This window comes from Arvicola amphibius, chromosome 5 (assembly GCF_903992535.2).
Source record: "Arvicola amphibius chromosome 5, mArvAmp1.2, whole genome shotgun sequence".
NCBI classification, from domain to species: Eukaryota; Metazoa; Chordata; class Mammalia; order Rodentia; family Cricetidae; genus Arvicola; species Arvicola amphibius.
The window spans coordinates 18,485,332-18,557,420 of NC_052051.1; positions in this window are offsets into that span (position 1 = coordinate 18,485,332).

Genomic DNA, 72,089 nt, shown 5'->3' on the forward strand with positions numbered 1-72,089 from the left:
AAGCATTGCATTGCAAAGATGCTTCCCTTCCTCGAAGTTCTCTTGTCCATTATCATTCTTCCCTTAAACAGCTGATTGAAAAGGATCTGCTTCCTTGGTACAGGTCATTTTTGTCTAGTTGTGAGGCCAAATGTTTTATCCCATGGGAATGCATCTTCATTTTTATAATGGAAGTCAATGGAGTTAATAAAGGGAATGGAGAAAGTGCACCACTGCCAACTGCTTAAGTGTGCATCCGTTCCGTCCTAGGAGAATCCCACCTGTCCTCACAGTGCGCCTCTGGGGGAATCCTACCAGCAGCTGCATAGATATTATATGTCCATGAGACCATTTGATCACGGGTGTCACACACATGTGCATTTGAAGGGTATATAACAGTTTAGAAAGGGGTTCCCTTGAATGGAAACCCCAGTCTTTCTCAAAGTTATGTCAAAACCTGGAAGCTGGGTTTATTTCCTGTTGAAACCATTTCCCAGCCATGGCCATGCTGGAGAGTCATTTTATTAACAACTAGTTATGAATTTTCATGATTCCTCATTCTGTGATAAATAGGAGATGTGATAGCAATACAGGTATGAACCCAGCCTGGAGCCACACACTCTAGAAATTGTCTGCTAGCCCCAGGAGATCTAAGAAGGTTACTTGGCCCTTCCAAGTGCTAATGCCTTCATCTACAAAGAGCTGAGGCCCAATGATACACTCGTCACAAGCGTGGTGAGAGAAATAAAGGCGATAAGGCTCATTTAATTAACTGGAGCTCCATCCTGTTACTGCAAGGTAGGAACTCAGAGCATATTACGGTTGAAGGTGTTGAAGACAGTGATGGTGCTGATGATACAGAAATAACTCAGTCTCTTTTTAGAAGACACTCTCAGGGAAGTTGGGAGACAGGCACACTCTCACCCTTTCTTTCCTGAGAGAGGTATAAATGACAGGTGCAGCAGTTCAGTTGGCCAAAGACACCTTTGCACAGCGTCACCAGGAGGTTTCAAGATACGTTAATACGTAAGTCCGACCCCCAAATCTGTAGACTTTGAGATGGAAGGACCAGCTGGAAGGGCCAGCGATGATGGAATAACATCAGGCTTAACTATAATAACGCCTTTTGAGAAGCGGAGATATTTTCAAGTTGTCTTTTCTGTATGTTCTGCTATGGAAAATGGCGATTTGAATTTTACATCTTTTTTGCACACTTATTTTTAGAGGCTCTAGTGATATTATTAAAAGCTCAACCCTTCAATATTAATGTTGGCCCTCCATAGAAAATATGTGTACCTTTCCTTCCAATGAGCTTTCTGAGTCATCTCAGAGGGAGCGGGACTGTGGAATCCAGAATTTTTCAGATATTAAAGATATAAAAGAATGGGCTTTAAGAAATCCTTTGAACATAAACTTTGTTGAAAAAACCCAGAGGTGCCATGGAGTTATGGAAATTCTCTGTCTGTCTGTCTGTCTGTCTGTCTGTCTGTCTCTCTCTCTCTCTCTCTCTCTCTCTCTCTCTCTCTCTCTCTCTCTCTCTGAGTGTGTGTGTGTGAAGTTAGAGCATGGTAAATACTCTGTCAGAATATTCTTGCAATACAGTCCTGACCATTTCCAGGACTATATTGCATGTGCCAAGCAATGGTAGATGGCATTTGTGTTAGTTACTTTTATGTCACTGTTGCCAAACTGTCTGTGAGGACAAATTATAGAAGAAAAGAGTTCTCTTTGCTCATGGTTACAGAGAGTTCAGTCATGGTAGAGAAAGTGTGTTGGAACAGAGCAGATTGTAGCATGGTGGGCCAGATAGTAGAGGCAAAGACATAAAAGGGCTGGAGTAATATATTTCTCAAGGGTCCTCATTGGCAACTTACAGCTTCATCCTGCAAGATTCTATCTCCCCAAGTTTTCAGAATCCCTACCTTACCAGCAGCAGGAGTCAAAGTCCTTTGCCTTAGATATAGAAAAGTCTATGGGATTCAGCATCACTAATTATAGTGAACTATTTAATCCCAGCACACCACGACAGAAGGAAGCACAAGACTCGCATCTAAAATGGCACCTCCCACCCACCCACTCCTAAAAATCGGCAGTTCCACCTATCCCATCCCTTGTTTTTGTACAGAAATGGCCTTTGCTTCCTTGAAGAGTTCAGTTGAGTGGTTGCTTGTTTTCCTCTCTCACATGTATGTCTAGCTTTTGGCATCCTCCAGACCTGCAAGACCGTCTGATACATGTAAATCCTCAAAATCAGAACAATGAATAAATGAACATTTGCTGACATCATTTCTATATTCCAGGCTCCCAACTGGTACTCTGCCACACCATTGTTAACTAGGACCTTTAACCTAAATTTTTAATTGCAATAACTTTTAAGGTGGAATGATATGGCCAAGTGCAACTGGGTGTGATGGTCCCCACCAGTCATTCCAACACCTGGGAGGCAGAGACAGGAGGGATGGAGCAAGTTTAAGGCCAGCATGAGACACTTTGTAAGTTCCAGGCCATTGCCAGAAATACAGTGAGACTCTTTCCCTAAAAAAATCAAAATTTTAAAAATTAACACACACACACACACACACACACACACAGAGAGAGAGAGAGAGAGAGAGAGAGAGAGAGAGAGAGAGAGAGAGAGAGAGAGAGAGAGAGAGAGAGAGAGTCGGAGAGAGAAACACAGAGACAGAGAGAAACAGTAAACAATTTCCAGATCTTTCCAGATCAGAGAACAGAACATAAAAACACAACCTGCTTCTCAGAAGCCAGAAGACCTCTCGGCTCCTTCTTCCAGACAGAGGCTGGTGTTTTCCCCTGAGGGAAATCATTACTGAGCAGCAGATTTCAGGCTCAGCAGGTTACAACACTTGCTGCACTAGCCTGACGACCTGAGTTCAATCCCCAGAATCAACGTAACGGGTCAGATGTAGAGGTGCCCATCTGCGATACTGGCACTCCCGTGGCATGAGGGAAGACGAGACAGGAGAATTCCCTGGATGCTCCCAGGCCAGATAACCTGGAATAGGACAGTGCAGTGTTGAGAAACAAGAGAGAGGCCTCCCTCAACAAAGTGCAGGGTGAGAATCGTTTCTCCAAAGGTGTCCTCTCATCTTTACATGATGCCCTGGGACTCATGCATCCCTCACCCAATAATAAGTGAGTAAGTACCCTCCCCAAATTTCATTGTCACCCTCTTTTATTTATCCAGAAATCCATTCAGCATGTACTTTTAAAATTATTTATTTTTCCAGTTAATAGTCTCATGACCATTTTGTTTTTGGATTGTATACAAGTTACGCATTCAGCTAGAAACTTATTTCTCCACTAATATCCGTCGGGCTCGTTTCTAGTTGGGAGCTGTTATGAGGCACACAGCTATCTACAGTCCTGAATGTTACTCTGGGTGCGGGCATGCACACTTAACCGTGGAGCGCGTCTCTTGGAGTGGAGCTGCCAGGTCATAGGGTCTGCAGATGTTCAGCTTAATGAATACTGACACAAATGTCTGAAAGTTGTTGTACCAATTGAGAATTCCAGAAATTATAGTGTAGGAGAGAGTTTTGGTTACTTTCCATCCTTGCAAAGGGTCATTTTCTATCTGTCTCATTTCTCTGCGGTGGCTTTTTTTTTGTAGCTCTCTACAACCAGAATCTCACGTCCCTGCGACTCCCATCTTCTCCTCCCAGCCTTCAGATTGGGTGCATGAGGTTAATATCTGGTTTCAATTCTTTAGAAATAAGAATAAACAAGGCTGCAAACAAATCCAAAAAGGGTTATGTGGGAAGATATCCAATGTAGGGTAACGTGGCTTGGTAGTCAGTGTAAGCTAAAAGCATGGCTCTTATGAGCTCAGTACTTACACATTTAAAACTGTGACATTTTAGGGAGGTTTTCAAGCTTCTCCATATATCAAATATCTTCTGGTTGCTGCTGTTTTGTTTATCCATTTGTTGTCACCATCTCTCCTAACCCAACTCTATATTTTGGTCATAGTAACCTTCCTAAGTCCCAAGAAGAGATCCTTTCTGTTCACACGTCCATGACTTTGCACATCTTTCTTTGGACTCTTGGGTCCCTCTCTCTTTGTCCTGATTCTATGTTCTGACCCTACTCAGATAAACTGGCGAGGGGTCTCTTTTTCCCCCTATAGGGTTAGGGGGTAAACTCATGACCTCATACATGGTAAACAAGCCTGTACCCACTGGGCTGCATCTCATCATTTTCTTTGCATTTTGAGACAGGGTCGCACTAATTTGCCCAGGCTAACCTTGAGCTTTAGTCTTCTTGACTCAGTTTTCCTAGTTCCTGGGATTACAGACCTATACCACCAGGCCCAGCTGAGCTTCCTATTTTGATCCCGCTGTATTTCCCTTAGAGCTTCGACCTTGGATCTTATTTTCCAGTTGCTTGACATGGAAGTTAGAACCTCAGCGCTGATATCCAAACACTCAACACCCGGTTGACATTTGGATTATACTCAAGGGCCTAGCTCATGTGTCTGGGATAAAGCAGATGCCTCTGCATGCCTTTATTGAATGAAAGAGAGAATGTTGTCCTGAGCCTTAGGTACACAAAAACTATCCTGGCAAATACTTCTCGTGGTGCCAGATGGCATCGAATGTGGAAGGCAAAATAAAGGGCAAAAGGGGGCCTTGTGGAACCATGACGGACAGTGTGTGCGGCGAGATTGAACTGAGGTGGGAACGTGGGAAAGTAATACTGTCTAAAGTGGGAGAGCTGCGGTTGAGTGTCAGTAATAACATCGCTTCAGGGCTTCTTAGAACATCTTCGTATGCTATATAATTTGGCCATCATAGTAAGGCCACAAGAAATAGTTTCCATCTTACAGATGGCGAACTTGAGCAGAGAGGTTAGGTCAGTTTGTCTGGGGTCGCAAAGCTGTGGAAAGAAGAGCTGAAGCTCTGGGCTGGAGAGATAGCTCAGCAGTGAAGAACATGGACTGCTCTTGCCTGGTCCTAATATCTGTTCCTAACATCCCTATCAGGGGACTCACAATTGCCTGTTACTGCAGCTCCAGGGACATTTGATGCTTCTGGCCTCTTTGGGCACCTACCCATGTGCACATACATGCATGCAGACATACACATGCTTAAAATGATAAAAATAAAAGAAATGATTGGAATCCCCAAAGTCTGGTCTACATGTGAGTCTCAGTCATCTTGAATGTAACTGCATGTCTTTCGAAATCTAGTCACAGCCAGGCGGTGGTGGCGCATGTCTTTAATACCAGCACTTGGGATGCAGAGGCAGGTGGATCTCTGTGAGTTTAAGGCCAGCCTGGTCTACAAGAGCTAGTTCTGGGACAGGCCCCAAAGCTACAGAGAAACCCTATCTCGAAAAACAAAACAAACCAAACAAACAAACAAACAAACAAAAATCTAGTCACATAAACAGGGTAAATACAGACCCCATTTCCAAGGCAAGAGGGTCAGCATTCACGGGCTTATGCACCTTTTCCAGAATCATAGAGTTGTTTAATGAGGAGACTGGGAGTCTCCAGTGCCAGCATTCTCCCCATTCTGAAATATAGGTGGGTACGGAGGGGAACCCTGAGGCCAAGCCACAAGTAAAGCCCATGCCTCTGTCTCTGTTGGCTGCAGAGGCAGCAAGTCTGCCTCAGTGCTGAGCAGAAGTAGGGATCGAGGTCTGGTTGTGGGACAGTCTCCGCTCAACTCTCACCTCCCCCACAGGGATCCGCAGCATTTCCCAGGACCGGGCCACTTCAGGCCTCCTGCCAAGCACAGCAAAGGTTTAGTCTGCAAGCGTCCTCTTGGGGATACTTCTCCAGGGAAGACATTTCAAAACAACCCTCAACCATTTTGTTGAAAGCTCCCTGAGAGAGACGAAGGTCGTGCTGTGGTTCCCATCTGTCTGGGTGCCCATTTGGAACCTTCATGCCACACTGAGGCTCATTATGGTGGACGGCTATTCTCATTTGAAGAAAAACATGTTTTGAACTTGAGGAATTTGTCATTGTCTGAAACTGATTTAAGGACAATCCAGATGCCTCTCAGAACAGCAGCCAGAGCCTAGCACCGCCACAAGCCCCTACCTGGCTTCACTGTGTTCTTCTCAGCAAGGGTTTTCTTTGCTTGTTGACCGGCTGGGACACTTCTTTCTCCCTTTGCTTCGTAGTTCCACTCCACAGTTAGCGTGTGTGTCTGTTACCCCTTAAGTAAAACCCAACAAATTGCTAAGTATTGCTTCCTGATTTATCTAAGTTGTTAAGAAGGTAAATATAAAACCATCCCACCCACCACCACAGACCATGTGCCATTTTGTGCAGCATAAGACTCTACATTTGAAGTTCAGGTATTTGAAATACAGAAAAATATTTAATTGGTACAAGTACCTTTATAGTTTTCTAATTTTTGGTTGCCTCAAGATGCTAATGAGCCTGTGTTATATAATATTATATAATATATAATATAATATAATAACTCTGTGTTAATCTAACATTTCACTTATTAGATTGAATATTGATTGTTTAATCCATTTCAGATGTATTTTGGAATGTGGCATGAGACAAGAGAGATGATTTAATTGCTCAAACACTTAGGGACTAACTCTTCAATTCCCAGAGCTGAGTGAATTAGTTATCACAGGCCAACCCTTAGTGTATGTAGGGACCTGTTCCTTTCCTTCCTTTCTTCCTTGCTTCCTTCCTTCCTTCCTTCCTTCCTTCCTTCCTTCCTTCCTTCCTTCCTTCTTTCCTTCCTCCCTCCCTCCCTCCCTCCCTCCTTCCCTCCCTCCCGAGCTCCCTTCTTCCTCCCCCCTTCCTTTCTTTTTCTTCTTTTTTGATCACAACTTATTTTTAACTTATTTGTCCGCTATCTCGCATTCATACTGTGGTATCTTTACACACACACACACACACACACACACACACACACACACACACACACACACACATCAGAGCTGTTTCAATAAAACCCCTCCTACACTATTATTAATAGTACCACAAACAGCCCATGATATCAGCTTCCTCCTTCGGTATGGAATGTACATCTTTTTCTTTTCTGATTTAAGTATTTTGCTCATTATACAACTCTTAGAACAATAATGGAATTGGTTATTTTGTTACTGTTTTTCTTGGCAAGGATCCCATTTGTGTTGAGGAAATATGACTGAAGGAAATACACACTTTCATTTTAAAGAAACAGCTTTTCTGATTATCAGAAATCACACTTATATGTGGAAAATTTAGGAAATTAAAAAAACAACAAACTTTTAATTTCAGTACTGTCACAAGGATATAATTGCTGCATATGATAAAACATCCTTCACGAACATTAATATTATTATTTTTCTCTCTTTAATGTTGTGCTTGTCTAGACAAACATGACTTGTTTTACATGTTAAAAATAAAAATCCCAAGAATTCAAGCCACTGGCTAAATAAAGCAAACACCCAAATGTGGAACTTAAAGCTGAAAAAAAAACCTATGCTAACTCCTTTAGTGATCAAATTTGTAAAAATCAAATTATTTTTTCAGTCTAAAAACTGTAGATATTAAGCATGACACTGCTCCATTGTTGAGGACGTGGCAAGATGGGACTTTATATTTATGCTTTTGTAGAACTGTACGTGGGTTTAAAATTATGCGGAATAAAAAATATAGTAGGAATATTAAATATGTTTGAAATGTGGAATACATAAAGTATCGTGGGGCTCACTAGATATGAGTGATCTGTAAGAAATAAATATTAAAAGAAATTAAACTATTAAAAAGCCCATAAATATTTTATTGCGGAATAATCACCAACATCTTGTTGATGGAAATATCTAATGACATTTTTGATAATTTTATAGTAACAAACTAACACAGTCCTATTGAGTGTCTAAGGTTATGTCAAGATTTATTTTTTAATGATGTGAAGATACTCCTTCTCATAACTAAATATCGAAAAAGGATATTTATTGAAATTCCAGAAGATTTTTTTCTGGTTGTTGGGATTATTGTTAATCTTTTATTTTATTCATTTATTTTTTTGAAATCTTGCTGTGTAGGAATGCATGCTTCTTAGCAGTATCCTCACCCTCTCTCCTTACCAAGGCAGTTTACACAATGAAATGCATTACCACTAGAGGGCACTGAAGATACCAAACTGCAATGGGCTCTATCCTTGTTCCAGTGTGGATTCTTTGCATAGTGGTGACCCTGTGGCATCCAGAGGCATTCTATTACCAGAAGCATGACATTTGCTTATGGACAGGTTCCCACAGCATCCCATAAGTGCACAGCTCAGGGCTCTTCTCAGTCCATGAGCCAAAGTACCACACATGCAGAGGTGGGTCTTGGCTCTAAGATGGGAAGTGTGTCCTCCATGTGCCCTTTCCCTAGGTTCTGTGCTGGTCTTGCACAGAGTGGCAACTTCCTACTCTACTAAATGTTAATATGGGGAGTCGTTTATACTTCTGAGTAAGCAATCCTATGTTGTATGTAGTAATTTATTGCACCAAACTTTTCCTGTTTAAATTGACACATGATTTTTAACTCCTGTTTGGATCTGGTCTATGTTAGGCTGAGTTTTCTTCTCCTGTAGCTGCTCTCAAATAAACACACTGAGGCTTGTATTAATTATAAATGCTTGGCTAATAGCGGATGCTTATTACTAACTAGCTCTTACATTTTAAGTTAACCCACTTGATATCTATATCCATCTCTCTCTCTCTCTATATATATATATATATATATATACATATATATATATGTATCACTATAACAATGAGAAGAAGAATCATTTTATTTTCTTATTGTAATGAAAATAAAGAAAATGTGAACAGTATCTTGGAACATTTTCCCATGTATGAAAAATATTAATGTACTGATATCTAGACATCATTGTTTATATACCCTCTAAAATTTAAGAACTTTTTAAAATATTTATTTTTATTATTTTTAATTATGTGTATGGTACCAGATCTGTTATTCTTACTCCCAAACATCATTTTTCCATAAACACATAATTATGAAGCAAATCACCTATTTAGATTACTGAGTAGGGACTTTGGGAGCCCAAGGGATACCACCCAAGGTGGGAAGAGTTCACAGAAAAGGCAAGAGGCTAGCTCACTTCTCCCTCCTTGGAACATTATTTTCCTGTTGTACTTTGCCAGTTCATCACAACTTGCTCTTACATTTCCTTCCCTGATGTTTTAGATACCCATTCTTATCTTACAGTACTAATTATTTGTCATTTCTTGTCTTCTATCCCCTGCAAGGCTGTCACATGCCACATCCCAATACTTAAGCACAGGTCTCTGTAACCCATCTTCAGTGTTCCTTCCATTCCGGTAAATGCCATTCAAGGCTCAGGGTCTAAAGTATGTGGATTCTTTGTACTTTTTGGAGTCACCTCATGCCTATTAGGTCACAACAGGACACCTCCTTAACATTTATGATATGACTCTTCTTTCATCAAGACTGACTGCCCTGAGCTTTGGCTCAGTCTCTCCTTCCCCATAGAATCTTAGGATAGCCATTTCTTAAGAAGCATTGGTTTCTAGATTTGTGAGTGAAAGATCTGATGTCCATGGTATAGAAATTCTGTCATAGAAATTCTCTTATATAAACTACCTTGTACTTTTCTAGTAAATTACTGATATAGGGCATATATAAAAGAGAGATAGTTGAGAGTTCCCTTTAGTAGGTCATAGGGGTTGCAAGATGTACAGAGAATTTAAAGATGGCAATAGAGTCCATTAAAAGAATTCTTTGTTTTATAGATCTAAATGGTTTATAAAATTTATAGATTTATAAATCTACTTTTGTTGAGGCCAGGGAAGTCAGTGTCCCTGCTCTCTGGTGAGCCATTATTTTCTTCAGACTGCTATCTGCTATTGCTGGCAGATCTTTGTGATATGTCATGTAAGGAGACAGGTTAGAGATATGAAGATGAATGTTGGAACCCATGTTGTGTCAACATAGTTAAGGTTTGGCCTTGCATTTTTAATTCTTGTGCACATGCATGTATTGTGAGTGTGTGTGCGTGCACACATGTGTGCACATTGTTCATGTGGGTGTAGATTTTGTGTGATAGGGTTCCACTGATTTAAAACTCATTCTGAACTAAGGATGGTCTTCTACTTATTGATCTCCACCTGCTGTATCCTTTTGTATAGGTGGAGTCTATTCATTCTCAGCCACTTAGACTGGAAATAATCACACAGAAACTATATTATTTGCAATGCTGTTTGGCCAATAGCTTAAGTGTATTTCTAGCTAGTTCTTATATCCTAAACTAACCCATCTCCATTAATCTGTGCATCTCCACAAGGTCATGGCCTACTGGCAAAAATTTGGTGGTCTCCTGCAGCAACTGCATGGCTTCTCACTGAATATGCCTTCTTTCTCCCAGCATTCAGTTTAGGTTTCCTACCTAGCTCTACTTTGCCCTATCAGAGGCCAAAGTAGCTTATTTATTCATTAACCAATGAAAGCAACACATATACAGAAGGACTTCCCACATCATCTCCCTTTCTCTGTCTAAATGAAAAGGAAGGTTTTAACATAGTAAAATTATATATATAACAAAACAGGTATCAAGCAAGAATTACAGTTACAATATTTATATCTACTTTATCTTTTATCATAACTAAGAAAAACTATAGCTATAACTATCTATTCTTCAACTCTATCAAAGACTCCAGAAGGATATAATATTACTTAAGTTAACAGGAAGTATATTGTAAGCAACTTCAAAAACTCTAGAATTGACAGAGACATTTTGCTGCCTGGACAGTCACTCAAAGTTCTTCTGTATCATTGGTGCATAGACTATAGGCCCATAGTATCCAGCAGACTTTTCCATGAAGCAGAAAATTTCAAAGACAGTTCCACCTTTATTGCAGTGTTCTGCAGAATGTCTGGAAGATTCTTTCATGGAGCAGGAACCCTGAAGGACTGTCTTACCTATAGGCAAGTTCAACAGTCATTTTTCTATGGGTCCTGAATGTCCAGTTAATATAGCATAACATCAAGCAGTTCAGGCAACAGCAATTTCTAATGCTAACAAACTCCATGAGGAACCTCTTTGATGCCCACCATCCTCTAGAAATAGATTGGTGCTGCCAGAAGCAGATGTGTCTCATTGTGATTAAAAGTCCTAAATTCTTAAAACATTTTAAATGCCATATTCTGTAGGTCTTTGAAAGGTTCAAAGATTATCTACCTGACTGAAATATATCTCTATATATCTAGAAAACCTAACTAACATGGCTACAAGCTTGACTATTATAGATGATAATCTATTAACCTGTATTTCTTAATTATACGTTACATTTTTAAATGAGCTGCACAAATACAATAACTTAATAATGAGCAGAAATATACATATAACAAATTGACCTTAATTACAAATTAAAAGACCAAGATCCATACTAATGCAAAATATTTATCTCTATAGCATATCCCCCTTTAAATGTAAACAAAAATTTATAAACAATAATTTAGGGAATTTGGGTGTAGTTCTCTCAAAACTGTTCCTGCTTTTGTTGAGCGAAGTAATTTTGGGAGTTCACAGAGATCATTGGTTAATGAAGAAGCTACTTTTGGCCAAGGGCTTCACAGTGTAAACCCCGCCTGAAAGATATTAGTTTCTAGAGCCTGTCCTGGATCTAGCTCTTATAGACCAGGCTGGTCTCGAACTCAGATATCCGCCTGCTTCTGCCTCTTGAGTGCTGGGATTAAAGGCATGCGCCACCACTGCCCGGCTCAAAACAGAGTTTAATGCAGGTTCTTGCTCTGTTTGCTGGAAAAAGCCGAGGTATGGCTCCTTTAAGAGGTTTCCTGACTCAGCTTTAGCAGTAAAACTGCAAAGTTTCTTTAGAAGCAGTGGCTTCCTGGTTCCTGGTTTGTCAGCATGAAAGGCTCTGATTTTTTTAGGAGGTCTGGCTGAGGAACATTTAAATGGGGTCTGTGAGCAGCGTGTTACAAGTTGATTAACGGTGACACAGACCTGCTGCGACCCTGGATCTGGAATGGCTCTGAGGCAGGGAACACGCCTCTGCCATGTTGGACTGGGCAGAGTAAGCAGTAGGACCGCAGAGTTGGTCCTAGTCATGCCTGCTTAGCATTCAAAAAAGGGCACTTCTGGTCAGGAAATAATTATAGATACACATGCAATAAAGACAAAACCAGAAGGAAAAGACCTCTAAATCGGTCACAGTGTTGGAGAAATGTACATAGACTTGGGAGAGAGAAGAAAAAAGAATATAGGCAGTTATAAAAGGAAATAAATGGTTATTAAAAAGGTCTTTAAAGAGACAAAGTACAAACAGTCATAGGTTAAGGGAATACAGAAAATAAGCCATGTAAAGATGGAAAATAAACAGAGAGTCTGGATCATGTATATTATCGTGTTTTCTTTGAATATTTTGACTGTGAATGAGCTAAGTACAGAGAGACATCTCATTGTTTGAGCTGCTAAGCTAAATCAACATATGTACTTTAAAGGTATCTTGACTTCAAAATTTGGGTCTAAGAATATGTTGCTTTGGAAAATAGGTTCATCTTTTATTTCCACAAGAAGATAAGAAACTTTGGATTCCTTCCAGAATAATGTGTTGTGATGTATCAAGACCCCCTGAAAAATCTTTGATAGGAGTGGATGGCCTAGATGATCCAATATTTCAGAGGACCTCTGTTGGAGTTTTCTCTGAGTTCTACATCCAGAACAGTCTCAAGACTACCGGTTGAGATGATCAAGCCTCACAGAATATTCCAGCCAGGATTTGACCAAAATTCTAAATTTTCTTTAGGTTCCCATAAGATTATCAGTGCCCCCAATCAGCAGGAAGTAGCCTAGAGAACTATGCCCACATTCACCAAAAATGGATTATGGATATTTGCCTTTGTGTAGAGTGTTGGTTACAAGTTGCTATGGATAATGATCAGGAACAAAGCTAAACAAAAGAGATTAAATTCAGAGCTCTTGTTTTGAAAAAAGAAGCAGGGGAGGGGGGAATAGTGCTGTGGGACAATGGTCTTGTACCCTGCAAATATTTTGTCACTTGTATTGCTTTAATAAAATGCTGATTTTCCAGTAGCCAAGCAGAAAGTATAGGCGGGTGACCAGAAGAGGAGAATTCTGGGAAGAGGAAAGGCTCAGTCTGCAGTTGTTACCCAGATGCAGAGGATGCAAGATGAGAATGCCTCGCTGATAAAGTTATCAAGCCACGTGGCTAACACAGACAAGAATTATGGGTTAAAGTAAGATGTAAGAGTTAGTTAATAAGAAAGCCTGAACTAATAGGCCAACATGTTTATAATTAATTTAAGCTTCTGTGTGTTTCTTTGGGACTGAACGACTACGGGACTGGGTGAGACAGAAACCTCTGTCAACACTCTTGGGTTCTGAGATCCCAGACTTGAGCTATCATGACTACTGGATTTTTAATTATTGTTTTTTTTTTCAGTTGTATATGAGGGAGTAAGAGTGTGTGTGAACATGTATAGACACACATATGCTTGTGCTAGTGAAGGCCAGAGGTAAATATTGAATGCCTTCTTTATATCTTTCTTTCTACCTTATTTCCTGAGAAAAGATCTCTCACGGAATCTGAAGTTCACTGATAGGGAAAGACTAGTTAGCTGGTCAGCAAGCTTTCCAGTATTCTTAACTCTTAATTCAGGGTTTCTTCAAGTTGAATTCTCTAGGGGCTGGTCCTGCCTACTAATGACAGTGGGTCTCACCAATCAGGAAACCCTTGGCCTTGAGGACAGATAATTTTCATTTTCTGGCCCATAGTAACCAGCATTACTTTCTTGATTCTGATGCCCTGGTTAAAACTCACAGCCAGCTCCCCTAGGCAAACCACTAGAGAAGGGTCTTGCCCCAGGGTTCCGGGAGTCCAGGAGCTGTGAAGGGCAGCAGCCTTGGCTGTTCTGTACCTCCATCATTCAGCCCCCGAGCTGAGGCTGGGGGGCAAGCGAGCTGGTTGCTCAGCCCAAGAGGCCAGCTACAGTTTGAGTTGCAGTTTGGAATTTCCTGGTTTTGGGGGGTCTGGAGTCTGAACTTCCCCTGTGCAGGGGTAGCTTTTGCTGCCAGAACCAGGCTGTAGACACAGTTATTTCCATTGGACCGCCCAGGGTGCTACAGGAGAACCTTCTCTGGGGCTGGGCCCTCCAGCTCCCTATGCTTGCCAGGGCTGCCTGGGCAAGCTCCAGCGGCTCCAGCCTGTGCTGAGCTGTGGTTCAGACAATCACAGGCTCAGCTGGGCAGGGTGGAGCTCTGTCTGCCTAGTGAGCACAGGCAGGCTTTCACACCTCCCCTAATAAAAAGGTTAATTATCCTGCTCCTGGGTCCTGAAATCCAGTCAAAGACATTGTGGCTCTCTTATTCCTCTTTTGGTACCAGAGTGGAAATGGCTCTCATTGTTGAATGACTTAGGGTTTCCAAGTTGCAAGAAATAGAATCTTTACCCAGCTAACGGGAAACAAATCCAGTTTTTTTAAAAAGGAATGCAGACTATAGCTTACGGAGCAAAAGCGAGGTTGAACTGCCAGATTTTGAGGACAGTATGCATGACAACTGGATTGGGTCTTAGCAGAGTAAACACATGGAGAGTCTCAAATACGACCCCCATTTCCATGGCCTAGGAATCCAAATGGTCAAGAGTAAAGAAGGACCCTTGACTGACATACCACTTATATTTTTTCCCATCTTTACATTGACTTGATTAGTTGTTCTGAAGATCAATCTCTTAGAAATGATTTGCAGTAACCAAATTCATAAACCATAGGTGGACTAGACAGCCAACAGTAATCCAAGTTTCCAGAGTGTCCTCTACCTTTGTTGTGAAGAAACACGAACACAAACAACTTCTGGTTACTACTAGAGATCGTCTTCTGCATTCTCCCCCACCCCCCAATGTTCTTTTTGCAGCAAGTCAGGCCTCGGGAAGTTATTCAGTGAATGGAGACATGTTATCCTCATAAGCAATTGCATTGCTGAGTTCCCCCATTCCTTGGCTTTAGTTTATTTCGTCGCCACACCTCTTCCCTATCCCTGATGGTCATCCACTGGGATGTAAGCTGTCAGAGGCTACCCATTGGGAACCTGAAGCCCTGACACTAAGGGCTCAGCAAGGTTATCCTGATGGGACTCAAAATGTATTACCTTCACCTGAGAGCATACCTCTGCCCCTCTTTATAACTAGAGAGTGTCTATAGCACAGCTGCTTCCTCAGTTAATAGTTTGCATATGGATATCTCTGCGTGTATGTGAGGTCTTCGTAAAAATATTTGGCTGATAGGGACTGCAGAAAAGAATAGCGCTGCACCACTAGTTCACCGAGCTGTAAATCACAGCTCAACCCCATCTCCCGTCCAAACAAAACCAGAGAAACAAAGTGGAAAGATTCCTTCCCGAACCACAATTCTTGAACACTGGTCAAATGCAACAATCAAGGAAGCATGCTCTTCAAGAAGCATAAAAGACACTGTTCTTGGCTCGTGTGTGTGTGTGTGTGTGTGTGTGTGTGTGTGTGTGTGTAAATGCCACTTGGCTGGCTGGGGGAGCTCAGCCTGCTGTGTTTTGCTTATTCAGCCCGAGATTGCTTCAAGAATTGCAAGACTATTAAAGACACATTGATAATATGTAAAAGAGACATTTGTGCAGGTTGCTGAGTTAAACAGGAAATATAGGCCTTTGGCTGTGTCTGGTTCTGCCTGACGTGAGGAGAGTAGCTACTTCTAAATACAGACAGATTGCCATGTTGAATTGAATACCTCCCACTCCCCCCCCCAATAAATCAGAGTTCAGACCTCCAGCAATCCAAAACACAGGGAAAAGCTGACAGGCAAACCATTTACTTAGACTTAGGTAGACACAGAGAGGAAAACCCACAAGTGAGTAATGGGGACATGTCCTTCCAGGGAGTGGGTATACCTATCCAGAGAAAAGAAATGCACAGAAGACGGGATGGAGGAGCCTATCTGAGCTATCTGCGGTGTAGGACTCAGGTTTCTTTCTCTAGAGCATCGAGAGGCTGACTTGAGGAAAACTATGGGGGTTGTTTGAAGTCCTAGACACTTGCTGCGCTTAGCCTGGTTTTGTAAGTTTTAGTTTGTTCTTTTATGCGTTCCAGGCCCTAGCAATAGACCACAGCCATAAACTCAGCAGTTTGAAGGGGTTGTGCCATGACAGACACAGAAGAATTGGGGACAAGCCGAGTCTTGTTCGTATCTTGTTCGAACTCACTGTGTTTCAGAAGGTTTTACATGGAGGGGAGATATGCCAGTCCTCATTAGTCATGGAAGATGTGTATGGGCAAATGTGATCAAAATCTTGAGAGAACAAACCCTATCCAAACTCCACACTTGTGAGCCCCCGAGCTTGGCTAACTACTTTGGAGGAAGCATTCCAAGATGCCAAAGCTGGGATTTCTGAAGTACAGATAGCCAATCAGAGATGCCCGTATCCAAAAGGGTATGTCTTTCAAGGAGGAAACAATAACCTGTCATGTTACTTTGCATGGCTTTTGGAGCTCAGAGGAGGGGGCCCAAGGTGCTTGCCTGGGCACATGCATTCAGACTGGGAGTTTATGCTTCATGTCCTCCCCCGACAGCTTGTCACAGACACAGAATTAGGCCTCTGAAGTTCATCTCCTCTGTTCCTTCCTGTTTTTCCACCTTCCTCAGCATCAGGGCTAGAAGAGACAAAGTGAGGTCCATGGAGTCGTCCAGGGATGGGCTGGTCCCTGGCACTGAGGAGTGCCCACCGGCACTGAGGACTGCCCACCCGGCACTCAGGACTGCCCACCCGGCACTGAGGAGTGCCCACCCGGCATTTTATTTCCATTTTTAGTCCAGAGCCATTTCTGTGGGTTAATGAAGACGTAAGCCTCCAGCCTCAGCCACACTATGTAAAAGAACTACTTACTGCCTGTTCCATCCCACTGACTTTTATGGTGATACTTAAACCAAAATGGTGAACTATTACACTTCATAGCCTGCAAATAAAAGCAGGATGTTAAAAAGTCGGGGCCATAACCCTGGATCGTGTTGAAATGGCTTGTAATCTTAAGATGACTTTGTTCAGCTCCCCAGGGCTAGGGCCCAGGGCGCTGTGTCAGGCTCTGACTATGAATCCCTGGAGTCTGTCTGGCCAGCCCCTGGGCTGGGGTGAAGCAAGCATCCCCGAGGAGCCTCAAGACGAAGAGCACACGGCAGTTAAATAAAACACGGCAAGGGGGAGGCTAGAAAACAAAGAAGCAAGATGACACTGGTTCACAGGACAGTGGGTGGGGAGGCCACCCTGGGGAGGCCCCTGTCAGAGCCCTGTTTCTTTTACGTGCCTCTGTGACCCTCAGCGCGCCCTCATCTCCACTGATCGTGGAGCCCAGTATGAGCAACAGAAATACTAAAACGAGGCCGCCTTAAAGGACTACATTTTCTGTTTACTTAAACTTAAGTTTAATTACTTTTATTCTATTCACATGGATGTGTACGCAGTGTGCATGTCCATGTGTCTTTCTGTGTATTTATGAATGTGTGTAGACATGTGTTTCTGTGTGGGAACTAGGTAGTTCTGTGTGAGGAGCTCAGAGGCTGATCCTGAGTATCTTCCTTGACTTCTCCTTCACCATAATCCATGATGTAAGGTCTCTCAATCAATCTCTGAGTTCACTCTCATTTGCTGGGGATGCCCTGCCATTGCCTTCTGAGTGCTGAAATTACAGAGGTTGGTGGTCCTGCACATTCACCACGGCAGTGGGCTCTGGGGATCTGCACTCTGTTTCTTTCGCTGTAGAGGCTGAGCTGTCCTTAGCCCGGCTTCCTTGGGTAAGATGTCTGGAGACACACAGAAAAAATCCGATAGTGGCTTAGTTTGTGTTCTGCACAATGCAGGGCCAGAAGGAAGAATTCAGACCCCCAAACATACGGTGAAGAGATGGGGTGTGAGACAGGAAGGGACCATGTAAGTAGCAAAGGGTAGGGGGGTGTGGCCAAGGGATGTTTCTGGGGGCCACAGAGGTGGGTCCGGGTCCACTGACTTAGCTTCAGAGAACTGAGTCACCACTCTTAAGTATGGAAGTTTGCTTCCAGAAACATGTGACTTATTTCAAGGCAGAAAAGAAGAATAAGGAGTGAGGCGAGAGAGGGGAGAGGAAAAGGGAAATGGAGAGGGAGGGCTAGAAAGAAATAGGAGGGAGAGAAGGAGAAAGGCTGGAAGGAGAGGAAAGCAAGGGGGAGGAGGAGAAAGAAAGAAGGGGGCATAAAATAATGAACGAATGAAAAGGAAGAAATTAGGTTCTTGCAGTCAAAGAAACTAGACCCAAATATCACTCCTCAATGAGAATTTTATGAGCCAGTTTCTCATGTGCTTTTGTAGAAATGCATTCTCTCCTCTCCTCATTTTCTCTCTTTCTGTATGAGTATATCATTATGTGGCTCAAAACAATATAAATGTGTTCATTATAGGAATTCCCATATCAACACCCTCTAAATACATAGTTATTTTGTCTGTATACAATTACTCTAAACAGGATGCGAGATGGCGTCTAACTTCCTGCAGTAAGCTGTAAGTTATGTGTGGGTTTGCGTGTGCACTGTGTTTATAACCGGAGTAGATATATGAATGGACTTTGCACCTTCTCATTCTCTGTGGTCGTTTAGCATACACCCTTAGAAAGAATATACCCTAATTTATTTTGTGGTCTACTTTAATAAACTAGGCCAAGTCATTAAAAATGACAAATAATTAAAGCCTGTAATTTATGGAAACTACAATAACATTTAACTTGATGAGCTTGTCTTTACAGATGTTTGCACAGTTAGTTGCTCAGAACTGGATGAAATGTCCTGGGGAAAGGAGGATGGAGATGGGGCTATAGAGAGCGGAGGCCCTGCCTTTTGCTGGGCATGGGACCTGCCACTGTAAATGGTTTGTACACCCAGTGAGATTCTGTTGGAGAAAGGAACTTTTCCTCTGTGAGGGTTTTCTATTGGAAATAGATTCTGGTTAGGGACAGAAGTTGTGTCCACTTTCCCTCTCAGTGCTGGGACTCCATGCGGCTTGCTCGACTTCTCTGTGTCCAGTGAATTGCACAGGTGCTGTCTTCAGCAATAAGACCTTGCCAAGAGTTTGTGGAGAAAAACCCATAACTTCGGCCATAGCCTGGGTTGTTTGGCTATGTCTGTGGGGTCTCTTTGGCCAACAACCCAATTAGATGGAACCCATTTCTGGAACTGGAGGTTTCATTGGGTGACAAGAGATGTCTAGTCAAGGCATTGTCTCCTGCATTATTTGGTGATTTCATTTAAATTTCTTTCATATATGTATATATTTTAAGAAGTTTCTACTGTATTAGGGTTCCATTTGACCCCCCAAATGGCCCTTAGTTTTAGCTTTCCCTCCATGTATTCCCTTTCTTGCCCCCTCTTCCTGTTCAGTCCTCCCATTCTATCTTTCCCCACGCCCCCATCTATCCACACTATCTATTTAATTTCCCCTTCCTAGGGCGATCCATCCCTCCACCCTCACCCCTTACTCTATACCTAACGTCTGTGATTATATGGATTGTGGCCTGTTTATAGAAGACTTAACAGTTAACATACACATATAAGGAAATATAAACCATATTTGTCTTTTTGGATCTGGGTTACCTCCGTTGGGATGATTTCATTTTCTATCTCTACCAACTTGTCTTCAAATTTCATTCTTTCTAAACAGTGGAATAATATTCTCTTGTGTGTTTTTAAAATCTATTTTCTTTATCTATTCTTCCATTGACAGGCATATTTACTGTTCCCAATTTCTGGCAATTATGAACAGAGCAGTGACGAACATGGTTGTGCAAGTGTCTCTGTTCTGAGATGAAGAGTCTTGTGGGTATATGTCCAAGAGAGTGACAGAACTGGATTTTGAAGTGTGTCTATTTCCAAATTTCAACTGCCATGCTGATTTCTATAGTGGTTGTACAAATCTGCAGTCTTGCTGGCAACAGATGAGTGCCCCCTTACTCCACGTCCTGGCCACCGTGAGCTATCACTTGTTTTATTGATCCTCTCCATTCTGACTGTACAATCTACGATGAAATTCCAAAGTCATTTTGATTTGCATTTCCCCGATGACTAAGGATGTTGACCATTTCTTTCAGTACATCTCAGCTCTTTGTGCTTCCTCTTTTGAGAACACTCTGCTTAGATCTGTACCTCATTTTTAAATTGAGTTATTTGTTTGCTTGATATCCAGTTTTTTGAGTTCTTTGTATCTTTTAAATGTTAAGCCACTCTCAGATGTGTAGTTGGTAAAAATCTTTTTTTGCCTTTTTTAATTTATTTTTTAAATTTATTTTTTTATTATTTTTTTTTATTAAAATTTTCCGCCTCCTTCTCGCCTTTTCTGCTAGTTGGTAAAAATCTTGTCCCGTTCTGTAGACTTGCACTTTGCTAAAATGATGGTGTTCTCTCCTCAGGAACATTCTTGGCCAACAGAGCAAACTGGAAACAACTTTTTAATGTGTCCACATTCATGTTACAAGAGAGCTTTCATGGTCTATCTGGGTAGTTACAGGTCTCCTTCTGGAGGCACTCAGCAATCAGGAGAGAATTCTGATGGTCCTAGAGGCTGTCATGCTTTCAAGGAGTCAAAGATTCATGAGGAATGGCTTCTGGGAAAGAGAGATACTTAATCTGTACCATTATTTTATCCATCCCAGGCATCAGACTTGAACTTTCAGATAACTGTATGCTTAGCTGCAGGTTCTTGTAACTGCACCAGAGACCACAGTCTTCCTAAAGGGTTTTGCAGCAGGACCACATGAGGTTAAATAAATTCTAAGGGTGGATTGTTACAAGGCAAAAGCCCTGTGGTAGCCGGGAGGTGGTGGCGCACGCCTTTAATCCCAGCACGCGGGAGGCAGAGGCAGGCGGATCTCTGAGTTCGAGGCCAGCCTGGTCTACAAGAGCTAGTTCCAGGACAGGCTCTAGAAACTACAGGGAAACCCTGTCTCAAAAACAAACAACAAACAAACAAAAAAAGCCCTGTGGTATAGAGGAATAGATCAAAATGTAAAAGAAGGGCCCCTAGGCTGTTACTCCATCCTAATTCTTGGTTTTTGCATCTCATTTTATTCATCAATTATGCAAAAGATTTTTTGCTTTTATTATTTTGCAATCTAAAAATACTTTCAGTGATGTCAATTAATGGTTTTACAAAATAATTGTAGTATCTTGCCCCTTGGCATTTCAGTCTCCATTGCAATATTCTGTTTAGAATAATTTTGTGCAATTTTAGTACCATTATCAATGTATTTTAAAGCATATGAATATAAAAGGATTATAGTTAATGCATTTGTTATGTTTTTAGCATGAAAATAACAAAGGAATTTTTTTTATAACAAAGGAAGTCTTTCAAAATAACTGGGTTGTGTTGTAGGAAGTGTTGGAAATTGAACCCAGGCTTTACCCATGGGAGGCAAGCGGTCTGCCACAGTGACATACTCCCAGGCCTCCAACATCTGTTTGCATGTGCGTGTACATGCATGTGTGTGTGTGTGTGTGTGCATGTATGAACATGTGTGCTCAGATGCACATGGAGGGCAGAGGTCAGTGTCAGGTTATCCTGAGAGTGTCCCTCACTGAAACTGGATTTGGTTGGTGAGTCTCGAAAGGCTGGCCAGTGAGCCCTAAGGATCCTCTTGTCTCTACACCCCAGTGCCCCAGCACTGAGACCATAAGCTCACAATCCACCTTGCCTGGCTTTTTACTTAGATTCCAAGAAGCCAATTGTGCAACAGGCACTTTCCAAGCTGAGCCATCTTCACAGACCTCATGCATTCATTTCAAAGGTATTTGTATTTACATAGCCTGTGCCATTCGTTTGGCAGATAGTTTGTTCCTCAGTTTTAAAATGCCATCTTAAGTTTGAAGCAAAAGATTGGGTTTGTTATTATTATTATTAGTTATTATTCACTATTGAAACATCAGAATTTTTTCCTTAATTCTTTGCCAGGTGACATTTTTCCTGCAAGTCAGCGCTGTAGCATGTATATGTGCAGGTGTGTTTGCGGGGATGTGTGTGTGAGCAGGGGGGAGGGTATGCTGGGTGTTCAGTAATCCTGAACATTTTCAACTTCATAAAAGAAAACAGATAACTTAAAACTTTAAAATCTTTGTTACATAATGAAATTTTTATAGTCATTATCTCATTTTAAAAGCAACAATTCTTTAGCACTTCACAATTCTTTTAAAATTAAGCACATGGATAATGGCTTGTAAACATGTTTGTTCCCTAGTTTTTGTTGTTTTTTTTTTTGTTTTTTTTTTCCTTTTTTGTTGTAGTCTTGATCGAAAGGCACACAAGTTTTATATCTGGGACTGGCTTTGTAATTTTGAATAATTCCAATTTATCAGTACTTTGATTTAAAATTATTCACAAGGTATTGGTTCCACAAGGAACTTGCCATTTGCTCAGAGTATTTCGTTTCTATTGCATGCTATTGTTAGTGAATAAAAACAGTTTTATCTGTATTTCATGCAGTAAATTCCAGAAGGGAAGAGCTGCTAGGAACATCTGGGCTGTGTGGAAACCCTCACCCACCAAATCATGCCTCTTAGCACCGACTTCGCATCCTCAGCAAGGTCTCCTCTGTGTCTCCTAACACAATCTGCTGAGAAAGGAATATGTTCTTCCTTCCTTCCACGTTGTTCCTGCGCAGTTTTCAGGTTTCTTCTTGTGATAGGAAGATTGACTGTTTCCCCAGTGACATCTCTTTCCAGCTTTGTTAATAGGCATGAAAACTCAAAATAGACTGCCAAATATAACCGTAAGTTTAGTAAAGTTTTGTCCAGCACTTCATTGAGCATTGTGCGATTTAAAACATGGCTGGAAAAAACAAACAGGGTCCTGTACATGGTATCCTGGAAGCTTCACTTACAAATGTCTTGAATAGGGCTTAATTGTGTGGAAGTTTTTTTTTAAGATTTATTTATTTTTTATCTTTGTATATATGGGTGTTTTGCTTGCATGTATATCTGTGTAGTGTGTGTGTCTGGTACCCAGGAAGCCCAGAAGGGGGCACTGGATCCCCGGAACAGATTTTTAGCGACAATGTGGGTGCTGGGGGTTGAACCTGGTTCTTCTCCAAGAGCAGCAAGTGCTCTCACCTGCTGAACCATCTCTCCAACCTCCTTATGTGGATTTTGTTGACAAGGTTGTTGATGACAGATCAAGAGATGACAATGTGCAGTTTAGGGCAGTCAATAGGAAAGGAATGAAGGCAGGGCAACACCACAGGGGCACTGAGGTTAAAGTTGGGCAAGCGTGTTAGGGAAGCAGAGTGAGGGCAGGTTTGAGAGAAGGCCCTCAATGAATCCTGTGCTGTTGTACAGATTACACCTGATAGCAGTATTTCTTTTCATCTTAAAGAAAAAGCAGAACAAGGTTTGTTCACTTTATAAGGAAGAAAACAAATAAGCTAAGGATATTTATTAATCATTGCTGAGGTAGGTCTCTTTAGAGAAAGACAGAGCACAGGGTAGGGCAGGGTGGGGCGGGGTGGGGCAGAGCAGGGAGGGGTGGAGCACGGTGGGGGTTAAGTAGGATAACCTTGCTGTTCCTCTAGGTTCTCTTTTTCAGTATTAGCCACAGCCTTGGAAGTCTCTCTTCCACAACTCTCTGCTTTCGAATTCCTCAAAACAATCAGAACTTAGCACTGATGGCCGTCACTCTCCAGTGGCATCCTTGTCTTTTCTCATTAGTGTGTTATCATTTCTGGGTCTCACTTATAATATCAGGCATCTTTAAGATATAATTGAGTTCTTTCTTCTTTTGATCTTCAAACTAGAGCCCAAGTAAGACAGCGTGGGAACCGGAGAAAATGACAACATTTTAAATTCTTTGTGCTGAGGGAGAATGGAGGATCCTCTTGAATTGTTTCATTTTCCTTTGTGGTATAATAAACAACAGAAGGAACATAATTATCATCATCATCATCATCATCACAAAAAACAATAACAACAGGGACACACAACAAGCTTTAATTCTTTCAAGAAAACATGTGTATGTGGTTGAAGAAAAGCCATTGAAGGCATTGGCCTTGGACATAGGATCTGACCATGATCTCTCTACTTCATCAGTTAGGAATATGGGGAGTGAAAAAGATACTGGGCAAGTAATATAACCCAAATTCCTCATTTCATTTCTGTCTGTGCCTCTTTCTCACTTCTACCAACACACATGGAAGGTGGAGCGGGAGACTCAAGAGCAGCGTACGCTGCTGATGGGGGCCACCTGGGTCTCTTTGGGCCGTCAGTTCTCTGTGCTGATTGCCTTCCAACAGCTGTGCTGCCAATGAAGGCTTCTTCTTTCCCATTTCTTCATTTCCTACATTTTCTGTGACTTTTTTAAAATAGAGATTTTTTTTAAAGTTCTATATTTCTTATTGCTTTCAATAAATGAATGAATGAATGATAGAAGGGCTTTTCAAAGCTGAAGTCCTATGTACCACCCATCTTGACATGTCAAGCTTCTTGGCCCATCTTTATTTGGCTTGGTGGCTTTGCCAAAATCTAGCTTACTCAGAATCTTAGCTTCTCTGTCCCTTTACCTAGAAATCAGAAGGAACAGCTTCAGTTCAGACCAACATAACCCTCTTCCTGCAAACCTTCACCAACACAGACTCCTCTGATACATCTACTTCATTATTCCACACATTTTTTTTCTCCTACACAATATATACTTCCAGCTGATAGCTACATTTCATGTTGGGCCAAGGTGGCTCCTGATTTCTTGCCCTCGTTCTCCCTTCCTTCCTCTTTCTCCATTTCTACTCAGGTTAATTTATTTGATTATATGCAATGCACTGCAGCCCTGTTAAGACACCAACTGAGTTTCCACTCGGAGGCTTGGAGGAAAGATTACCATTAAAACGTGACTTCCATCCACTCAGCTGAAATTACTATTGATTGCCAAAGAAAAATATTTGTGCTGTGAAGCTGGGAGCTATGATGTTGAACCATATTAACATAATGTTAGCATAGCTACGGGTGTTTAGTAGCACGCAATCAGATTTGAAATGAACGTTGATTATAGATGGAGATTAATGTTCACATATTCATAGGAACACAATGAGAAGAGCAATTTCCTTTCTACTACAGATCAATGGTTTCCCCATTCAATTATACAGCTGTAATAATTGCATTATGCTGAAATATTTCTTAATGGCTAATTTCTTTCCTTTTGTGCATGCATGTGTGTGCGTGTATATGTGTGTGTGTATGAGATCTTTTGTCAGTGATAGCTTCTGCAGCCGGAGGACAGCATAAGATGTTTTAATCACTGGTACCATTTTGCAAGCTTTGACCAAGCCAGTAATTTCTCCCTCTCCTCCTCCTTTGCTATCCTCTCTTATTATTGTTTAGAATTGCTTCCTGGATGATTGAAACACAGGGATTTGCCCCAAGTCTTTTCTGTACTTGTTTTGAGTGAGAAGATAAAGCCAGAAACTTACATGGCTTGCTTCATCCATTCTGCATCTTTATTGGAGACACTTTAGGGGATAAAGAAATGAAGACACATTGACATTTTGTGTAGGATGGCTCTCTCTTGTCTGAACACACACACACACACACACACACACAGACAGAGACAGTGAGGAGAGAGAGAGAGAAAGAGAGAGAGGGGAGAGGAGAGAACGGAGAGAGAGAGAGAGAGAGAGAGAGAGAGAGAGAGAGAGAGAGAGAGAGAGAGAGAGAGAGAGAGAGAGAGAGAGAGAGAGAGAGAAGGAGAGAGAGTGTGTGTTATCTCAGAATCTGAGGGGGTTGGTTCCTCCAGCCCCCGGATACCCAAATCTATAAATGCTCAAATCCTTTAAATAAAATGGCACACACGTCTTTTTTCCTTACTGTGGACTAATTTAGACGAGTGTAGTTGGTTTGCTTTAATCAGAGAATAGCCGGTAGATTCCATAAAACATTCTAATCCTTCCTCACCATGAGAAAGATACATCAGAACAGAAAGCCCTCTGTCTTCACGTCTGGATATAAATTTGTGTATTTCCCAGTGAGATGAAGGTAGAAAAGCAGGAGAGTGAAAAGAACTTGAGTCTTTGATGAAGTAGCTGAGTCTTTTGACGAACTTAAATTAGTTTCCTCCTGTATCTGGATTACTCACTTTTTACCTTTGGCTTTTCATACCTGCAACTGAAGGTGTCCTTAAAACTCAGACGCAACCTAGCCCATCATTGCTTTCTCTCCTTTCAGTCCCTGGCTTCCAGGTCCCTTTCCTCTCTCCTTTCTCGTTCTTTGGTATCCAGATGTAGCTCGACATTGACTCCCATGCTGTTGCTACCCAGCCTGACATGACATTCCTGTGTGGTCCTTCTAGCCTCCAACCTGTCTCACTCCACACCTGATCCTTATTAAGCCAAGCCTCCAATAAGCATATATCTGTACTTTTGAGGACCCCCATTCTAGCAACAGTCTTATTAACCGAGTGGGCTTGTATTAGGCAGATAAACTCTACTGAGAATGAACAGCATGTTTCTGAGTAGGTACTGAAGCTCTCTCAGTCTCAACTTGTCTTTCTGGAAAATAAAAATAACAATAACTATGCCAAGGGATTGACAGCATATTTGTCAATATAAACCATGAGAGCCAATCATAGAAGGAGAGCTCAATTGATTCTGTTTTCCCAAAGGAACTCAAGCAGAAGGGTTTTTTCTTCTTCCTGCCTCTTGGTCCTTGTTCCCTTCCCAGCCTCACTCTCTTTAATGTGTTCCGATGGATTTCAGAGGTTATAACTCAAGCCCTTGTTCTTCTCACTGGTATCAGCATAAGATTTATATATTTGCAAATTGATAGTTTTGTTGCTTCCTCTCAATACATCCAGCAGCGGAATCTTTCCAGTGTGAACCTGCTCCCAATGAACACTTTCAGTGGATAATGTGTTCATGGCACACTAGTCTTTCAACCACATACACGTATGCACGCACATATGCTCATTGAATATATTACGTGTGCACATATATGCATATGGTATAACATAATTTACAAATGCTTATATATTATTCCCTATGGACACACATGTTTTTATGACATGTAATTTCTTTTCCACTGAAGATCAATGAGCTTTTTCAATAAATTATGTAGCTGTAATAGTTGCATTCTGAATGTGAGAGAGTTTTTAGAATTTACAGCTAATAACAACTATTTAGATTTTTTTCGTGAAACATGCATCAAAGTTTTCTGAAAATGCACACACTACCTCTCTCTGTGTGTGTTGTGTGTGTGTGTATGTGTGTGTGTGTATGTGTGTGTGTATGTGTGTGTACTAAAGAAAAGTAGTGAGAGGATGAAGGGAAAAATGAAAGGGTAATAAGAGAAATCAGCAAAACATACATGATGATAAATGCCTAATATGAAATCTAAAAATCAAAAACAAAACCCAAAAACTTTGCCACAATTTCTGTTTGTTTGTTTGTTTGTTGCATGTGGCTGATTCCATCAGGAGCAGAGTGTCTGCTGAGTGCAAACCAGCCCTTACCTCCACCGGCTGCCTCTGGGTCTCAAGCCATGGAGAGTGATTTCCAGGCTAGCTTCACACACGTGCACATGCACCAAATGTGTGCACGCACACGCACACACACACACCTATACTATAGCAATTAGCAATACTATAAAGCATAATTTTGAAGTCAGAAAGATCTGTATTTGCTGCTAGGTCCTGCTGCTTCTTTGGGTTTGAGGCTTTGTGTAGTTACTTATGTTCTTTGTGCCTGTTTCCTGATCTACTTAGCAAGACTAGTACTTATTCCTATTTGCTATCAAATCAGTGACAAGAATGGTCTTGGGTAGTCCTTGCACAAGGCAGATAAAAATCAGCCAGTGCTGTGCCTGGATACATGAGGCTATGGTTTCTGATATAATTCCTGCTTTGCCAAACAGAAAACAGAGCTACAGTCAAGTCGAATAAACTTGTAAGTTTCTGTACCAGGGAAGAGATGTAGACTGCATTTGAAACAAGCCAATCATTTGTCTCCATCATCCATTTTCCTAACTCTAAGATGTGTCACTTCTCAAGTAAAGCATTAAAGTAGGGGGGCTGGGCTCTTTTGTAATCTAAAAGTTTAAGATCAAATGCTCATCATTCAAGTTAGCCAAAAATGTCAGGAATGCCTTCGTCTGGCATTTTAAGCTTCTATCATTCTACCTTAATCTGTCAGGTCACTCTTATCCCACTGAGATGCCTTAGGAGAACCTGCCCTAAGTGCTTAGTTGTTTACAAACACATTTTCAAACACTTTTTAAAACCCACACAGATCTATCCTTTTTGAAGCTAAGTTTCAGCTGAATATATTTAAGACATTCCAAATACTTGTGGCCTTCACATCTAAGTCTGTGAAATTATTTCTAAAATTTTCTTGACACCAGCAGTCTCCCAATGGCTGGGACTGCTTACTATAGACTAACTGGAACCAGCGCTCTAGTGAAGGCAGTCCTGGTTAGATGAGGCCACACGCTAGGTCTTCCATGGGACCAGTCTAAGACTTGAGATGATCAAAGTCAAATCACAGGTCAGAGAGGCAGTCTTATGACCAAAGGATTCATCACGCAGCCTCAGATCATCAGATGTGGGAGAATGGAAGGCTCGTAGAACAGCCTCTGGAGACGACTCATGTTAAGTTGTGGGCATAGAGAGGTCCCAGCCATCCCTGCCATACATGCTGGATTCGTTCCTTTCCTGTGTAGCTTCCGCCTGTGTTAGTCTGTTTTCTGCTGCTGTCACAGAAAAGCTATGCCCAAGAATGATAGTCTATTAAGGGAAGAGTTCTATTTGGGCTCTTGGTTCCAGAGACTTGGACACCCAAGGGCACAGTGCCAGATCTTGGCTTTTCATGAGACACTTTCCATTTATGGTGGGAAGTGGAAGGGCAAGTGTGTATGTGAAAGAGATAGCATGATGGGTACACATGCTTTATTACCTACTCTTTAGGTAACCATTTCAGCCCCTCAGGAATGCTAACTCACTCATGACTGTAAGAGAAACAGTGGGTAGGACATGGTGAGCATGCGGTGAGCAAAGGTTCTGGAGTTGAAGGTGAGCTCTATGTTTAGCATTCAGTGTGCAGATGGGTATGTGTGCACAGAGTGCAGAGTGTGCGGATGGGTATGTGTGCACAGAGTGTGCAGATGGATATGTGTGCACAGAGTGCAGAGTGTGCAGATGGGTATGTGTGCACAGAGTGTGAAGATGAGTGTGTGTGCACAGAGTGCAGATGGGATGAGTGCACAGAGTGTGAAGATGGGTATGTGTTCACAGAGTGCAGAGTGTGCAGATGGGTATGTGTGCACAGAGTGCAGATGGGTATGAGTGCACAGAGTGTGCAGATGGGTATGTGTGCACAGAGTGCAGAGTGTGCAGATGGGTATGTGTGCACAGAGTGCAGAGTGTGCAGATGGGTATGTGTGCACAGAGTGTGCAGATGGGTATGTGTGCACAGAGTGTGCAGATGGGTATGTGTGCACAGAGTGTGCAGATGGGTATGTGGGCACAGAGTGTGCAGATGGGTATGTGTGCACAGAGTGCAGAGTGTGCTGATGGGTATGTGTGCACAAAGAGTACAGAGTGTGTTTCAATAAAATGTTATTTGTAAAAAAATATGGTAAGATGAACTTGGCTTGTGGTCCATAATTTCTCAACCGTTATAATGCCTCCCAATATTCAGCCTATGTTTGACATCATTTTAATTGTAATAATTCAATGTAGTTTGATGTGTTCTAATATATGGTATGTGTTATATTTTAATAATCAAGTTGAATGAGATAGAAAAACATAAATATATATATATTCATACACAATATATATGTTTCAAGCATATAGAAAAGGTTCTCTTGGATTAGATATGCTTGGAGTACCAGGCATCCATGAGCTTAAGCATTAATGCCTGGTTATATAGGAAGGTGGCTTTCTGTAGATTTGCATCGAGTTAATGAAATGTAGTATAAGGTTTGCTGTGTGCTCTCACCATCAACTGGAAGTTAGGAGCCACTGGCCTGACATTTCCAAACTGGAGGTTGTATCTAGAAAGACAATAAAGTAGTAGCCTTGATTACAAATAAAGAAAAACTAACTCTCAGTCTTGTTTCCCTTCCTGGCCAAGAAAATTTCAAGACTCTTTTCACAAAGGATAAGAATCTCCAGAAAAAGAAAGTCTTTCAAGATGAGTTTTAGCCAAACTTTACACTGGGAAATGAATATGTTTCTGCTTTTGTATTCTCTGTTTTCTCTTCCACATCTGGCTGTCTCTAGTCTAACTCTGTTCTTGACGATCCTGACAATATAGCCAGTCACTTGCATGTGAATGCCTGGCAGCTGGCTAAGTGCTGCAGATGCAGTTAAATGCAGAGACACCAGCTAGAGCTCTGCACCCAAAAATGCTGAGGTATGAGAGGATGCACCCCAGTTCTTGCTCATCAATTCCCTCTATAACCTGGAAGGCACATCAAGATGATGTCAATGCAGTTTGCTGAGCTATGGGCAGGAGAAGGCTTGGGTTCAGGGAAAATAGACATCCAATCTTTATCCCCCAAACAAAATATTTTGAGCTAGTAATGTTTGACTCTGTTCTTGGACCCAGTTCATGGTCCTTCTAAATAGGAAGATGCAGCTGATAGTGTCCTTTGCATTAAATGAGATAATAAAAGCAAAGCCTGAATCTAAAAGGTTGTGGGCACCAAAAAAATAGCTGGAGATAACCGCTGTAGTGTCCGCTTTATTGTTTTTGTTAGAAGTTTAATGCCTAGCTGTGCCTTAAAAAATAGGTACATGCATGTGCATGTGTGTGTATATAATATGTGTGTAGGTAGGTATTTGTGGTGTGTGTGTGTGTGTGTGTGTGTGTGTGAATGGCATGCTCATGTTGCATTCCTGGAGTACAGAGAACAACCTCAGGTGTTGGTCCTCACTTTCTCTTTCTTAGAGATATCATCTCTCCGTGTGTCCCATGAGAGTCAAGGAGCCCCTTATCTCTGCCTTCCACCTCTCCATTGTAATGTCAGCATTATTTACCTGGGAGCTGGGGATCTGAACTCAGTTCCTCAGACTTGCAAGGCAAACATTTTACTAGGAGACCTCTCTCCAACTTTCTATGGGATTGGGATTCTTGATCTTTATGTCTTAATTGAGGAGTCCTGATTTAGATAAAAACCCTTTGGAATGATTCCTGTCTATATTCCTTCTTTGAGCCTTTAATTCTCATGTATGTGTTTTACTTTATCCCCCAGATGCCCAAATCCCACAACATTCTCTTGTTCCTCTTCTTCTGGATGTGAGAGTATTCCTCCAGCCGAGCTCTGAGTCTCTGTGAGGAACTCCAGTGTTTCCCTAGAATAGGGGGACTATGTTATGAGTCTGTTATTTTCTCCTTGAGGTCCTGCTGCCTTTGAAAGATTAAGGTTTGGATTTCAATGGTGCTATTAGCAGACAGTGCCCATGTAACCAATAATCGCCATCAGCACACAGAATCCTCTTGCTTTCTGAGTCACTCCCTGTAGACAGAGCCTGCTGCGCTGTGGGCACTTACTGTTCTCTTCTCACATGTGTGCAAACAGGAGAAACAAAGTTCCCATAGCACTCTCTCGGGGCCTTTCTCTCAATGGTCCCTGTAGCAGATGCCTCATTGCCAAGTTCTCAAGCGCAGCTGCCAGGTAAAATGTCTCAATCTACTAACGGGCAGCAAGCATTTTCAACTCTGGATTTTGAGACATTAAAATCAGCACAAATCAAGCCCCTTGCCCCCACACAACCTATGCACGTTGTATATACATAGAGTGGTATGTGATTAGAGTAACGTCAAGGGTGGGGATGTCTGTATGGTTTAATCTGTAGGTTAAAGCCCAACTTAAATTACAAGGCAAATTCACTATAATGAATAACAGCTCTGCACTGTGGCCCAAGAGATGATCTTGGTGGAGGATGCAACCCTATCATTCCCAAAAGTACTCTTGGGAAATAATCATGGGCATGATGGAAGGAGCATCGTGTTTCTTGAGTTCTTTAGGTTACAACAGGCAGAGAGAGGCTGTGGTTGCCCCCAGCAAAGCAGAGTTGTCTTGTAGGCAGAGTCCGGCTTTGCCATTGTTGACATATTTTTCAGGCTGGGCACGTCATTGTCATCCAGTTCAGTTTACCTGGTTAGGAGCAGCCTTGGCCTCTACCAGCTGGATGCTGGAGCACCTTACTTACTCCATTTATGGCGGCATGAGCTGGCTCCAGACAGCACACTGTTGGCTTCACTGCAGGATCAGGTAGCGTTACATGTCGTAGAAATACTCTGTTTAGAGGAGGAAGCTGGCATGGCTGGCACCATGTTTAGTAACTTGCTCATTCCTAGAAAAGAGGTCAGTGAAGAAAGGGACATGCCACAGTGGCCACTTGGATGCTTCAAGTTTTACATGTCCCATTCATTCTCTCACCAGTCACCTAAGACACATGACACAGGTGTGATGGTTGCTCCGTGTGCAGATGAGGAAGAAGGAGGAAGCGCTGAATGGGGAGCTTCAACCCACACACCTGGGAAGAGTCTGGAATCCACAGGTAGGGATCATTCTAAGTTCATGACTGTGTCCTATGGGATTATCATCTGTGTCTCCAGTAGTTCACCTAACCTAAAGCCCACAGAAAAAATCCACATGTGAATTTGGAGAGCAGTCAGAAACTATGGCAGAACAGGAGCGGGCTAGAGCTGGGGACGCCTTAAGGAAAGATGAAGGACAGATGTTCAAGGGAAGCAGCATTCTTGACCCTGCAGCCTTGACTCTTTGCACCCTTCAGCTCCTCTCTCCAATCAGAATGATTCCCAAGCTCATATTTACACAAAAAGCCTTTATTTGCACGCCTCTAGACAACCGAAGGAGCACATCCCAAGTCCTGCACTGGCCTGAGGGCTTTATATTTATTAACTTCCTGAGTCCTCATAAAAACCTCAGACGCGATACTATTTTTGGCACCAATTTAAAGATGAGGGAACTGAGAGGGAGAGAGAGGTTAAGCAACTTGCCTAGTGTGAGAGACCTGGGAGATGGCAGAGCCAAAACTGGGCCAAATAGCTCTGAAGTTGGTCTTATTAGACTCTCTCTTTCTTGGGCTCACAGTGGGAAGCTATGCAGATTCCCAAAGAACTTACATCCTTGCTCTTTTTGCAAGGCTCAGTTTGAAGAGTTTTAAATCCTCTTTGGATTTTTGAGCTCACTCTGGGTGCACCTGCCCTATTAGAAGCATCTGAAAGTTCTGGGTACTCTGGGTGTTCCTTTACTGGGGAGACTCCTGGAGAGCGCCCTCCTGCAGCTGCGGGACCAGTCACAGCCAGCTCAATCTCCATCTGAGCACCTGACATAAAAGGCTTTAATCAAACCCCAAGGAGATAACTACCTGAAGGCTCCTGAGAGATTGCAGTGGAGACAGGCCCTGGGAGAAAGTGTTTGAAGTGGGCAGAGGCTGTGGTTGGGGGAAGGGCACCCTGAGTGTTAATGTCGATGCCCCTGAATCCTGCCCTGCAAGCTGCATTCTGTTGGCACTGTTGGGGACTGCTCTCAAGTCTTTACAAGAACCTCATGGCTTACAGCACCCTCTAGGTGTAGGGTGGCCTGGCTCTAGCCTCTCTCTGCCCATTCAGAATCTCTGATTTTGCCCAGGCTGGATTGTCATCCCTGTGCCCACTAAGATATCGTCTCTCTTCCCTCTGTCCTTTGTAAATGAATCCAATAGACTCTTGTTCATCCCTGTTCTATTAGATCATACAGGTGACTCTTAGGAATCATCAAACTGTGAGTGCCTGTTAATACTAACCCCTACCTCTCTGTTACTACCCCTTTTTGTGAAACGTTATTAAATCCTTATTAGTTAAGAAATTGTTTTGAAGTAGATTGTATAGAAGAAAAACCATTTAGTGAAATATCTGCTAACTTACTGGTACTAAATCTCACTTCAGAGTTTCTGGCCTCCACCCATTTAACACTACCAGCAAGGCTTCTTGCTCTAGTGAGCAAAAGTCCAGTTCTCTCCAGACATAGAGTGAGGATGTGTGGTATCAAAAAAAGTTATTAGGTTGTGGAGGGACTTTGGTTCTGTACAATCAAGTACAAAGAGCAGTTCTAAGCTCCATGCCTTACATTTGATAGGGACTCAATAAATCTTAGTTACTACTGCCATTATTATAATTATAATAATTATTATTATTGCCACTATTAAACCATATCAGTAAGTAATATCCATCATCCCAAAGTGGTTCCTCTAAGTGTGGGGGTGGGCAGGATATGTCTTGGCCCAATAAATAACACAGTGACATGATCCATGTTAAACTAAAATGAAAAGACTAATTGACCATAGGAAGCAAAGGCCAACTGTGTTATACCTCTAGGGATCCAGTTCAAGACTCTATTAGTGGATTCAATGGAAAGAATGCCTAGATGCCACCCCACCAAGTTACACGTGTAAGCTTGGCCAATCACATGTACCTATTTTAAATCTGAAGCTCCTCTTTCAAAGTGTCTTCACGGGACCCCCAGTCTCTGGATACCCACCCTCTCGGTTGTAGGCTGTTCATCTTGTGCCTGCTGCTTCAGACGGTTCAGCTGCTTACATTTTAGAGTTATCCTCCCAGGCAAAGTACTGATGGGTTAAGGTTAAGTGGTAGGTAGCTCAGGGGAGTTCACGACTCCACAGTGAGTATCCTATTTCTAGCGCAGAGGACTTCTGAAGGCAGAGACTCGGGCAGCAAACCTCACCTGGATTCCTGGGCAAGTGCATAGCTTCTTCATTTCCCAAAGCCAGCCCCAGTGCCAAGGCCACATCAGTAAACATAAATGAGCCCTCACTTGTCACTAAATACTGCATGACAGCACTAAGTCTGAAATCAGTCCAACCCCATCTGAGCACACACACCGCCTGGTAGATTTGTTGTTAGTCCTGGTGAACTGTGGATAAGTCAGACTGAAACGCATTCTGTAGGAAAATCCCTCCATGTTTCGGGGATTGTGAAAATTCCCATCTGCAGTGGGATTAACACGGAATAATTCACCAAGAATCTATGAGGACCCAGTAAAAAGAAAAAGTAGATGTGGATGAGCTGCTTGCCTCCAGAGGCCTGCTTCCAAAGAAGCCAGAGCTTTGCATAAAAGGGCACAGGCTGAGGGATCATGTTTAAATATGGCAGTTACTCTATGAGCTCATTGACATGTTTTTTAAAATATGTTTTTAATCCAAATTGGGCTACTGCAAGTTTAAATAAGAATCTCCCCTAGTCACCATCTCTAATTTCTTTTATAACACTAACCTAATTGCCCCTTCTGAAATTCCTCTGGAGAAGCAGATGCCTTCCTAGCACCGTGTCCAGTTTCTGGCTAATGATCCACATCTCACACACCCAGTTAGATCCGCTTTGGACCTGTATTTTCACGGGCCAACCAATGTTGTGAACTTCCTAAGGCCACACTACGGCTTTGGTTGGCCCATGGAAATACAGGTGGGCTTAGGGGAGCTGCAGAGCCAGATTCTAATCAGAAGCCTCTGAAATCAAAGCACCATGTGATTTTTATTTTGGTAGTTTCGCCCTCTACTGAATCTGATCTCTTCCAGGCTGAGAGTTTCCAAAAAAAGCAAACACTTTCCATTTCGAGGGGAAGTGCTTATAATGTCTCTTCTCCCTCTAATGACTTTCTCAGATGGGCAAAGCCATACTCTGTTGGCAGGAAAGGCGAAGAAAACTAAAGAGCGAATGGGATCTATACCCTGTGCCTTGTACTTTCAATGTTTTGATTTTCACCTTGGCAGCCATTGGAGAAATCCTATGCCTGTGCTAACAACCATGTTCAGGGTGAATTGAGACGGGGTAAATCCTTACACTGGATTGAAGGTGAGTGGGATCGTCACAGCAGCTTCCTTCTTTTTGCCTTTCTACTTTGTCTTTTTGTAGGCGTGCAGGGAGAAGGTTTCTTGGAGAGCAATATCATCATAGATGGTACAGCCACAATCAGCTTGGCCTCAGATTCTCAAACTTTCTCTGCAGACAAAACCCATAAAATCAGCCTCCAGTAGCTTTGAAGCAGTGCCTATATAGACAGACTGTCATTGCATTTAATACTTGGTCTTACTATTTAGCTTTAGCTAGCCTGGAACTTGCTACGTGGATCAGGCTGCCCTTGAACTCAAAGAGATCTACTTCCCTCTGCCTCTCTAGTGCTGAGCTCGTAGGCAGTACATCATCATACCTAGGCCTAGAAGATACTTTTAAATATGAAAAATGAATCATGAACTGTAATGTTAATAAATGGCGGTCAAACGAGATGAGTTTGTTTCACTTTGATGCCAGTGACTTACATTTTAACCAAATTTCTTCAGACTGTTCAGGTGTTTTCACATTCAATTACAATATGCAGAATAATCCGCGGACTTGAAAGTTTGGTTAGGACAGAGTTTCTCAAGGTCAACACTCATGATCGTGAGAACGTAAGGTCTGGGTTTGAAGAGGTACCACGTGGGGTCATTTAGCAGAGTCTCTGGCATTTACCCAGTAGTAACGCCAGAAACTGTCCCCTCTGTAGTTGTAATAACCCAGAATATCTCCAGACACTGCCAACATCTTTTGGGGGAAGGTAGGTGACCCAAACTGCTCCACGTTGAGAAGTGGGGAAACCAGGCTTAGTGAGAGATTCAGTGCTTGCCATGGAGTCTGATCCCAGTTCCTTGAAGGACATAGATTAGTAAAACTCTGTAGCTTTACTATGAGGCTCAGCACATCCCCACTGACTGCCCGCTATTAAAATGCAATTCCTAGTCGTCTTCGGAAATGTCTCCTAAATGAGCACAGTGTTTACTTTTGTGGGGTGGAGCACGTTTTACCGCCTTTGCTCGTTGGAAGTAGGAGGAGGTAGAGGTTAACAATGAGCAACCATTCTGGACCCATGGCAATTATCTGGTTGTTTCTCATTGACTCTTAGAGGCCAGACAGTTTATAAAGTTGGAAAGTAAAGCCTACCTCGTGCCAAAAATGATGCTGTCCATTTGGTCTTACCCCCCCCAGGCCACTCCCTGCTCCTTCTCCTGTCAGATATTTTAATGTCACAGCTGCTACAAGGGATGGCTGTAAGCAGGTCCTTGCTCAGATTTAGTGGCATCATCTCATGGTATCCTGCACATAACCCTATGAGGTAACTGCTATTAAAACATTTTACGGCGAGCGGGCAGTGTTCTCAGTGGCATGACTTGCCTAAGGTAATTTAGGTAGTAGGGGTGTGGGTGGAGATTCAAATCCAGATCTGGCCCTTGCCCATTCTCAATTAGTACACTTAGCCAGCCCTCACTCTTACAATAGATGCCTTTCAAAACCCCTGTCCCAAACCAAACAAAACAAAACAGCATAAAACAAAAGTGCCTTTAGACTGGGCCTGCAGTTCATTTGAGAGTGCTTGCCTGACAGGCATGGGTAGACTCCCAGGCACTGTCTGAGATGTGGAGGCAGGTGGATCAGACGTTCAAGGTCGGCCTCGGCTAAGTAAGTTCCAGGACAGCCTAAATTACCAGAGCCCTTGTCATAAAAACAAAAGCAAAACTTAGATGAATTCAGCTCTATCATAGATGCTTATTGTATATGCTAAAAATTCCACCCACGTGTTCTAAAGAAAAATGGCGATGGAGTGAGTTGTGAGAAAAATGATCTACTGAGTGTCAGGAGTGTTTTCTCTCCTTCATCTGTCCGGGAGTGGAAATGTTAGCTTGCTGTTCGATGCAGCGTTTGCTGTCAGACTAAACAATGGTGGCTATTAATCACAGGAAGAGCATAGGCAAACCCAAAAGGTTATTTTTCCTGTGAATTGAGTCTTATGGTTTGTATAATGGGGCTGCAAGGTTTTAGGCCTCATCTTAACAGGCCTGAGCCGCTCGGGTTTTGATAGCTTGCAGAGCTCTTGGTAAATAGTGGGGGGATCTGGTGTCTTTAATCGCCGGAACGGAAGCAAGAGGGAGAGGCTGGGGGAAGAGGGATGCCAGCTTCGCTAGATGGGGTTCTGGAAGGCGGGGCCATCGACTGCCCACCTCAGATAAGTTACTGCTGCTGTATGAACCCAGGTTTGCCAAAAAGGGTCTAGCCTGGTCTTTGTCAGAAGTCCTGCTGATCCGCCTATCTCCCACTTTCCTAATCAGGGTCCTGTTAGTCAGCCTTTGGTTATCTCTGATGACAGGCCAAGTTACTGCTGCAAAAGGGCTCTCCAACTATGAGGGCTCAGGAAGCCCTACTCTCCCTTTATCCAGTAAATAGCAATAATCATAATCATTATAACCATTCGGGATCATCCTAATATTTGCAACTGCAGTTCCCCCGGGACTGCGTGAGCACAGAAATCCTCCACAGTTTAATGTGGTGGAGCCATTAGGAGGCCAATAGGGTTTAGGACCTTCCTATGGCCTGAGACAGGCCCAGACTCCCAATTTTCCCATCTTATTAAATGCAGTCACCATCACAATGCATCTCTCTGAGCCCCGTTCTCTCTCTCCCTCTCTAACAACCTGAATCTGGCACACTTCCCTTCCCCTTTAACCCTTACAAGCTAAAAATAATATCCTCTTGGAACCAGCCAAAAAAGTGTCAGTTGGAGGAGTTTAATTAGCAGGAGTGGGCAGGAGACAGTTCTAGCTTTCCCAATTTGCTATAAACTCTCCAGGGAGCTGGAGCCAAGCTCAATTGGAAAATCCAGGTTCGTGTGTACCAGTGACTGGAGTTCTTCATTTGCAGGCAGAGTCTGCCTGGGAACCAGCAGTAATTTCTCTCCACAGCACTGAGTGTGAGCCCTGGGGAGGAAGGGGTGGGAGCAACCACTTGAAGAAGTATAGGGGCTCAGGAAGTGGGCACTAGACTGGACTTGGGGGGATTGCTTCCTGCCTTCCTGTTTATTTTCCTCCTCTGCGAAACGAAGATGGATAACCCCAGTGCACCGCTCATATGTATTTCATAAGAATAAATAAACTGAGCCCTCAGAAGGCAAGCTGGCTCAGGGGAAGTCCAGTGTTTAGTGCCTGCTAATATTATCTGTTGTTCATTTTTACTTTGGTGTGTCCAAATCAACAAACTTAGCTAAATTTTAGGTTCTTCATCTTTTTATTTCTATGACCTAGAGTAACAACCCAGCATGAAGAACAAGGTTTAAGTCAAATAATAATCAAGATTCATGTGGCATTTTACCCAGTTTACCTATATTTTGTTTAGCTTTTCAAAAGGAGTGAGGCACAATGTCAAGGACTTTGGATGATTGGATCTTGGAGTTTCATTATCCAGGCTTCTCAAGTTTCGTCTAAAGGAAAACATCTCTGGCAGGTAAGGGATTATGATGATAACATGAGTACTGTATAAAAACTGCTTCCCCAGAAACTTCCTGGACAATCCAACCTCTTTCCCCTTGGTTTGACAAAATAAATACTGACAAAAGCAACAAAAGGGGAAATGAGTTTGTTGGCTCCCAATCCCAGAGGATTCCATCATGGAGGGAAGGTCAAAGCAGCAGGAACGTGGAGTCCCTGGTCACAGCACACGCACAGTGAAGAATGGAAAGCAGTGAAATAATGTAGGGCTGCTTGTGCTCAGATCGTTCTCTACTCTGATAAATCCCCGATTCCCCTGTATAGGGAATGGTGCCACCCACAGCAGGGAGTCTTCTAAACTTACTTAATGTAATCAAGATAACGCCCTACATAGGCGCTCATGCACCAACCTAATCTATACACTCCCTCACTGAGACTCGTTTTTCTGGTATTCTAGCTTGGGTAAAGTTTTAATTAAAGTTATCCATCACACTGACCTAACCCTTGTATACCTCCTTGGAAGATATGCTAGAACCTCACAGTTATGGGAAGGCATTTTGTCAGAGGTGAGGTCAAACCTTTGTGTTTTCTTCTGGAAACTTACCTCTATATCTGGTCTGTCACGTGAACCCTTGCTAAACTCCTCCTCCTCCTCCTTCTTTCTTTTTTCTTCTCCTTCTTTCTCTTCTTTTTCTCCTCCTTCTCCTCTTCCCTCTCCTTCTTCAATTTTAGAAGAAAAAACCCAGTGGCTTGGAGGACACCCTGAGAAATTTGCTTCTTATGCTAAAAGTAATTATAAATAATCAAATGCCCTTAAGCAGGGAGGGTGCTTGGGTGGTGAGGAATTAATATAATCATCAACTTTGTGCTTATAAAGCTAGACTGGAAAGGGAAGGAAAGGAACAAATCTGAGTTCAAACACTTGCTAGAGATGGAAAATATATTTTCTGAGTCATAATGAGTTATGGATTCCTGGACAGGTGACTGGAGATGGCATAATAATAATACACAGATGTGAGTTAGACGAAATCCTCTGGAGACCTGTATCTCCTGATCTCACTCCACCATTAAGCATTAACATCTATGGTTGCCTTTGATTTATAAATATTTTGTTAACAAAGTCTATGATTAAGAGCAGAACAGCCCAAGCCACTCTGTCTCTTTCAATTTGGCGCATATGCACCACATTCTCCTCTCTGTGTGATCTTGAACAGATTCATTGACATTTTCAAAGTTTCCCTGTTGCAAGTACTGAAATAGTGTTATTTTCATGTAATTTCTTGACTATTTGCTTTTAAAATAGTTTATTTTATATAGACAATACTTCCAACTTTTTTTTGCAAAATTTTTTCAAGGCTCTGTCAGATGGTAATTTATATGAATTGATTATCCTTTAAAAACACTTAAAATTTCAATTAATGCACGTGAAATAAAAATTTTAAACAAATTTCAAGTATAGTTGAAATCACTGGAGGTTAATATTTCTTATGGTGTGAAAATAAATTGTTTCATATAACATATAACTTTAATGTTTTTGGAATAAAGTTGTTTACTATGGGTTTTTAAAATATAAGATATATTTTTGTCTCCTTTTTGAAATTTAGTGGGCTTATTTGGACTTTAATTTTGTTGTGTTTTATCAACCTTGACAATTTTTGTACATTTTATTGATCATCTACAGAATTACCTCTTAGTTCTGTTGGTCTTGTTTTATTTTTATATTTCATTAGCTTCTGTGATCTTTATTATTTTTAACTTTCCACCTTTTCATTTTTAATATACTATTCTGCAATTTATTGCACTAAACATTTAACTCATCACGTTTCCAATTTCCAAATATTTGTGATCACAGTTTCCTTGTCCCTCCAACGCTGTTGCAGTTACTTTTGAATTTTCACAAACTTCAGCTATAGTATTTTCATTGACAGTCAGGTCTGAGTACTTCATAATTTTCATTTCCATTCATCTACTCATGTTTTTATTTACATTTTTCTAAAAATGTGGATTATTTTTTAATATTTATTTCTCATATCATTATCAAAGAAAGGGGGTCTGTGGCACTGTACATTTTTGTACTTTTATTAAAAATATGTTTGCAAGAATCTTATGTGATTTTAAAATGACTTTTTGAGTTACTTCTACCTTAATGACCTAATCATCAGAAGCAGCTAACTTTTAAAAAACTCCATCTACTTTCCTGTTAAACCATCTAATGATCTATTGACTCTTCATTTCCAGAAATTCCGGTTGGTTCTCGGTCAACTCAACTGCTCTTTTCCATGGAATTTTGTTTCTTTAGTTATAACAAATGCTGTTAATCAGATGTTGGCATTTAAGTATTTCTCTATAATTGCACTACTTCTTTCATTTTTTGTTATTAGTTTTTCTTTTGTTGGGTCATCTGGATCTTTGGATCTGAGTCTCATAGACTTCTTCTTTATTGATACAGATCAATTGTGCCATTCTGAAGCAATTAATTAACATGTGGAAATCCTGCACATCCTTCCTTGCAAAGTCAATTCTAAGATGTCTTGTGATATGAGTCTTTGGTAGAAATCTCAATGGTTTAAGTGACCTCAACTGATTTTTAGGCTAATTTCTGACTTTCCATCATATAGCTAGTTTGAGTCTGGAACACACTTCCACCTGTGTGTGTGTGGGTGAACGGTTTTAAATCCCCCCCGAACGGTTTCAATTCCCCCCCCCCAACGGTTTCAATTTGTCAGTGACTTTTTGCTTTCCATTGATTTAAGACCAAGCACATAAGATTTACTTCTGAGTTGGTTTGGTGGGAAGAGTCTCTCTCTCTCTCTCTCTCTCTCTCTCTCTCTCTCTCTGTCTGCCTTTCCTTTCTTCTTTCCTCTTTCTTTCTTTCTTTCTTTCTTTCTTTCTTTCTTTCTTTCTTTCTTTCTTTCTTTCTTTCTTTCTTTCTTTCTTAGACAGGGTTTCTATGTGAGCCCTAGCCATTCAGAAACCCACTCTATAGACCAGGATAGCCTCAAAATCACATAGATATGCTTACTTTTGCCTCCCAAGTGATGAGATTAAAGGTAAAACTACCATCATCGGGCTTGGGTAACAGAACTTTTATAATCCAGGATGACCATATGATATTCAAATTATAGTTGTGTTTATTGAATTGTCCTTGAGATTCTAGACCATCTACCTCCCCTAAAGCCTGAGTTTCATAGTTAGATTATCTAGTTATCTTGATTCTTCTAGCAACAATTATCCCTCATTCTTGAGTGCAAATATTTTCTTCGTTTTAATAGGAATTTTTAAATACTTGCCACATCTTCTAGGTTGCTTATATTCTATGAAATCAGACATAGTTCATAAGTTTAGTTTCCATGTTACAAAATGTTTGTTGCAGAGGTTGCCATACAACTGAATGTAGAAAAACAAAAGAACACTGTCCATACTGTTCTCGAGCAAATAAAGTGTGACCGAGGGTTGAATTTAGCTGTAATGCCTTCACCAAAGCTGGCTGTCAAGGAACACTTTAGTCAGTTAAACAAAACCAGTATCTAAACTTAAATTATATGTAATTACAGACAAATTATTTAAAAACAGAAATAAAAAGTTCTTGAATCACTACTTCTTGTTTTGCTACATTTTCGTTTATCTGTAAACTTGAAGTCATTTATGTCTATTTTACATGCATATTCTAAATATCCATGGTGTGTGTGTGTGTGTGTGTGTGTGTGTGTGTGATATAAAATGATATGTTATAAATAGTAATGCACTCCTAACAATCTCTTCCCAGCTCTGCATTCAATGACATCATGCTGGCAGCTTCACATTAGACATGGTGAGATTATTTTAGGAAAATCTTCCAGTCCTGAAACAATTTGTGTTTTGTTCCTTCAGAAAACTAGTTGTTGAACATTTGCTGACATGATATTAAAACAAAGACTATCAGGATTAACATAAGACAAGAAACATAACAAAAGAAACATACACGCTCAGATATTGAATTTAGAGAAAAGAGAATTCACTGATCCCTGTTGGACAAAAGAATCAACAGCAAATCTCAGGTAATGATGGGATAAATATAAAATGAAACAAACAGAAAAGGCAGAGATAAAACTGAAGGTGTAACTCTCTGTCTCTGTCTGCATTTCCAAACCAGAGGTTGGCACTGGGCAAATGCTAGGTACAGCCTACATGTTGGCTTCTTCCTCAACGGTTTTTATCACCATGTTTTTTGAGACAAGGTTCCTAGCTGACCCTGAAGCTCACTGAGTCAGTTAGACTGGCTTGCCCTGGCAGCTCCAGCAGTCCTGCTGTCTCCACTTCTCTTCCTTAGATCCTCACGTTTGTGCTGTGAGCATGTAACCTCCACCAAGCCCCTGGCCTCTGCGAGTGTCTTCTGTCAGGTGTGCTGCCACAGTGATGACGAAAGGAACATCTTGCATAGCTGAACAATTCAGAACGAGGCATTTTATGTAAATCTGCTAGGTTATCTTATTAATTGATATATCATGAATATTTCCAATGATTAGAATGACTGGTTAATTAGGCTATTTAATAAAATACATAAAATAGGAAAATATTTTTAAAATGTCAAAACCACTAAATTTCCTAAACATTTTGATCATTTCTTAATTTTAATATTTATCTTATGTGCATTAGTGTTTTGCCTGACTGAATATATGTGCACCATGTGTGCACCAAGCTGCCCTTGGAAGCCAGAAGAGGGCATCACATCCCATAGAAATAGACTTCTAGGTGGTGATGATCTGCCACATGGGTGCTGAGAATTGAACTTCTGGAAGAATAACAAGTGCCCTTAACCACTGAGACATCTCTCCAGTCCCAACATCTTGGTTATTTTTACCATGATTTTTAAAAATCTGTCTTTGAGTAGGAGATACCATCTTTAACGAAGAACCATAAGCTGCTTCTTGTGTAATTGAGGGCATTATGGCTAGCTTTGCTACTGTTGAAACTAGAGGCGATATTAGCAGAGGTAGGAATCTTACCTTTCACACTCATAGAGCCGAGATTATAAGAGCGGTCTCAGAATCTGCTGGTAAGTCTATTTCTTGACTTCTGTGGTTTGGCTCCATAAGTGAGAGAGACAAGATGAGGAGAAGGTGGCTCTAAGCATTCCAGCGAGTAGGAGCTGATTTCAGTAATTCCAAATGCAATATCAATTTGGGCCTTATTCAATTCTATCTTGGATGTACCATTTCAGAAAACAGAGGCATCCATTCAGGTATTTGTTTATTTTTAGTCATAAAATAAGTTGAAAGATCACGAGGCTGAAATGCACGTGTGTGGATTTGTGCATGAAATGCGGAAACAATCCCAACCGTATCTTAAGGAAACATTCATTAGGATGTTAAAATATAAAACTTTAATACTTCTAATAAAGGACAAAATCTCAGGCAGTCCCTTATGAGATTCAATGAAGGGAAAGCATTTCTTAATTAATATGGCAAAAATAGTTTGGCCAGTTTTGCTTGTTTCCCTTTACAGGCGGGAGGCTTGGAGAGCTGCCTGCTGCCATGCCGCCTTGAACGTGTGCTCTGATCTTGCTTGGGTCACGATGTTTGGCTTACAGAGCAGAGCAAGATCTGCCGTGTACTGGAAGGTACATGGGGTACTCAGTCACAGTCTTTCCCCAGTCTGTTTCCTGTTGCCAGAATGTTGTATCAGGAGTCTTTGAAAGGCTGGAAAGTGTCCACCCGAGGAACAGAAACCATCAGGGAGGGATGTGAGGGCATGGGCTCTGTGTCCAATTAACTGCAAGGTTGTTATGGAAAAAGAACCTTGTTTGACATTAGCCCACAGGGGACAGCTGCCACTAACAGACAAAAGTCATAAAGATGTGATTCTTGGCTCCGAGGTGGAGGAAGCCACTCTCCATTTCTGGAGTCTTGCTTGGCCCCCTCTGATGCCGACTCAGAGCTTTTCCACCCAGGGTCCTGGTCTTTTTTTTTCCAGTAATGAACTCTCCCAAAGACTCATATTTTCCCTCTGAAGCTGCGCTTCTCATACAGATCGTCTTGTCTGCATCTAGGAATGGGCCCGTGCTTCACCATACAAATGTATTGTTATTTTTATTTTATGTGTTTGTGTGTGTCTGTGTGCATGTGTCTTCCGGGGTTTGCAGAGGCCAGAAGTACCATCAGATGCTCTTGGAGCTGGAGTTACAGGTGTAATGAGCTGCCTAACGTGGGTGCTGTGTACTAACTCAGGCCCTTGAAAAAGCAGCAAATGCTTACAGCCTCTGAACCATTTCTCTACCCCTTCAGACTTTGTTTTAAAGGAAATATCAAAGACAATTGAATCTAGGGAAGTCACTTTGACATGAGAATTACTAGACTGAGACATGATTTTATTATATCTGATTATATTGTGAATTTTCTAAAAGGTAAATGGAAGCCTCTTGTCCCTAACAAAACCAGTCTAAAGGTTGCAGCTGCTGACCAACCATATATAACTATATATAGCATGCTTTTCAAGATGCTGTCTATCTAGCTGGACCCTGCCATGAGGAGGCTAAGTGAGATGGGAGGTAGGGTAGATACTTGTGGGATATTTTGATGACACTCTGGCACTCCCAAGACTGTCAATAAAGTTTACTTTAAATCAGAGGGTGGAGCTAGCTACCAGCTGATCAGAATCAAGCATAGAGGTTTAGGAGCAACCAGGACCTGTAGAGAGACACAAGAAGTAAACGGAGGAGTTAGAAAGGATAATGAGCTATTTGAATCAGAGAAAGAGAGAGAGACAGAGAGAAAGGGACAGAGAGAAACAGAGAGAGATTGAGAGAGACTGAGAGATTGAGAGAGAGACAGAGAGAGAGAGAGAGAGAGAGAGAGAGAGAGAGAGAGAGAGAGAGATCACTGGTCACTTCTCCACCCTCTGATTGACAGTCTAAACTGTATTGGCAGTCTTGGGAGTGTCAGCGTATGATCAAAATATCCCACAGCAGACACTGCTTCATTTGGGTCTGTCCAGGCATCATCCCATCTGCTTGCCTCTCGATTTTTTCCCCAGAAGTTTAAAAAGTAGTGTAGACATTTTAAAATTCTTGGATGTTCTCTTCTGGGGTCCAATGTGCTGCTCCTTCCACATGAGGTATGTTGAAGTATAGATTCTTCACTCTGGCAGGTCTCCTACTCAGCTGTCATGTCTGTGTAACTTGGGCTCTGCCCAAGAACAACAGAGAACTGGAAGCATAGAGTGGAATGGGATTTCAGAAAGTAGGTCACCTTAGCCCAGGGTGACCTTATGTTTTGGAAGTGATAGGAATTATTGACCAACGGCCTAACTTCTTCTCTTGCACTGATATCAAAAAAGCAGCTCCAGAACTCTGATGTAGACTTATAAGGGAGTCTCCCTCCAGTTCTGCTAAGTATTAAAAGCTTGTGTCTTCTATTGGCAGGTAACAAAATTCAGTTCTACCTCAAAGTACAAACAGAACGACTGAACAGACAGTATTTAAAATCAAAGCACCAAACTGGCATTCTAGGGGGCAGGAGTCGGAGAGCTAGAACTCTTTGGGTGCCAGGATAAATAGCTTGGGGGTAAAAACTGACCAGAGGTTTTACAGATTAAGGTAACCAAGAAAACATCATTAATGGCCAGCTTCTGTGGAACATGGGGCGCTCTAAGAACTCCTCAGTCTGATGTGGGTTGGACTTGGAAAGGACTAACACCTAGCAATAAGAAAATCCATGAGAAAAATCCCAACATTGTATAGATTAGTCTTAATTCCTTGAGTTAGATTGTGATTTGTTAAGGTTAACTATCCCCCTAGTTGTCTAATAGGAGCAAACAGAATTTTTCTTGGGACAAGATAACATTAATCTGAAGAATCAATTTTCTATAATTTTTCATATATGATACACAATTCTAAATTAAAAACAGATGATAGCATTGTAAAAGAAAAAAAAAAGACAAATAACCTGTGGTGGTTTGAAGGAAATGGTCCCTAAAGAGAGTGGCACTATTAGGAGGTGTGGCCTTGTTGCAGTAGGTGTAGCTTTGTTGGAGAAAGTGTGTTATTATGTGGGGAGGGGCTTAGAGGTCTCCTATGTTTAAAATACCACCCAGTGTCTCAGTTCACATCCTGTTGCCTGCAAGTCAAGATGTAGGAGTCTCAGTTCTGTCTCCAGCAACATGTCTGCCTGCATGCTGCCTTCCCTCCCTCCATGATAATAGACTAAACCTCTGAACTGTAAGGGAGCCACCACAATTAAATATTTTCTTTTATATGAGTTGCTGTGGTCATGGTGTCTCTTCATAGCAATAGAAATCCTAGCTAAGAACATAACCTAAAATAGAAACAGAAGCTCAAGATAGTTCACTTGGACCTAGAAAATAACTTTTTAAAAAAAGATTTTATTTATTATGTATACAGTATTCTGTCTGCTTATATGTCTACAGTCAAGGAGAGGGCACTAGATTTCATTACAGATGGTTGTGAGTCACCATGTGGTTGCTGGGAATTGAACTCAGGACCTCTGGAAGAACAGCTAGTGCTCTTAACCTCTGAGCCATCTCTCCAGCCTCAGAAAATAACTTATATTTTCTCCTTCTTTGTCACCTATCCTCCACCTTCTCCTTTGTTCTTCATTTTTTCTCCTTGCCTCTTCTTGTCCTCCTTCCTTCTCTCTGAGTTTCATCAAGCGTAAGTCTCTCATGTCTTCATCTGGAAACTTACTTTCTTAGTTTAATCCATTTGAAATACCATAGATGTTAGTATTCAGGCATCTGTACTGGCCTGCCCTTGTGATTCTGAAAGGCTAAGTCCTTAGCTGTAGCCACTAAGAGCACCTCCTGTGCACATTCACTATGTTCCCTTTCAAAAGGGCCCTGTTCATCTCCCATCTCTGTCTTTGTGTCTCTGTCTCTCTCTCCCTCTCTCCTCTCCTCTCCTCTCCTCTCCTCTCCTCTCCTCTCCTCTCCTCTCCTCTCCTCTCCTCTCCTCTCCTCTCCCCTCCCCTCCCCTCCCCTCCCCTCCTCTCCCCTTCCCTTCCCTTCCCTCCCCTCTCCTCCCCTCTGCTCCTCTTCTCACATTCCTATTCCCAGAGTCAGTCTACCCTCTTCTCTCCCTCGTTTTTTCCATTCTCTTTCCCCCAATAAAAAAACCCTCCACGTGAGTTTTGTTGCATGGCGTCTTTCTCTTTCAGGCCGTTTTTTAAAACTTACAATAGGCAGCTGAAAGCATTTCTTGGAAGCTCATGTTATATTCTTAATTTGATACTTGTGTCTTCTATGTTAAACTAGCCCTTCACACTCACAAGTATAGCACCACCCTGTACTAGCTACTGACGAGAATCCATTGCCTCTTCCAGTACTGCAAAACCCTCTGTCTGGGGGCTTTGTTGTCTCTCACTTCTGTTTGTGATCTGCTTGAGTCCTTTCTGAACCCAATTCATTCTTGTAGAACTTTGGAAGATAAAGCCAAAGTTGGCCAACATGTTCCACTTACGTTCTAATTTCCATTTTTTTTCCATTAGAGTTAGAAGTCCATTAAGAATGAGTCTGAGTTCCAAATTATTTCAGGGATTGCTTTCACCAAATGTTTAACATCTGAACAACACAGATCCCTATCCCTCCAATGTAGGTGCCAATTTCTTCATTTCTTACTCCTTACCATCTGGTGCCCAGGCCTATGGCCTTTGCTGTGCTTGGTGGTGGTTGTTGCTGTTGCTACTCAAAGTAGCAGCTGGAGTAACTAAGGTCATGGTGTAGTAACAAACAGGCCCCAAATTTTGAAGTGTGAAGTAAGGGTATTTTGGTGACCTGCCCCGAGTCCATTGGAAGTTGCCCTCTACTTGGGTATCCAGGTTTACGCTTGAGTCACGCCTCTTCCCATCTGACTGATAGATCTCTACGGGCATTTATGTTGGCGATTGTGTGTGCTTGTCACTTTTGCCCGTAACACATTGTACTGAACCAGTAACACAGCTCCAGCTAAACAGAAAGGGGTCAGAGGATGGAATTTTACTGGGTACATAGAGGCTGTGGAATAAGAACGTGTGGTAAACAGCACTAATGACTACCACACAGACCCTTGGGTATGGAGGAGCTTGGTATGCAGAGTAAGTGGCAATACAAGCGAGCGGTGAAAAGCAGACATTCCACTCGTGGTTCTGAGGCCTTAAGACTATTCCTATGGAAAAAAGCAGGCGTTAGATCCCTAGTGTTGATCTTATACAAAAATACTTTCTACAGGGTTTAAGTTGAAGAAAAATGGAAAGGAAATTTTCACAACTTTAGAAGAAAACATTGAAGACATTCTTTCCAACTTAGGCTAGGGAAGAAATTCTTAAGCCCCAAGTTTCCAAACCAAGAAGGGAAGGTCTAATAAATATAATTAAAGTCCAAGCAAAAGCCAGTAAGGGCAGCACCACCATAAACAGGAGCCATGCCAAAGATAGGGGTAGCTGCTTTCCAACCACACCACTGGCTACAGAGGATAAACTAGAATGTAGAACATGTTTCACCAGGTCAATCAAACAGAAGGTAATTAGAGGGCATAATAGCAAGAGGATGGATGTGCTTTTTCAGAAATATAAGTCGATAGACTCTGTGAGGATTCTTGGATAAATACTAAGGGAATATTATACAGCACTTTCAATGAATAAACATTATTTCTATTGACATGGGTAAAAGATCAGACTCAATCCTGAATACATAGAGTATAGTTATTGTTGAAAACTGAAAAATTACACAAGAACACGTTTTCTGTATATGCAAAGACCTAATAAAACTATAAACATTAGACTAATTTTAAAGCAGTATTTCATTAACGGAAAAGATGGCTGAGATATATTAGCTGAAATTTTAATGTTTCATCTCATAAATGATAGATGGAAAGATTTGTAAAGCAAATGCAACAAAATATTAATATCTGTTTGATATTGCTAGTAGGTACAAAGGGAACTATTTTATAGTGTGCTGGAATTTCCATGTACTTGAATTATTTAAAAATTAAATAGAAGAGTGGAAAACTGAAAGTACAAGATACACTGCAGACACACAGATTTATGTGAACATGCAGTAGAGGACACTCAGTGACCACACCAGGTCATGTTCCACCGCGAGAGTAGCACACACACAGGAGGCTGGAGACAGGCAGTCCAAGACTCGGTGTAGCCACATCAAGCCCCGTGCTATTCAGGTCTCTCCTTGTCGACTTTATGCTGCCAAACTGCCAGCCTGCCAGCAGTGGTTTTCAAATGATTACTGCAGCTTTGATCACTAGACTCGTATGAGTACATACACACTCACACATATACCTCTTGGAGGAAAATGAATCCCCTGAAAATGGTTTCTCAAAAAAAAAAAAAAAAAAAAAAATCCCTGCTTAGAGAAGCGGCCAAACACCAGATTGGATTATTTTCATTATTTTCAGAAAAAGAGGGATAGGATCCCCTCATGTGGTTTTTTGCAAATGATTTGATTCTTCTGTTAGTAAGAAAGAAGAGTAAGTGGCCAGGGATGGTTAGCAACCAGCAGATCATGGCATGAGGTATTGTTTACTCGTAATGAATCTCTCTCAGGCACTGTTCTGAAATCTCAATATGCAGAGTAACTTCATTCAAGTCTTACCCTGCAAAGCAGCTTTCCTTACTTAATGGAAGAAGGATTTAAGGCTCAGAAGGGCAGAAGTACCACAGATAGGAAGGGGCAGAGTCAAGATTTGAGCCACAGCCAATCCCTTAGCTTACCCAGTGTTCACTATGCTTTATTGTTTTAGATATGGGAATGATGTAACTTCTTCCCCCGGAGCAGCTCAGGGCCAACATAGGCAAAGAGAGCCAGAAGCACATGGGCTAATTTACTTTTATACATCTTATTTCATGCTGATGGTCTGGTCTTGACTGTTAACTCTACATGCTTTGACTCCTGTGTCTTGGCCCTGCAGCCATATTTCCCAATGATTGCCATCGCTTCCATCATAGTAAATTTCTGCTATTTAACTCACCAAGTGCAAATACCCTCTAAGTGTCTGTGCAAGACATTCGGAGGAAGGATTTTCCGTGAGAAGAACGCTCTTCCTTACACTTGAGGTTCACTTCTTGGAATTGTGGATCACAACATGGTCCTTTAAGTCTGAAAACATGTTTGGTGGAAGGTTGCACTGTCCCATCATGGGAAGGTTAGTAAATGAACTAGATCATAGGTGTAAAGGGGAGGCAGGTCTCGAAGATTAAGTGTTCATAGACTAGTGAACTTGGGTATGCTAACACCTGGTAACCAAAAGAAAATACCGCCCCCCCCTGCCCCCGCGCGCCCCTCCAGGAAGTGCTGGCTAAACACGTTGCCATATCTAGCTTGGCCAAGCCAAAGAAGAGCTTTTGAGCCGGGCGGTGGTGGCGCACACCTTTAATCCCAGCACTCGGGAGGCAGAGGCAGGCGGATCTCTGTGAGTTTGAGACCAGCCTGGTCTACAAGAGCTAGTTCCAGGACAGGCTCCAAAGCCACAGAGAAACCCTGTCTCGAAAAACCCAAAAAAAAAAAAAGAGCTTTTGAGCTTAACTACTGGTGTAATTTGACTCCTTCTAAATGTTATTCTGGGCAACAAGGGGGCTAGTTAAAGTCATTTCTTGTTAGTAATTGTCTTGTTTAGTTTCTGTCATTCCCCCACTGAGGATGCCATTGAGATGGGATTTTCCTCAGACAGTACAAACACCGATTGATAGTTCTTCCCTTGGTCCGCGTGTCTTCCGATTCATAATTTATTCAGTTGTGGTTATTTATTCATCAATGGCTGCTTCCACGCCATAGACACACTTGTCGAGCTCACCAAGAGCCATCAGTTCCACTCGGTTTCAGCCTTCGACCCAAGGCACGTGACCACAGTTGACAACTGTTTTCCGTATGATGGTATCTGGTAGAAAACGGTCCAAGAGGACACGTTGAGAACAGATCAATGAATTCTGGTGTTCTGCATCTTAAAGGGCAGCGTCTTGCTGAAGAGAATCAACCTAGATACAGATAAACAGGAAAGAAAATGGGAAAACATGCCAAGAGAGATTATTGTGAGTGCTTCGTTTCCCAATGAATATCATCATATGAGAATGGAAAATTCCAGAACGTATAATCCTCCATCTTCCAGCGGCCCAGGAAGGCACATTTGTAGGCACATTATGGTCGTTAATGCCATGCCCCTGCTCCTGGGAAGGCAGTCAGATCCAGACCTGGATCCAATGTACCTTCATCTGTTTAGTGCCTAGGCCTAAAATAAAGGCCAGCCAGCTGGAAGGACAGCACACTTAAGCCTTGCACTCCCAGTCAACAGCCTGGATCACACATTTGCAAGCCTTGGAAGTACCACTTAATAGGACCGGCTTGTCCCTCTGAGCCAGCTGAAGGGAAAGTGCTGCTGAATGGCTGGATTGGCAGAGTTAAGTTTATGCAGATGGAAGAATTAGCAGAGACCACAGAACAAATACCAGCAACCAACCCATTTCACACTTCTGAAAAAAGAGAGAAAGGAATGGCAGAGGCGGGCCAAAGCAAACAGGCTTTGGAAAACTTGAAACTGTGGGCTGCAAGTTTCACTTCTTCCTCTTCTCTTCACACTCATTCTGAGAAGCTTTTTGCACTTGAGAAAGCAGAAATGGGTGCACTTGGGTAAGCAGAGCCCAGAGCAGCTCTGAGGCTAGGATCAAGCTTCCCACAGAAAAAAAGGGCAGTGGACTTCCAGTCACAAAGCTAGTGTTGATTGCAGCATCCATAGTGTGCCTTTTCTGGCTCTAGGATTTCTGTGAAACAGAAAGCGTGGAAGACACCGTTCTTTCCAGAATAATCTGTGTCTGGGATTTCCTTAGATTGCCTTTTCTTTGTGGCCTATACTGGCTTTCTTTCTTTCTTTCTTTCTTTCTTTCTTTCTTTCTTTCTTTCTTTCTTTCTTTCCAGGAAAGACACCCATTTTCCTTTTCCCAGAGTATATTAGTGGGTGAAATTTCCCTCACATGCTACCAACCATAAACACCCGTGAGCTTCAGCTAAATCATTTGGGTGCTTATGAAATGTATTCTAAAGTCATTGGATGCCATAACCACCCGGGGAATGTCTGAGGCACCTGGAAGATGAAAGACAATATTTAAAGATTAAAAATTCGAGAGAGATTTAGCCCAAGTGGCTGTAAAATGGTCAGTTGCCATGGGTGTGTGTGTGTGGGGGGGTTAGTCAGAATTTCCAGAGGGCAGTGGGAAAAACGTATTCTAAGAGCTGGTATCTGTGTAGCTGGTGGCTTGGCATGGCAGCAGCTCAAATGCTTCCTCGGAGAAAGGAAGTGATGTGCGCAGGAGACAGGACCATACTACGCTCATCTGAGTTCTGGATGGACTGGAAAGTGGGTGTCAGACAACCTTTCATGGATTAGTGTAGTGAGGAGCCTCAGGTTGCGTTCCTGTGGCCCAGTTCCCGGCCTCCTGACTAGCTTATACCCCAAAATAACAACACACAAATTATATTCTTTTAAACACTGCCTGGCCCATTAATTCCAGCCTCTTACTTACGTCTTGACTAACCCATATCTAATAATCTGTGTAGCACCACAAAGTGGTGCCTTACCAGGAAGTTTCTAGCGTACATCCATCTTGGGCTGGAGCTTCATTGCGTCTGGCCTCTCTCTCAGGAGAGGCACAGTGGTCTGTCTCACTTAGGAGAGGTGTGGCATCTTACTGATCCTTCTACCTCACTTCCTCTTCCTGTTCTGTCTACTCCACCCACCTAAGGGGCGGTCTATCAAATGGGCCAGGCAGTTTCTTTATTAGCCAATGAAATCAACTCAAACAGAAGACTCTCCCACATCATTTCCCCTTTTTCTGTTTAAACAATAAAAGAAAGGCTTTAACTTTAACATAGTAAAATTACATATAACAAAATAGTTATCAAGTAAGAATTAGTTACAATGCTTATATCCATTTTATCTTTATCATAACAAAGGAAAACTTTAACTATCTATCCATTCTTCAACTCCATCAAAGACTCCAGAAGGATATAATATTACCTAAGTAAATAAGAAGTAAGCAACTTACAAAACTCTAGAAATGACAGAGACATCTCGCTGCCTGGACAGTCACCCAAAGTTCCTCTGTACCGTTGGGGCATCCATCTTCGGCCTTCAGGCCCATAGTTTCTAGCAGACATTTACATAAAGCAAGAAATTTCAAAGACAGTTCAGTCACTTTCTGCTGTGTCCTGCAGAATGTCTTGCAGACTCTTTCATGAATCAGGGATCCCGAAAGATCATCTCACTTTTAGACAAGTTCAGCAGTCCTCTCTCTGAGGGTTCTCTATGTCCAGTTTATGCAATAGTCCAGGCAAAAGCAGTTTCTTGCCCAAATGGCTATCAAACTCAATAAGGATCCTCTTCAATGCCCATCATCTTCTTGAAGTAGATTGGTGCTGCCAGGAGCAGACATGTCTCATTGTCATGAACAGTCCTAAGTTATTAAAACATCTAAAATGCGATATTCTGTAGTCTTTGAAAGATATGAAGAATGCCTATGTAACTTAAAATATCTCTATATAGCTAGAAAATCTAACTAACATAACTACAGGTTTCAATATTATTGATAACTATCCATTAACAATCTATATACATTACATTTTTAAATGAACTACACAATCACAATACATTAATCAGTATCAGAAATACACATACATATAACAAAATAGACCTTAAATTTCTATCAATAAGGCAAAATTTATACCAATGTAAATTATTCATATCTATATCATCTCCGCCTTTAAATGTAAAAGAACATTTATAAACAATATTTGGGAATATGGACGTAGTTATTTCTCTCCAAACTGCTTCCTGCTGAATGGGGACGCTGTTAATCAGATCTTTCATGGTGTAACCTGTGTGCCAGGTTCATCTCAGTCATCAGTTGGGTGAAGTAATTTTCTGAAGGTGTTCACAGCAACCTTTCAGGAGGGCGTGGTCTATCATACCATATTGGGATAGAAGCAATCCAACGGGTCTCATTTTCCGTAAAAATAAAAGAAGAATCTCTTTTCCAAAGTATCATATCCTTAGATCCAAATTCTAAAGTCAAGGTATTTTCAAGATATCTTTCTTGGATTAGTTCAGCATCATTTGTAATCAAATATCTTTTAGCAGCTGTTGCTCCTTCCTCAGCATTCAAACAATTCAAAAAGAGCATAATAGCATACAGTATCAAGATTCTCTGTGTATTTTCCATCTTTGTGCGGCTTTATTTTAACCTCTATTTCGTTTATTTTTACTTTTATTTTTTGAGACAGGTTCTCTGTATATCTTTGTCCTGGAATAACTCTGTAGAAGAGGCTGTCCTTGAACTCTCACAAATCCGTCTGTCTCTGCCTCCCCAGTGCTGGGATTAAAGGTGTGTGCTACAACACCTTGAACTCACAGAAATCTTTCCTTCTCTGCCTCCCAGGCATTCGGATTAAAGGTGTGTCCTGCCACACCTTGAAGTCACAGAGGTCAATCTACCTCTGCCTCCCAAGTGTTGGGATTAAAGGTGTATACTGCCACAACAAACTAATTCCTTTTTCTTTCTTTCTCTTTTTTTAACTGTAAGAACTTTAACTTTTAGCCTGCATGTATTTTTAACTCACTGCAAACCATTTAGAGGTTTTCTTTGTCTTTGAATCTCTCTTTACTGTATATCTCTCTTTTTCTGACCACACGGGTCTTTAATTTACCAAGCAATATAGGTAGGATTAAAGCCATGACTTTGGAGGCTGGATCCAGCCCATTCCTTAGCTTTCCAGCCTCTTGCAGAGGTACTGGCTGTAGCCATGTTTATCACCACAACTCTATGGCGGTTCAAGGTCCCTGCCAGCAAGCAAGCTGCAACAGTGTTAAACAACACTAAAAAGTTCCATAGTCAGGACCGCCTGCTTGAAAGAGTCAGAGTTTGCCCTGGCAGGACAGCCCAGAAAGCTGGCATTTTTAAAACAGCACAACTTTTTTCCTGCTACAACTGAAAACAAACAAGCAGAAGTTCAGACCCAAAAAATTGCTGCTACCAAGAAGCCATGCTTTATTCTATTCTTTCCCAAGCTTTCTCAAGCTTTCTGTGGATTCATTTATCCATGTCTGGGCACCATTCTGTAGTGAGGAGCCTCAGGTTGCGTTCCTGTGGCCCAGTTCCCGGCCTCCTGACTAGCTTATACCCCAAAATAACAACACACAAATTATATTCTTTTAAACACTGCCTGGCCCATTAATTCCAGCCTCTTACTCACGTCTTGACTAACCCATATCTAATAATCTGTGTAGCACCACAAAGTGGTGCCTTACCAGGAAGTTTCTAGCGTACATCCATCTTGGGCTGGAGCTTCATTGCGTCTGGCCTCTCTCTCAGGAGAGGCACAGTGGTCTGTCTCACTTAGGAGAGGTGTGGCATCTTACTGATCCTTCTACCTCACTTCCTCTTCCTGTTCTGTCTACTCCACCCACCTAAGGGGCGGTCTATCAAATGGGCCAGGCAGTTTCTTTATTAGCCAATGAAATCAACTCAAACAGAAGACTCTCCCACATCAGATTAGTCAGGTTACTCAACCAGCGTTACCAGAATGTGTGGACATGTGTCTATGAGGAAAATATTTGCAACTGTGTTTAAAGACAGTTCCATCTGTTCGGCTGTACTTTAAATGCTTAGATGGAAAAACGAAACAAAACAAAACAAACCTGTTAGTGGAACGTGAAGAATCAGAAGCTCTGTGAATCGGGTTGTCTCACTTGGAGGGGGTGGTGGTGCATGAACAGCTTGCTAGCCAGGACACAAGGAGCCACTGGAAACAGGTCCTGGCATGGGGAAAAGGGGGGGGGGGGATCAGTGTACTGAAAGTCAGTGGGTTTCCCACCCTTGCTTCTCCAGACCAGATGAGACTGAAAGGTTGGCATACTGACACGTGTGGATACTTTGTTTATGAGAAGAGGGGTTGGGCCCAAGAAAAGCTCATTAGAGCAAAGAGCTGGCATCTGGGTGACCGAATTCAAAGAAGGAAAAATCCTCTCTGGAGCTGGCAGAGTAAAGAAATAATAAAAGCCATGTTGGTGCCAGAGGGACGGGGAAGGAGAAAGACAGGAGACGCACAATGGAATGGGCGTATATATGGCTTTCAGAGCTTTGCCCACCCTTTGAGAGAGCAAGCAGGCAAAATGTGGACATGCAGTCTTGTAAAAGAAGAATCATTCTAGCAATCAGACTTGTTATAGGATCCTTGTGAATGCTGGTGCTTCCAAAGAGTGCAGCCTAGAGCAATTGTCCTTGGTGAGGAGGTATCCTAGTGAGACAAACGTCATTTATACCGTCTGATAGAAACTAGTTATATCACTTTCAAATAGAGTGGTTGTTCTGGACCAGGGTCCTCTAAGGTCTGCCTATCTAGAGAAGTGTAGCCTGCAAAGTAAGACATTTGCGATTTGCTGTTTCTTTGTCTTTGCAAATGAAAGAGTAGGGATCTCAGGCGTGATTCATGATTTCACGCTTTGCCTTTTCACCTTTTGATCAAGTCAACCTTGATTAATATCAATTTCTTAATCTGAAAGCCGGCACTGGAGTATTACGTCCCAATTACTCCCAAGACAGTGTGAGCAGCCCAGCTTTGCAGGGTGCCTCCATCCAGGCGGTCGATGGCAAGTGGTGGTGCATGGGGAGGAAAGGCAGCCGTGGATAGTGGTGGTGCATGGGGAGGAAAGGCAGCCGTGGATAGTGGTGGCCAGGCAGCCAGGGTCTCACTGCCCAGCCCCAACATGCTGGTCTCTGGAGTTGGAGGCTGTACGGAACAGTTGCGATACCACTGGTGTTAACCATTCTAGGGCTATACCATACTGAATTCCTTTGACATCAGATTGCTTTTGACTAAGTCACAAAAATGAGGAGGGCACAGAAAAGTGCAAGCAAATTGTTAGCGGGTTGTGATGGCTTCTGCCCTACCTGTGAGAGGGGATGCAGAGCGTTGCCTTCAAGCCTCCCTTATCCCCAGTCAAGAGTTTCCTTTCTCTTATCCTCGCCGCTATGATAAAACCTGCTGTAAGTTTGGCAACAACTAGCTTAAATGCCACCTCAGTCCCGCAGCCTGGGTTTGTGATTCAGCCTGTGGTAAGGGCAGGATTTGAAGTACCCGTCTGACAGCCATGGCATGAGAACTGATTGGAGTTAATGACCCCAGGTGGATTTCTCAGGGTAGCAACCTGATACACCTGATACAGGGGGCTACTTAGAGATACTCGCATGTGCTTTCCGTAAACCCATTTCATGACCGCTTCCGTGGAAGAGCTGGCTTTAGATGCGGGATATGGTGCCTGTCAACAATGCGATTAGAGTTGTAATTTTGTCATTGTTGACCTGCATCTTAAGGTAAGGTCCACGCATGACTCAAGTGTCCCTGCTTGCTCTCAAATGGGTCAAGACTAAGTCGGGGCCTTGCCTGGGAAAAGCTGCCCCAAAGCTTTGGCCACAAAGAAAATTGGAAAAGAAATCGTGTCCTCATTACGACGACGAAAAGAGCAGGTTTGTTTTTTTTTTTTTGGTTTTTTTCGAGACAGCTCAAAAGAGCAGGTTTGTAATCCTAACCCAAGACCCATCCAGCAGGTGTTCACCCGGCGCTAACTCTCCGTGCTGATCATCTTCCGCTTGTTTTCCGTGGAAGCCGCCGTCTCCTAGGAAACCGCCGATGGCCGTGTTTATTCACTGCTCCAGTTGGCTGTGGGAGAGTAAAGACAGCGAGTGGGACACCTGGAGTCAGAAACACGCTTTGCTTTCCTCAGGACATGGTTTATGATTCGCCTCAGCGATGTCATCTCCCAAGGGACACAACTCTGTCATCTAAATGAGTCAAAGGTGGCTTCTGCATGCGGGGTCCCAGGTTGCTTGATATTTTTCCCCCTGCAGGACAAGGCCCATTAGCTCAAGCACCTACCAGGACCAAACCCAAAGTTTTACACATATAATTACTTTAAAAATTGTCCAAGCCAGCAGATTTTTAGCCAATTAGAGCTTACCTAATTCACATAGCCCAGTAAACCTCCCCTAGCAACCGTCATCTATTGATAAAATAGGCCCTGGGAGTTACAAGGCCCTCAGAGAGCCTTTCACCTCCTGGATCCCCACTGTGCTACCCAGGGAGAGATGCCACCCAGATAAGTGCATCTCTCAGTCCCCTCTCCCAGGGTCTTCCAGTGAGGTGAGCTTGCCCATCTGATGTGATTCTGTCTAGTCAAGCTTGTCATGTGTTACTGACATGGTGTAATTTTTCTTGATTAACTTCCAGATTATTTCAATCACCCACATAGCTCTACCTCAGAGCAACTGAGTAAAAATGTATGTGAGGGTGGCTACCTGGGAGTGTGTGGGCTTAATGAGGCTCCTTCGGTGGTCTCTCTCTCTCTCTCTCTCTCTCTCTCTCTCTCTCTCTCTCTCTCTCTCTCTCTCTCTCTGTGTGTGTGTGTGTGTGTGTGTGTGAGAGAGAGAGAGAGAGAGAGAGAGAGAGAGAGAGAGAGAGAGAGAGAGAGAGAGAGAGAGAGAGAGAAGACGCCTCTTGAAACTTGCTTCTGACTTTGGGACATCCCATTTGCCTCTCTGAGCTCTGGTTTTTCTCCAGGATGAAGATGATGACTCCTATGTCCTAGAGAGCTGTGACGAGAATGCACAGTAGGCTGTGGATTAGAGAGAGGATCACTTGTGTGGGAGCTGAGTTCTGGTCTTCTCTGTTGCTCTTTGGACCTAGTCCATTCTGGACACATTCCTCACCTTTTACATCCCTTTTAGCATTACCTGGGCCTCAGCAGTGTTCCAGTTCCCTTCTAAATCTTACCTGACATGCTGCTCTGCCTGCCTGATGGCCCCTTTAGTGCTCTTGTCCCTTTGCTCTTTGGTCTGCTGTGACAGAGTAGCTGAGTGCCAGAGGGAGGTGACAAGTCTTGTCAGGGTACATTAGTGTCATATTGTTGCAGCCCTTATCACTAAATTCAGATGGGATCCAAATGCTATTTTTATATGAGATTTTACTTAGTTCCATTCCACCATCTACTTGATATTTCTAGCTTTGTTAAATAGGATTCTCTCTTTTCTTGCTTAGAATTATCATGGAAATATAATTAATTTTTAGCAACTTTGCTGAGTTTTTTTTTTTTTCATATGTAAGTCTTTGCTCTCTGGGGACATGATAACTACATGGCCCAGTGTCTCAGTGCATGGTGAGAGAGAAGTGTGAAACCATGGTGTGATTCCTCAGGGACAGTTGTTAAATGAGATCATTTACCAAAGGTGTCTTTGTGCACCATGGAGATCTCTAAACCCGGTGTCTTGGTTTTCCCAACAGTAAAAGCTGTTGTCTAAAGAAAGTATCCCAATTTCAAAAGGAACACTGCTGAGACGTAGGCGATACAAAAAGGCATGCAAAAAAGAGGGAATGTTTCAGAATGCAGGGGTTAGGTCCAAAGAGCATCAGATAATACCAGAAGAAAGACTCAGCTTCCACACAAGGGATCCTCTCTTTAATTTTACGTTAAAATTTTGTTTATGTGTTTATTTAGTGTGTGTGTGTGTGCGCGCGTGTGTGCGTGCGTGTGCATGTGTGTGTGTGTGTGTGTGTGTGTGTGTGTGTGTGTGTGAAGTTCTCTTCTTCTACCATGGGTATCAAGAATTGAATTTGAGTCTTCAGGCTTGGTTTAAGGACCTTAACCTGAGTAACCATCTCGAAAGCCAAGAGATGACCTGTTTCTTTACTCCTCCATCTCTACCTTTTTATATTCCTTTTCTCTAAGTGTTTTAAAATGTTACAGCATGTACCAAATAAACAAAGGTACCAACAATAATTATTCTTTCTTCCAAGGTCCAGGCAGGGGATAGATGCAATGGAAACAGAAAACAAAGGCGCGTGGAAACGTGCCCTTCACGCCATGTGGCCAGTGTTAGAAAATGAGGATACCAGTTGGTTTCCCGTGTTTACATTGGTTGTGAGCAGCGAGGTGACGCACACTGACTGTTGCCAGTAGAATGCCATTTGTGCAGCCCTGGGGGTCGGGTAGCTGGAAGCATGGACTTGAGCAGTGATAAAGTTATTCACTGAGAAAAGAAAGACAAACAAACACAAACATTTAGTAAAAGAAATTTTGAGAACAATTAGGTGGGCAGTGTGGCCAGCAAAGGCAAATACAAGGATGAATGGCTCTAGACATGTCACCAGCAAAGAGAAAACCACTTCACATTGACGCTGTAAATGGAGACCAGATGGACCCGTTGGTTTCTAAAAGAGGTGCCTGATGTACATTTTTTATGTGTGTCATCTCAGGAATATAGAGAGGAGAAAACCAACTTTATAATTTAAAAGAACAAAGAAGAAGAAAGCATTTAAAATGATTTAGGAAAAGAGCTGAATTTTATTGAGCACATGCCTAACTTAGCATTTTGGTTAACACATACATGGAAAATTAGCATTTACTGTTATGCCAAGGGTTTTGCAAAGCATTGCATTTAAGTCTTCTATCCACCCAATTTGCACAAACTGTTATTATTTCCATTTCCCAGGTAGAGAAACTGAAGCCTAGAGAGACTGACATGCTCTGTCTGGTGAGCTAACTTGGTGGGTAATGTGCTTTGCCAATCAAACTCAGGAACCTGACTTCAGATCCCAGAACTCACATAAAAGCTGACCATAAAAACACACACCTGTAACTCCTCTGCTGCCAGAAAGAGACAGGATGATCGTAAGAACTTACTGATTCCACGTTATCCCCAAGACCACCTATCAAAAACACAAGATAGAAAAGTGATTGAAAAAAAGAAACAGCGTCTGACTTGCACACATGCCCACTCAGGTGAACACATCTGCATACACACGTGTAATACACACAGATAAAAATATTAAATAATGACACAGGAAGGATTAGGTTGTGCAGCCAGGAACCAAATCTGTGTTCTCTGGATTTGGATGCCTTAGAAGTGGAAACATATGGAGACCTTTTATCTGTGTTGTGGAAGTAAGAGGCTAGCATGTGTGCATTATAGTATTCTCCTTTGCTTTGATTAGCTGCTCATGACATGTACTCAATAACATCTTCCTCTCATCTTAAGGAAGAGCTGCCATCAGCTTTGCCATACATTGACATTGTAAGGCTTTGGGCCTTGGGAAGGTATCAAACCATTTAGTCTTTAGCCTTATTTTCACATCCATCCAGGTGAGAGAAACATTAACTAGCATTATCAGCCAAAAATGGGTGTGTTTTAAAGCTAAGAATAATATATCGAACAGGAGTTTTCAGGAGACTACAGTCAGACAAGGAAGCGTTGTCTTCCCTGATTGTTAAAACCCCTTTCAAGTTCTAGATTGCTGCCACAAGGAAGATCCAAGCCTAATGGAAGGAAAGAACCAAGCAGAGCTTGGTGGACACAGGGAGAAGGTTAGAAGAAGGGCATTCAGAAAAGTCTTGGGGCTGCTAAGGTTGCTAGAACAAGAACGTTAGAGACCTATACAGGTTTCCCTATAGAACTAAATGGGAAAAAAATGATTACCCCTCCCTCCCTCTCCCCCTCCCCCCTCTCTGTGTGTGCGCGCGCGCACACGCGCACGCATGTGTGTAAATTATCTGAGGATAGAGAAAGAAGAGCCTTTGGAAAGAAGTAGGAAGACTGGTGATGTTAATGGCTGTTATCATATGGGAAAACCTTGACACCCACAGAGCACCAACTAAGCAAGGCTCACAGAAATGCCTTGCCTCACACATGGAACGTAATTATCTCCACAGCGAACATTCTTCAACGCCTACAAAATATAAATTCAAACCCACACTTCCAACTGTCTCTAAGTAACTCACAGCATCACAAAAGAAAGTTCAGGAACATGTACAAGAACGCATATGATAAACAGCTCTCAACCACATAAAATACACAATGCCTAGATTCAAATTGACAGAACACCAGAGAAGCAAGGAAAATAGCGAGAAAATCAATTCACCATTTGAAGTCACCCAGAGCTGACAAATGCTTGCATAGACATAACAGCAACATTTATTCTGTTCCAGAGATTCCAAACCTAAAGAGCAGATACATGTATTGTAAATAAGGCCCAAACAGAACATTTACGGAGGAGAACAACTATGTGTGAGGTGGAGATAGATCAACATGACATTAATTAACTAGAATTTGAAGGAGGAAATACTAGTGATATTGAAGGCATATCAGTAAAAACCATTCCAAACAACAAAGAGAAAGGAAGCCACTAACAAAGAAACCAGCAAGAGAATCAATGAGTTGAAGGACAAATGAGAGAGGCCTAAGGTCTATGTAATCAAGATCACCACAAGCAATGGGGAAGAGCAAAACCTAAGGACATAATGGTCACATTTTTGTCTAAACTTGGTGAAATTATAAACACTAATTTAAAATATTCAAAAACCCCCAAACACAATAAACATGACAAAATTCATCTCAAGGCAACTTCTGATCAATTTTCTCAACACCTTTGGATAAAATCTGCAAAGCAGATGGGCTGAGGAACATAATATGTTCAAAACCAAAATGAATGTGGGTAGCGGGCTCGTTATCAACTGTGATGCCAATAGCCAGACAGCAGTGGAAGAGCCTCTCTGTTGTGCGGATGTTATGTTGGGGTGGGCGTGAGATCAGAGAAAATTTCCTAACTGCTGAAAATACATTTTCACAAGTGGTAACAAATGAAAATTTTCCAAGACAAAGAAAAGATAAAATAATTTACCCCTGGCAAGTCATCACAATGACAAAGGTGAAGGACTCTTCTTGTGGAAAAGGAGCCTGACATGAAGTGGACAGGGAAGCACCCAGAAGGATGATGGGAACTGGAAAGAGTATCCCATGAGCAAATGCACAATTTTCTCTCACAATTGAAACCTCTTATATCACCATGGAATGCTTTTAAGAAAACAATAACATGTTGTCATATTCATTTACATGTGAAAATAAGATACATAATAATATTGTAGATAATAGAGACATTTATTTAGGGCGTACAGTTTTAGACGGTTAGTTCATAACCATCATGGTGTGGATTGGGGAGATGGCATCAGGCAGGCAAGCATGACAGTAAATGAGAACTCACGTTTGATCCACCATTTTGAGGCAGTGAGAGAGCTAATTGGGAATGGTGTGGGCTTTTGAAACCTCAAAGCTAAGCCGCTTCCCAGTAGTGCACCTCTTCAGACAAGACCACACCCCCTAATCATTCTCAAACAGTTCTACCAACTGAGGACCAAGTATTTCAACAGATAAGCTTATGGGGACCGTTATCATTCAAATGACTCCATTGTATATGAAAATAAAATGTATAACATTGCAGACACTAGAAGGGAAAATATTCAGCTTATTCTCATATGCCTGACACTACATTAACAGTGCATTACATTATCTGAGGGTAGAGTGTGGCACTATAAAGACAGTATCATAGTAAAGATGTGTGCCATACACCATAAAGCAATTACTAAATAACAAGACAGGCAATGACAGCCAACAGTAGCCCAGTGTCCAGGAGAGATGCAGTGACAAATCTTCATTTGAAGGAAGCAGAATGAAGAAAACAAAGGGAAGGAAGACTATGTAGAGTAAACATGCAATTAGAAAATAGTTTTGAGCCTTGTCACACCAAAAATCAATGAGAAGAAAATCGTTTAAATTGGGAGGCAGCAGCTGTCAGATGGGTAATAAACAAAGAGCCCAGTAGAAGCTGATCAGAAAGAAACGCACGATCCTAGTGAGGTTTCTGTTGCTGTGATAAACGCCATGGCCAAAAGTAACCTGTGGAGGAAAGCCGTAGTTTCTTCTTACACTTCTAGGGGACTCTTCATCACTGCAGGAAGCCAAAGAAGGAACTCTAGGCAGAACCTGGAGGCGGGAATTGATGAGGAGGCCATGGAAGAATGCTCCATATGGCATACATGACCTGCTTTCTTATAGCACCCGAAACTACCAGATATGACACCACCCACAGTAAACTAGACCTTCCCACATCAATCATCAGTCAAGAAAATGCACCACAGGCTAGCCCACAGGACAATCGGGTGGTTCCCTGTTCTAGCCTGTGTCACTCTGACATAAAATGAATCATCACAATGATCAAATATAACCTGGGAAGAAAGGATTTACTTGGTTCACCAGTGAGAGTCCAGCCTCAAGGGAAGCTAAGGCAGGAACCTGAAGACAGAAAATGAAGCAAAGACCATAGAAAAGACTGCTAACTGACTTTCCCTCTGGTTTGTTCAGCTATGTTTCTTATACAGATCAGGTCTATCGACTGAAGGATGGTACCAACCACAAGATCTGGACATCCTACACCAATTAGCAACTAAAAGAAGTTCTTAGACATGCCCGGATGCTGGTCTGATGAAGACTGTTTTTTCTACTCAGGGTTCCTCTTCCCAGGGCTCTGAAGTGGACAATGGAAGCTAACTATGGCTAGCTGCGGCACGCACTTTTAACAAAAGAACACGAATAAGTTAACATAAAGAAGCATGCATAAAAATAAGCTAACATTAATCAAAAGAAATCTGGGTTGACTACTTCAGCATCAGACAAAGTCAATTTCAAAGTTGAGAATATTAGCAGGAATGCACATTTTTAATTTATAGTGGCACCTGAGTGAATTTGTTGAAAATCAATGATTCTAAAAGCACTCGCTATAACTTCAAAATATATGAAATAAAACTAATCAACAACATCACAGGATAATAACCAAATATACAACTACAAATGGGGATTTCAATTTCTTCTCTCAGAAACTAATAGAAAAAAATACTTAGACAATCAGAAAATCTGTAGAAGATTTTAATAACATCAGTGAGCAACTTGACCTAATTGGCATTTACTGAACACTCTACTTAATAGATTTAGAATATGCATTCTTTTTAAAAATCAGAATATTTACTATGACGTAACATACCCTGGGCCAATAAGTGAGGTTCAATAATACTGTAAGTTATACACAACAGGCTCTGACATCACAAAAAATGAGTTCAAGACTTAAGAATTTTTTGATGAGAAATCTATAATTGGTACAACGATTTCGGTATAGTATCCAAATATTTTGCAGAATAAATCATTCGCTTCTGAAAGACTTCACAGATGACAGAAAATGATAAATAAAATTAGAATGTATTTCAAATCTAGCAAAAATGAAAATACAACATATAAATTGTTTCAGAATAGCGCTGTGGTAGTATCTGGGAAATGGGTGACTTGAACTTTTAAATGCCTATATTATACAACGAGAAAGTTCTTCAGTCAGTGTTTGGATTCCAACTTAAGAAAATAAAATGGAATGTTTGAAATTAGCAAAGGTAGATAAATAAATAAACACCTAGTAAGAGCAAATAAATTTCACTATAAAATAATAGAGAAAAATAAATAAAATCTTGGTTCTTAAATGAAATCAATATGTTTTAAAATCTATTACTAATGTATTCAGAAGAAACTATGGAAGACTATATTATCAGTACAAAATGCAAAAGTTGATGTAACTGAAAAGTCTATAGATTTTAAGAGAATTATAAGTAATTGTTTTCATAGTGTTATATTAATAAGTTTGATAATTTAGATAAAATACATAAATTATTTGGAGATATAAAATCTGTATATCTCTATGTACATTAAAATCACCTGACTTGAAGTTGAAGTCTCATAAAGAAAATTCTTGACAATAGGTTTTTGTTGTTTGTTTTGTTTTGTTGTTTGAGGCAGATTCTTGCTATGTAGCTGTGACTGTCTTGAAACTCATCTAGACCAGCCTGGCCTTGAACTCACAAAGATCCCCCTGCCTCTGCCTCCCGAGTGCTGATAGGGAAGGCCTGCACCACTCTACTTGCACATTTTATCTTAAGATTTTATTTATTTACATTTTATGTGGGTGGTTGTCTTGCTTATATAAATAAATGAATACCATGTGCATGCAGTGCCTGCAGGGGCCATAAGAGGGCGTTGGGTCCCCTGGAACTGAACTTAGCAGGTGTTTGTGAGTCACCACGAGAATGCTGGGAACCTAAATTGGCTCTCTGCAAGATCAACAAGTGCTCTTAAATCAGTGGTTCTCAACCTTTTTAATGCTGTGACCTTTTACTACAGAGCCTCATGTTATGGTAACCCCCCAACCATAAAACTATTTCATTGGTACTTCATAACTGCAATTTTGTTTTGTTAGGAATTGTAATGTTAATATCTGATATGCAGGATATCTGACAAGTGACTTCTGAGAGGTTGCGATCCACAGGTGGAGAACTGCCCATTAATCACTGGGCCATCTCTTCAGCACCATAACTTTTTAAAATGGTGAACTCTATTCAATACTTGAGAAAGCATTAATATTAATTGTACATGATATTTTTGATAAAACTAAAAGTGTACGGGATGCATCCCATCCTAATCTATGAACCAACATTGCCCCACTATCAGAAAATTATGTTCAAAACTGAAAAGTACAAACATGCTTTATCAGGATAAATATAGAAATTAGAAACATAAAGTCATTTTATTTATTTGTGTATGTGCATGTGTGTTTGTGCAAGCTCCTGCATGTGTAACACACATCACATATGGAGGAGGTCAGAGGAAAACTTACTCCTTCCACCTTGCTGAGCAGGGTTTTTTGTCTCTGGTATGTGTTCCAGGCTGACTGGCCTCTGTCTTCCTGAAGGGCTTTCCTGGAGTCACAGATGCCCCAGCTACAGCAGTTGGCTTTTAAACCTGACTTCCAGAGATGAGTCTTAAATGGTTAGTCTTGTGCAGCAAGAATCTTTACCCACTGAGAAATCTCACTGGTCCTAATGGTTATTATTAAGGAAAATGCAATCAATTTTTAGCTACAGTCAGTTAGACTATTTATGCAAAAAAAATACAATGACTCTACATACTAGATCTCAGAAGTAACTGGACTGAGGTTTACAGAAACAAGATCAGTGTGTTGGAATACACTGTGTTTCCAAATACTAGAAAGAAAAATCAGAACTACAAGTAAAATAAAATAATATCATTCATGATGCGTCTACTATAGGAAATGCTTGGCGATGAATATGCCAGATAGCTGAAACAAAAATAATTGAACCATACCCTCTGCTTATATGTCAGAAGACCAAGTACTGTTAAACTTTAACCCTCCCAAAATTGAGAAAAATTTATAAATTCCAATAAAAATTCCAGCAGGACTTTTCTTTAGAAATTGATGAATTGATTCTAAAGTTCATTCAGAATTGACTATGTTCTCTATTTTCCAAAATAACATGAAAAACAAATTGTATTGGAGTACTAACATGTGATGGCTTCAGAATATACTGTAAAACTACAAAATCAGCACAGTAGGCTGCAGACAACAGATCCAAAATATTGATCAATGTACCTAATAGCAAAACCAGATGAAGATGTTTCAACGAGAAAGAAAAAACAAAGGAGACTTTTTTTTTTTTTTACCATAGACCAGAGAAATTCATCTCAGATATAGGTGACTGAATTGAGATTAGAAAATTAGTCAATGTAATCCAATGTAATCCAAAGGTTGAAGAAAGAAACCTATGTAATATTAGTAGATGTAGAAGGAGAATTTGATTAAAATCTAGGGTGTATTGGTGATTAAAATCTCACAGCAAACTTGGAATGAGAATTTTCTCAAATGGTAAAAGAACTTCTGCAAAAGCCCTACTTAAACATCTACTTAGTTCTGAGAAATTTGTGGCTTCCTTGTTGAGGTCACAAACAAGGTGAGAATGCTCTTTCTTGTCCTACTAAGGACCTAGTTAATGGAACAAGAAGATAAAACAAAAAAAGATAAAAGGGGGAAATAGGAGATATACAGTACGTAAGATTTGGGAAGGAAGAAATAAAACTGGTTTTTCACATATGATTATTTATACAGGATATCTGAAAAATTTGACCTAAATAACTGCTAGAAATAACAAGTAATTATAACATGATTAATGTGCAAAGGATACTTTCCTAAATACAAGTGATAGATTAGTGGATTTTATAATTAAAATTTAAAAGTATTTATATCTGAAAATAAAATATGCATGCAAGTATGTAATTTTATATATCATATAAAATTCTAATGAATATAATCAAAATATTATAAAAAGATAATACATATTCATGAAAATGACAAAAATATGGTACTCTCAGGCTTTGTAAGTTGATTTAACAATTGGAACTCTAATACAATTTTAAGCTACTTATTTTGTACATATCAGTAAATTAATTCTTAAGATGATATGAGAAGGTGAAAGAAATATAATACACAATGTAATATTTAAGCTGAATGACAATGTCAGAGGATTACCATTGCCCAGCTTTCAGACTTTGAAAGCTACAGCAATTAAAAGAGTGTCATATTGGCCAAAGAATAGGCAGAAATATATATATATATATTTTTTTTTTTGGTTTTTCGAGACAGGGTTTCCCTGTAGTTTCTAGAGCCTGTCCTGGAGCTAGCTCTTGTAGACCAGGCTGGCCTCGAACTCAGAGATCCGCCTGCCTCTGCCTCCCGAGTGCTGGGATTAAAGGCGTGCGCCACCACCGCCCAGCGAAATATTTTTTTTTAAGAGAATAAGGAGTCCAGAAATAGGCCCACATGAGTATTTTTTGCTGATTTCTGACAAATGAGAGGTAATTTTATAAAACAAATCTAGTCTATTTAATACATTTTTGGGTGACAACTGGATATACATATGTCCCCCCAAAATGCCACAAAGCAAATCTTTACACAAAAATTGAATAAAACATATTACACATTCTTTTTTTGATTTGTAGTTTCTTTAGGACTTTTATGTGTAAGAGATGTTAGAGTTTCTTTGCAAAGGCCCTTTTACACTTATTGAGATGGTCTTTTGATTTCTGTCCCTAAATCTACTTAGGTATTATATCACATCATTTACTTTTCGTTCTCCATTAACAGCTGTATGTACAGAGAAAGAAACTCATATATCTCAACACAGTTAGAGGGACTATATTATATAATATAGCCAACAATGTACTAAGTGGGGAAACATGAAAAGAATTTCTTCTAAAATCAAGAAGACAAGCGTACCCACACTCTTTGCTCTTATTAGTTATAATACTCAAAGTGTTAGGCAAAAGTATAAGACAATTGGAAAAAATAAAAATATATGAATAGGAAAGAAAGACTTCAAATTATTCGTATTTGCAGACATGTTTTTTTTCAAAATGTTTTTTATTTTATTTATTAAGAATTCTTTTAATAATCTTTTCTCATTTTACATAGCTATCCCCATTTCCACTCCCCCCTCCTCCTCCTCCACCCTTCTCTTTACCCCCAACATCCACTCCTCAGAAAGCATAAGGCTTCCCATGGGTAAAAAAGAACTCTGCCACTTTACTTTGAGACAAGACCAAGGCTCTCCCCCCCCCTATATCTAGACTGAGCAAGGTATCGCTCCAAAGAGAATGTGCTCCTAGATGCCAGTTCAGGCACTCAGGATAAATTCTGGTCCCACTGCCAGTGACCAAGCTTCACAAGTGTCCCCCACATTCATCTGATTACAGGGGAAGACCGGATTAGGCGTCCTCTTCACTGTTGCTTAGAGTCTTAACTGTGTTCATCCTTGTGGATCCCTGGGAATTTCCCTAATGTCATGTTTCTTACTAGCCTTTTAATGACTCCCTCTGTAAAGATATCCCTTTTCTTTCTCTCCCTCACTGTACTTCCCCCTTCTTGAGCATCCTGTTCCCTTATGTTCTCTTCCTTCCTCCACTTCTCCCCTCCCCCTCATTTTCCACTCTCCCTTCTTCCCCCCTCCTAATTTTCTGTGATGGTCTTGTCTGTTTCCCCTTCCCAGGAGGACCCATGTGCGTTTCTCTCAGTGTTCTCCTTGTTACCTAGCATCTTGGGGGTCATGGACTATATGCTCCTTATCCTTTGCTTTATGCATAATATCCACAACAATTAATAAATGGATCCTCCTGAAACTGAGAAGCTTCTGTAAGACTAAGGACAGACTCATTAAGACAAAATGGCAGCCTACTGACTAAATGGGAAAAGATCTCCACTAACCCCACATTGGATAGAGGATTGATCTCCAAAATATATAAAGAACTCAAGAAACTAGATATTCAATTAACAAATAACCCAATTTTAAAAATGGGGTATAGATCTAAACACAGAATTCTCAACAGAGAATTGCAAATGACTGAAAGACTCTTAAGAAAATTCTCAGCATCCTTAGTCATCAGGGAAATGTAAATCAAAACTACTCTGAGATACCATCTTACATAGGTCAGAATGGCCAATAAATAAATTAGAATATTCAACATTTTTAGCCTCTAGGAAAAAAATTAGAAGTGCTTTGAGATTTTATTTCATCTCAATTAGATTGTCTATCATCGAGATAATAAACTATCAGGAGGAGGGTAAAGAGGAAGCCTTGTTCATTGCTAGTGGGAATGTAAAGTCATGTGTATCTAATGGAATAAGAATTGTTGTTTCTTAAAAAAAAAGAAAGAAAAAAAGGAAAAAACCCTAAAAATAGAACCATATAATTCCCTGGCACATACCCAAAGGATTCTAAATTCTACAGTAGTGACACCTGCACACCTATGCTTATTGTTGCCCTATTCACTATAGCAAGGAAAGTGAGTCAGGCTAGATGCCCATCAACAGAAGTGTGTGCAGAGATGTGGGATTTTATTCAGCTAGAATGAAAAAGGATATCATGACATTTGTAGAAAGATGGATTGGACCAGAGTCATTATGTTAAGCAAAACAAACCAACCCAGAAAGTTGGACCACACGCCTTCTCGCATATGCGGAGTCTGGATTTAAATGTGTGTGCATGTATGGGTGGGGAAA